At 40.7% G+C, this 51,721-nt stretch overlaps 2 protein-coding genes across 5 annotated transcripts; one reads left to right on the forward strand and one right to left on the reverse strand.

Moving 5' to 3' along the window:
• The first annotated feature begins 523 nt into the window (after positions 1–523).
• Positions 524–10,396, forward strand: LOC125458141 (heterogeneous nuclear ribonucleoprotein A/B-like). 2 transcript variants are annotated; one of them, XM_059650678.1, is made up of 8 exons: positions 526–836; positions 1,286–1,454; positions 6,617–6,775; positions 7,351–7,482; positions 7,577–7,682; positions 7,763–7,936; positions 8,224–8,315; positions 10,063–10,396. In XM_059650678.1, the coding sequence occupies exons 1-7, from the start codon at positions 664–666 to the stop codon at positions 8,295–8,297; spliced, it is 987 nt and encodes a 328-aa protein (XP_059506661.1). In that variant the 5' UTR covers positions 526–663; the 3' UTR covers positions 8,298–8,315; positions 10,063–10,396. The 2 variants fall into 2 exon arrangements, with proteins under 2 accessions (XP_059506662.1, XP_059506661.1); XM_059650679.1 differs by lacking the exon at positions 7,763–7,936 and having other exon boundaries at positions 524–836.
• On the reverse strand, positions 7,740–50,336 carry LOC125458140 (5-phosphohydroxy-L-lysine phospho-lyase-like). Of its 3 annotated transcripts, none has more exons than XM_048543052.2 (12): positions 50,195–50,336; positions 48,220–48,338; positions 39,579–39,738; positions 36,641–36,715; positions 33,625–33,712; positions 33,412–33,528; positions 25,209–25,291; positions 16,969–17,188; positions 15,062–15,216; positions 14,891–14,977; positions 13,640–13,770; positions 7,740–11,539 (listed from the first exon to the last, which is right to left on the reverse strand). In XM_048543052.2, exons 1-12 carry the CDS (start codon positions 50,251–50,253, stop codon positions 11,499–11,501), a joined length of 1,335 nt encoding a protein of 444 aa, XP_048399009.1. In that variant the 5' UTR covers positions 50,254–50,336; the 3' UTR covers positions 7,740–11,498. The 3 variants fall into 3 exon arrangements, with proteins under 3 accessions (XP_048399009.1, XP_048399010.1, XP_048399011.1); XM_048543053.2 differs by having other exon boundaries at positions 50,179–50,295; XM_048543054.2 differs by lacking the exon at positions 48,220–48,338 and having other exon boundaries at positions 50,179–50,227.
• Between the last annotated feature and the right edge of the window lie 1,385 nt (positions 50,337–51,721).

The raw sequence follows: 51,721 nt of genomic DNA on the forward strand, positions 1-51,721 counted from the left end.
AAATATAGTGCAGGTTTTAAAAAATAAATTCTCATTCTGCTGCTGTTTCTTTTTACAATCACCTTAACTTGGTGACTCCTGGTTCCTGATCCTTCTAGTGATTTTTCTCTCTCCGTTCTGTCCGGACCATTCGTACGATTTTTTGAATCGGATTTTGAATATTGGGCTCCGTGAAATCTTTGAAAAATTTCAAGCCTCCTCAAACTATCTGCAACTGAAGTTTCTCTTTATTCTCACGGACCGTTTCTACAGCCTCTGATGCCCAAAACTGGCCTTAATCTCCACATGAGGCTAAGCTAATGTCATATACTGCAACGTCGCTGTAATACTGAAATTCCTAATCCATGCTACGATATTTATTCAATGGGAAAATCCGACTCAGAAACTTTACCACGTAAACCAGTCCGATGGAAGCCTGGGGGAGTAAGAGAGACAAGTCCATGAGCCAGTGAGAGCCGAACATTAAGCTGTCGATAGGAAGGCCCAATGGGAGGAGGTGTTGTTACGAGGTGCCACGCCGGCCTATCTATAAAAGGACACATGTAACTTGTGAACGGGACTCGAGAGGCAGGAAAGGAAAAGTTGGGACTGGGGGGCGGGGGAAAAAAAAAAATCCATATCCGCTTTCAGTTACCTTCTTTCAGACACCAGCGAGTGTTGAAGATGGCCAACGCCGGGCAGCAGTACGTGGAAGGATCGGAGAACGGTCACTACGAGGAGGGAGAGGGTCAGGCTGCCGGCGGGCGGGGAATGGCGGTGGACGGAGCAGAACCTTCCTCGGGAGCCGACAGCGAGGGGTCGAAAATCAACGCAAGTAAAAACGAAGAAGACGCTGGGTAGGATTTCATTTTAGTTTTATTTTTTAAGAAATACCGATGCTCCAATCTACCCGTTTTCCCGCCGCCGCCAGGCCCAGGCTCGGAGCATGTGGTTCTTGGAGGGGAGCGGTGTTCCCGTGAGCGGGGGGGGGGGGCTGCTCTGCAGCCGTTTATCCTTTCACATACCGTGCTGGGCCCACATCGCTTGCATTAAGTGAGGTGATACCTTTCAGTGCGATGTGGAAGACCCTTTTGTTTGCCTCTTTGCGTGAAAGTTTGGGAAAGCTTACGGTGGAGTTGATGGAGCAATACCGGCTCTTGCTCAGGGGCTGTACCCGCCATCTCTTTGTTCACGCTGTTCTTGGCGCCATGTGCTTGTTTGGGTTGGGGGGGGGGTGCGGTGGTGGTGGAGGTACAGGATTCGGTAACAAAAGGTCGCCTTTTCTCTCCCGCTGTCTCTCCAACAGGAAAATGTTCGTAGGAGGCTTGAGTTGGGATACAAGCAAAAAGGACCTGAAGGATTATTTTTCCAAATTCGGCGAAGTTGTGGATTGCACAATTAAGATGGATCCTGCAACCGGAAGGTCGAGGGGGTTTGGATTTATCCTCTTCAAAGATTCTTCGTGTGCCGATAGAGTAAGGTTGAGAGGGTTTTGACGGTAGCCTATACTTTGACCCAGGCATCTCTCAGGTTGTAATGTAGTTCAGAATTTTGAAATAAAATTGAGCGGCAAAAGGCAGTTGAATTGGAGGGGTGGGGGTGGTTGTAGAAATATATTGTATTCTTTGCGTTGGTGGAGTTGAGGCGCTTTGCGATAGAAGTTTCCACGGAGAAATAAGTAAGCAGTTGGCCCTCAGTACGAAGTGGCAGTGAAGAAGTGGAATGCTGTCAATCTAATTTCTAGAGGCTGTGATGTTACTGTACGTGGTCAGAATGCATAGTTTCCACGACCAACTTTCTACTTTGAAGAACAATAGGTCTTTCAGTTCGATCTGGCAACTCCACCATTGCTCTGCACTCCTTGATGCCCTTGCTTACCTGCTAAATAGCCTTACTATTGTTTGATTTTACCGATCTTGGTTGTAAATTTCTAATCCCATTTGAAAAAAGTGTGGAGGGAAAATAATTGAGGTCAAACAAAAGATTGTTTCGGAGAATATACAAATGCTCTAAATTTGTTCAACTGGAATCAAAGTGGAACTTTAGGTGTTCAAAATTCTCTGAATATATTTAACAAGTTGCCCACTGTTTTGAATTGCATTTAGTTTATGATCCTTCGGCTTTTAGGAATCCTTCAAAATTATTCCTCTCTAGCCTAATGACTTGGATGCAGACTTGGTCTATGCACATAAGTTATAGGCACAACAGCAATATACGGACTTGCTTTTTGTTATCTGATGTCCTACCTTTGTTCGCGTGTGTGTGGGGTCTGGCTAAGATCCTCATCTCCCCCTGTCTGGTTTGATCACACATTTAATTAGTATATTGGCGTGACGTCTTTTTCAGTATCTGTATGAAGTCTACATATGTACTCCTGTTGATATGATGCCAAACCCTTGTTGAAGTGTTCCAAGGCAACTTAGTGTTACTCCAACATCATTTTAACAAGTCACAAAAGTAATGAGACCTGGGTCAAAGGAATAGGAAGAAAAAAGTTTAGGCTTGTGGTTCTTTGAGCTTAGGATCTTGGCAGCTGGAGGCAATGAAGCATAGTGTAGTGAGGCCTGTGTTGAGGATCCTCGGGAGGACAGAATTATGCAAGTCCATAAGAAATAGGAAAGGAGTAGGTCGTTCGACCCCTCAAGCTTGCTTTGTCATTCAATCAAATGATTGGTCCCACACTCTTTGCAGCCACTTTGCTCGTTCCTGTATCCCACTGATCAATCTCAGCTTTAAATATTTGTAAGGATTTTGCCTCTACAGCTGTTTGTGGTAAGATGTTCCAAAGATTGTCAACCCTCAAATTCCTTCGCAAAAGAAAAGGGGAGACATTTCTGTCCACATTCTTCTGTCAAGGACCTTTTAAAAATCCTGTATGTTTCAGTGAGATCTCTTGGTTCTTTAAATTCCAATGAGTTATAGTCCCAATTTAAATCAAGGCAATCCCTCCATATCAGGGATCATTTCTGGTGAATGTTCTCTGAATAGTCTACCAATGAAATAATCCCCTTTTCTGAAGTACTCCAGATATGGTCTCATTAGCATTTGTACTCCAGCCCCTTCAAAATAAGGGCCAAATCTATATGTATGTTCTTGTGGAGTGAAGGTGATCACGGTCAGAAGTGCATGGCTCTGGCAGATTTGGATAATATTAGCCAGCTTTGCCTGTCAGTCATTAACGGTATATAATATGTGAAAGATCTTGGAGAAAGCAAGGCAGTATGTGGTAGTGGAGAGAGATAATGGGAACTGCAGATGCTGGAGATTCCAAGATAATAAAATGTGAGGCTGGATGAACACAGCAGGCCAAGCAGCATCTCAGGAGCACAAAAGCTGACGTTTCGGGCCTAGACCCTTCATCAGAGAGGGGGATGGGGGGAGGGAACTGGAATAAATAGGGAGAGAGGGGGAGGCGGACCGAAGATGGAGAGTAAAGAAGATAGGTGGAGAGGGTGTAGGTGGGGAGGTAGGGAGGGGATAGGTCAGTCCAGGGAAGACGGACAGGTCAAGGAGGTGGGATGAGGTTAGTAGGTAGCTGGGGGTGCGGCTTGGGGTGGGAGGAAGGGATGGGTGAGAGGAAGAACCGGTTAGGGCGGCAGAGACAGGTTGGACTGGTTTTGGGATGCAGTGGGTGGGGGGGAAGAGCTGGGCTGGTTGTGTGGTGCAGTGGGGGGAGGGGATGAACTGGGCTGGTTTAGGGATGCAGTGGGGGAAGGGGAGATTTTGAAACTGGTGAAGTCCACATTGATACCATATGGCTGCAGGGTTCCCAGGCGGAATATGAGTTGCTGTTCCTGCAACCTTCGGGTGGCATCATTGTGGCAGTGCAGGAGGCCCATGATGGACATGTCATCAAGAGAATGGGAGGGGGAGTGGAAATGGTTTGCGACTGGGAGGTGCAGTTGTTTGTTGCGAACTGAGCGGAGGTGTTCTGCAAAGCGGTCCCCAAGCCTCCGCTTGGTTTCCCCAATGTAGAGGAAGCCGCACCGGGTACAGTGGATGCAGTATACCACATTGGCAGATGTGCAGGTGAACCTCTGCTTAATGTGGAATGTCATCTTGGGGCCTGTATCGGCGCCGCCTCTTGCTCCCCAGAGGAGCTCGAACAGTTCATCCACTTCACCAACACCTTCCACCCCAACCTTCAGTTCACCTGGGCCATCTCCAGCACATCCCTCACCTTCCTGGACCTCTCAGTCTCCATCTCAGGCAACCAGCTTGTAACTTATGTCCATTTCAAGCCCACCGACTCCCACAGCTACCTAGAATACACCTCCTCCCACCCACCCTCCTGCAAAAATTCCATCCCCTATTCCCAATTCCTCCGCCTCCGCCGCATCTGCTCCCACGATAAGACATTCCACTCCCGCACATCCCAGATGTCCAAGTTCTTTAAGGACCGCAACTTTCCCCCCACGGTGATTGAGAACGCCCTTGACCGCGTCTCCCGCGACACATCCCTCACACCCCGCCCCCGCCACAACCGCCCCAAGAGGATCCCCCTCGTTCTCACACACCACCCTACCAACCTCCGGATACAACGCATTATCCTCCGACACTTCCGCCATTTACAATCCGACCCCACCACCCAAGACATTTTTCCATCCCCTCCCCTGTCTGCTTTCCGGAGAGACCACTCTCTCCGTGACTCCCTTGTTCGCTCCACACTGCCCTCCAACCCCACCACACCCGGCACCTTCCCCTGCAACCACAGGAAATGCTACACTTGTCCCCACACCTCTTCCCTCACCCCCATCCCAGGCCCCAAGATGACATTCCACATTAAGCAGAGGTTCACCTGCACATCTGCCAATGTGGTATACTGCATCCACTGTACCCGGTGCGGCTTCCTCTACATTGGGGAAACCAAGCGGAGGCTTGGGGACCGCTTTGCAGAACACCTCCGCTCAGTTCGCAACAAACAACTGCACCTCCCAGTCGCAAACCATTTCCACTCCCCCTCCCATTCTCTTGATGACATGTCCATCATGGGCCTCCTGCACTGCCACAATGATGCCACCCGAAGGTTGCAGGAACAGCAACTCATATTCCGCCTGGGAACCCTGCAGCCATATGGTATCAATGTGGACTTCACCAGTTTCAAAATCTCCCCTTCCCCCACTGCATCCCTAAACCAGCCCAGTTCATCCCCTCCCCCCACTGCACCACACAACCAGCCCAGCTCATCTCCCCCCACCCACTGCATCCCAAAACCAGTCCAACCTGTCTCTGCCTCCCTAACCGGTTCTTCCTCTCACCCATCCCTTCCTCCCACCCCAAGCCGCACCCCCAGCTACCTACTAACCTCATCCCACCTCCTTGACCTGTCCGTCTTCCCTGGACTGACCTATCCCCTCCCTACCTCCCCACCTACACTCTCTCCACCTATCTTCTTTACTCTCCATCTTCGGTCCGCCTCCCCCTCTCTCCCTATTTATTCCAGTTCCCTCCCCCCATCCCCCTCTCTGATGAAGGGTCTAGGCCCGAAACGTCAGCTTTTGTGCTCCTGAGATGCTGCTTGGCCTGCTGTGTTCATCCAGCCTCACATTTTATTATCTCAGTATGTGGTAGTATTGTGTTATATTTGAATGTGTTAAGAGTGCCAGGACAGTGGATGGTGTACTGAAATAATCCATAATCAATGTAAACTGCCTTTTTTAAAACTAGTTGAGTCTACTGGTAAGCTGGACATCCACTGCAATTCTTTACCCCATTTCCCTCCAACCTTTTTGATGAGCAGGAGTTAAACTATGATCATAAACGTAGAATTGATCCAGCATCACTTGCAGGTGGTGGAAGAGTTCACGCTTCAAATGCTCTCCAAAAGGTGAAAGGTCTAGTTGTAACTTTTTGAATTATGCTTCCAGGGCCTAAACTCAACTAGAGGAAGTAATTTCTCTTTGTTAAGCACAGTATCTTGAACTCTGATCAGATGATTCCATAACTATATAATTTCTAAGTGATGCAGTGCAAGTTTGTGCCATCTCTAAGTTAATCCATGTCGGCATTCTTCTAATTTAGTGTACCATTCCCTCCAAGTCTGACATGCTTCCTGTGGTGTGTCATCAAAATCAACTTCTGAAATTCATGAACGTGGTATATACAGAACTTGTATGGTTGAAACATAACTGTCTTAATCATGTCCTCTAGATGTGAATGCGACATTCTATATCTGTACTTCAATTTGCCACATTTTTAATGGTCTCTTTGGCCTGTTGATGTTTATATCTTTTAACCCCACTTATGATCTGTCCTTCACTTCGGATGACTATTCGCTTTTCCTAAAATTAAAATTGCAAATAGATGTCATTTTTCAAGCAAATTATGCACTGGATGTTTTATTATATTAGCTGGCATAGGATTGCATCAATATTCTGTTACAAATGGCAGTGCACTTGCAGTTTGCATGATTAATGGATTTTCACACTTCCAGTAATGTATGGTAGCAGTGAGCATGTGTGGATTTTGTTTTTTGTTTTTCCTTTAGAAGTCATACTACACCTAGTTATAGTCAAACAGGTTTATTTGACATCACCGAGCTTTTGGAATACAGTCTATCAGATGAAATTAAACATGCACAATTCTGTACTGTCCTTGAAATTTTCGGACTTTTAAAAGTAGCTTGGTTTTCTTTTAGGTTTTGGAACAAAAAGAACACAAACTAGATGGTAGAGTAGTGGATCCTAAAAGAGCAATGGCAATGAAGAAAGAACCTGTGAAGAAGATATTTGTTGGAGGTCTTCATCCTGATACCCCAGAAGATAAAATAAGAGAATACTTTGGAGCCTTTGGTGAGGTTGGTATTTGATCAAGTGTGATTATTTTAACGCACTGCACTATAAAACTTTGTTTGAAGGGCAGAAGTGAGGTAATTCTTGAGATCATGTAGCTTGTACTTGGTGATTTGGGATATTGTCTGCAGTAACAACCATAGCTGTTTAGGATTGAAATGTTTGGTTGTACATTTTCCACAAATGTCTAAAACTGGATTTGTGAAGCTTTAATGTACCTATGCCCCTGGTTACCCTGACTGTGCAACTTGGGACTTTTTTTTTAAAAAGTTCTATACGAGTAATATTGACACTGCTGTGAATGAAAACAAGTTAGAGATGCTCTTGTGTAGCTGCTTAGGCTAAAGGTGGAGAGAATTCCCTGTTGACGAGGTACACTGAAGATAAACAGCATACTATAATGACCTACTAACTATTCATCTGAAGCATTGGTTGTGTTCAGAAGCTATTATGATTTGATTGATTTAATTGTGTAATATACCTCCTATATGCAAGTAACCTTTTCCTGCCTGTACTTCAGTTTTACTCAGTTTGGTGAAACATTAGCTTTACCCTCCTGTAAACTTGGAATTTACTCCAGGTGGAATCAATTGAACTTCCAATGGATAGCAAGACCAACAAAAGGAGAGGATTTTGTTTCATTTCGTTTAAAGAGGAGGAACCAGTAAAAAAGATTTTGGAGAAGAAGTACCATGATGTTGGAAGCAGCAAGGTATTGGATACAAGTAACTTTGTTTCGCAAAGCTACAGCAAGAAAATGTGAAATTTTGTATGGTAACTAGTTTTTTTTTTCTTTAAACATGTAGTGTGAAATAAAAGTGGCTCAGCCTAAAGAAGTTTACCAACAGCAGCAGCAGTGGGGAGGCAGAGGTAGCCTTACAGGACGGGGTAGAGGTAGTGGCCGTGGAGCTGGTGAGTTGCATGTTTACACTAAAGTTGAAGAGAAAATAATCTGAAATAAATCTTAACAATATGTCTTGCTAAATGTTAAGGTCAAAGTCAGAGCTGGAGTCAAGGATACAGCAATAATTATTGGAATCCAAGCTATGGCAGCAGTTATGGTTACAGCGGACAAAGTGGCTATGGTGCATATGGAGGCTATGATTATACTGGCTATAATTACAATAGCAGTTACTATGGTGGATATGGTCAAGGATATGATTACAGTAAGTACACTTATTGTTGTACTGAAGCAAGGTTAGTGTGAGTTGAGGCCTAATGTGTTGCAAATACCAGTTCAAGTTTAATATTAGATTCTCAGCATTTATTGTAGCCATTTCCCGCCATTCACTAATTCCTTTCCAACTAAAAGATTTGATGTAACATGCCATTCTGGAAATGGTTGTGTTTGTTTTGTGTTTTTTGTTTGCTAGTTTTGCTTCAGTGGAAAACTGCATTTTTGTCTAACAACTTCAGAGAGCATTGACTTAACTGCAAGCTTGTTTTCATCCAGGTCAGAGTAATGGTAACTACGGGAAAGCACCGAGGCGTGGGGCAGCTCACCAAGGCGGTTACAAACCGTATTGATATGGGATGTGAATGCAGGTATGTTGCCAGTACTATGAGTCTACTTCTGAAAATTGGTATCTTTTAAATAACTAAAATGAATGGGGAGATTTAACCTGGGGTAATGTTTCCTGATGCACTTAACTCCTATTTTCTCCTTTTTTAGAAAAAAGGTTCCTGACTGACATTTAATAAAACAAAAAGGTTTTCACAAGTGTTCTGTTAATGATTAGAACAACACTATTTGATACTGTTGGTGCCTTTGCAGAAAACAGGATAGATTAGGTGTGGGTAGGAAGGAGGAAAACAACTTGTGATCCTTATCAAAGCTAGTTGAGATGTGCACTTATTCAAGGTGTCAAGCATATCTGCTGCAAGCCAGCTGAGAACTAGTGTATGGGGGGGGGGAAATATTGCATCACAGTACATCTTGTTAATTCTACATATTTAAAATAGAAGTCCATTCACTTTTGATGCTTACACTAAATATTTGATTAGTGGTCCAATTCAGAATTCTGCAAGGTTAATGCCATCTCCACAACTGTGTTTGTACTTGTAGTTTCATGATCTAATCAGTTCATGTATTGGCTTGCTTAACACTACCTTGAGGCACCTGCCGATTCTAATATGTATGGCCAGATCATGACTGCCTTTTTTTAAAGCTATTAAACAGATTTTGATTGCCATGTTTGTTAAAACTGAATAAATGTACACGGAATGAAATGGGTTTGAACCCAATTTTCTGAAGAGATGATGCCACCCCTTTAATGGCAGATTTTGGATGGAACTTGGGTTTGTTACCATTTCATAATTTTTAATAAACATTCCCATTTGTTCTGTACAATTAGGTTTTAAAACTTTTGCTACTTCTTTGGATGAAGGACCCCACACATTCTCTGTAAAATCTGGAGAATGTCACATGAAGATTAACAGTAAGTAAACTTCATGTAAAATTAATTGGACTTGATCCTTGAGCAATAATTAATGTTTTGGCTATTTGGCAATACAAAATTCCACAGAAATTGTGTTCTGCTGGACAAACATTGCTGTGGGTCACCACCTTTCATCCATAGGAAATTGCAGATAATTCTGATCAGATTGTAAGTACAGGAGTGCAAAGAGTGCTCTTTAAAGCTTTAAATATTTGTTGCAAGTTTGTTGATAATGTTTTTTAAATATATGTATAGGCATACCCTTCTTTCCCGCTTGAACTCTATCTTAAATACTTGGGATTGTGGTTTTTACGTGTGTTCTAATACTAGTGAGTCCTGTCAGTATGTTCAGGATTAGTAAGAAATGTCTGTACTACCTGCATAGCAAGTGACGCAGCCTGAAGGAGTTGAGCACACACCCAAAGATGTGTATATTAAAGCTAACTTGTTCTGTAGATTTGAACAGAATGCTACTAGGTACATTAATTATATTTTCTGTAATATTCATGAAGTACTACTTGCAGCACTTGAATTGACAGGCCACATTCAAGGTGGTTGTAGTTTATGGCCATCCAACAATGGTGTGCAATTGGTTAGTTTCAGTTTGGATGATTAAATGACTATGGTTTAAAGTGTTCGATGCTTTCACAGTTTTAACCATTGTTCCTTTTTTTTCCCCTAATGGGGTGAAGAGAAAAATCTCATTCACTGAAAATGGAGCAAGTGGTCAAAGCAAATGTGGTTACCAGTAGTGAAGTGATCTTCTGAACATGTAGCTCACTTTGTTGCTTTTATTTCTATTAAAAGATATTTGTATGAGGACCATAATTGGTTTTCTTTTGGTACTTTTTCAGGTCATCAAGCTGGCAAAAACATTCACTGGTCCTCTAAATGCAACTGTGTTGCATTTAGGGACTAGTCTGAACTGTTTTCACTCTGGATGACTCCCAAATGTACAGAAGATTGTTTTAGGGAAACCTGTCACTTTCCAGCTTTTTTATTTTGTAATCTGTCTTTTGTGTCGTACATTTCCTGTGATGGAAGTGGTTTTTACTGTACTTTTTGGTACCTAATGGATGCTAATAATGTATTATGTAAGTTTGTATTTTACATAAAATTACTGGATTTGCATCAATACCTTGCTTATTGGAGCAGTCCAAGTTCCAGAAATAAAAGTTTCTTTGTGTATTTTGTGTTGCATGAGTTTTTTGTTTGTATTTATTTCAGTTTAATTTGCATAAAATCAGAAGTAAAGAAAAGTGAAGACATTCTGGCTTGCGTTAGTATCTTGCATGTCTGTCTGGGTATACTGCTGGACTGTTGGCTACTAGCTGCTTTTGGAAAATGAGAACACTGCCACATTTGTAGGATTAACTTTTGATGTTACTGTTGGTGTTTATTACTGGCTTGTTTACAAACAGTCCTGTGGATCTGAAATTGAAAGCTAGAGCTGAAGCTAAATGAGTAATTTCAATGCAACTACTTTAAATAAGAAAGAAATGTTTAGTTCTAATACTGCAAAAATTTCTGAAGATATTGACATCACTTTAGTGAATTGGGTTATTTTTGCAATGTGCAAAATTATGTTGTACATAAAATCATGAACTTTCTTTCTTAAAGTTAGTGTTTTGCAGCTGTTTGTGCATTTTACTATTTTAAATACTAAAGGGTCCATATGGTGAGCAGGGCCAGGTGATGGTAAGGAGGTACTTCTCCACGTAAGTCACTGAGATTGCGACCTTTTTAACGTCCAACTGTACTGTCAAAAAAAGTAACTGTAATGTTAGTGAAGTATTCAACCTTTTTTGTATTGAAGTTTAATCTAGTCTAAATTCAGAACTTTAGTGGAATCTAGGGCACTCTGGGACAGATCAGTGAGCCCAGTGATAGTGAAATTAATGCTGGATTGATCAAGATTGAGTGAAGAATAAAAGGAATTTGTGTATCTTTTCCAAGGGGTCTTTTTGTTACAACATTGCAGAATACAAGGTGAGGTGGTGGTTAAGAACACGTGGAAGAGTCACACAGGTACGTTGCACAAGGTGTGACAATAAAACATCTTGGGGGCAAAAGGTAAAGGTTTTTGTACAAGAAAATAATTGCAGAAATTGAGAATGTAAAATTAATTTCCAGGCTTAGTAAGGAAAGCAAGCTGCCAAAACTTGGTTTGATAAGCAAGTGAAATGATCACTTTCTTACGAGGGAAAAACGATCCTAAAGTAGTGCGGCCAAATCCTGTTGTCTTGTTTTTGCTTTTGCTTCATAGCTGCGTCCATAATTTCAGTTCCTTTTAATTCACTCCAGTTTTGTATGTGTTGCCTGCTTCCAATTCTATTACAAATATTCAAGGAATAGTTATTAAAAATGCCACTTTCATAGAACATAGAACATTACAGCACAGTACAGGCCCTTCAGCCCTCAATGTTGTGCCGACCTGTCATACCGATCTGAAGCCCATTTCATGTAACGAGTGTTTTTAAACATAAGTTTTGATATCCTGGTGGCAATGAACTTTAGGGAGAAGTGGTAGCTACAAAGCTCCTATTTGACAGGTTTCCATTCAGCAATACTCTTAATTGCAAAAAGGGTCTTGAAATGCCTGTGACTCTGTTTTAATAAACTATAAATACCTTACAGAAGCAAATACTAGCATTTCTACATTTGTCATACCATTCCCACTGTCTTCCCATAGTCAATTTATTACTTGAAATCTGATTGATAATTAGTAAATGTAATTTAATGATGTGCTTTGCTATGGGGCCCATATTTATTGCTTCTCTCTAAGGTGGAAATGAGCCACCATCTCTAATAGATACAGCCTTTTTGATGTACGAACACCCACCCATGTTAGGGAGGGTGTTTTCAGGACTCGTGCAATGACCTGAGTGAACAACAACATAATTTCTAAATCAGAATAGTGGTGTTACAGGGCAGGTGTAGATGGTGGTCTTCTCTTTTTTTTTGAAAAAAGGTTGGTTGTAATGAGTTTGGAGGGTGCTATATAAAGGGCATTACTGATTGACAACAAAGTGTGGAGCTGGATGAACACAGCAGGCCAAGCAGCATCTCAGGAGCACAAAAGCTGATGTTTCGGGCCTAGACCCTTCATCAGAGCTCTGGTTTGCTTTAGGACATGGTCGAGCAGTTTCAAGGCTGAAGAGATTACAAGAGAGTTGCAGTGGGAGAGAGATTCCCTGAGGTTGGTTCAGAGGGAGGAGGGTAACTTCTTCAGGTTAGGCATTTCTGGAAGACGCTTCGCAGTGAGGTTAAAATTGTATCAGGTGATAATGGGAACTGCAGATGCTGGAGAATCCAAGAAAACAAAGTGTGGAGCTAGATGAACACAGCAGGCCAAGCAGCATCTCAGGAGCAAACAAAGTATTCCAACACACTTCTGACTTCTGTGTTGTACATGTTGGGCAATCGGGTGAGGTTGCTTGCTGCAGTATTCATAGCCTGGGCAGCTCTGCCACTTTTATATTGTTTGTTTGGTCTGTGATGTCATTGAATGCTGATAGGTGATTTGTTAGTTTTTTTAAATTTTTGGAAATTTGTCATTGTGGTGCAAATGTAAGCACCCAAAGCTGGATATTGTCTTGGTCTGCTGCATTTGGGAATTTGCCTGCTTTGTTTCTGAGGAGTCTCTGATGCGCAAATCCCTACTTCATCCATTTACTTTGGAGGGGAAAGGCTTTGATAAAGCAGCTGAAAACGTTTGAGGGCATAAGATGGTTAATCTTACTGAGCACAAAAGGTTGTGACTGACTCAACAGTGAGTTTCCCCTTATTCTAATGTACTAGTTTTGCTATAGCTGTGATGCCTCACCCACTCCTCAAATGTGGCCTTGGTCAAGGGCATTTCTCTAACCTCGAGTTCAGCTTTTTTGTCTGAACCAAGGCTAAAACTCAGGAGCTGATGGCCTTGCCCCATCCCAAGCTGAGCATCTGTGAGCTGATTATTGCTAAGAAAGTACTGCTTGATTGCTACATCGACACCCCTTTTCATCACTACTTTTTCTGCTGATCAAGGATAGTTTGAAGTGGTAATTCAAGTTGGATTTATTCTGTAAGTGTACGGGGCATACCTTGAAGTGGGTTTCCACACCTAATGGGTAGGTGCCAGGGTTGTAGCCAAGCTGTTTCAGTTCAGCTAGGTGTGCTGCAAGTTCTGGAGCACAGATCTTCAGTGCTACTATCAGAATATTCAGGTCTGACAGCCTTTGCAGCAACTGCAAGTAGCTATTTTGTTAATACTTTTTGGACTGAACCAAATCAGCAGTTGTACTGCTGGGACCCCTGGATGAGGCAGAGATGGATTTTTTTAAAAAGCGGGCAGTTATCAGTCCTATGGCTTAAAATGTCCATGAATGTTTCTATGAGAATATAACCAGTGGACCCTTTTTTTCTTAATCAGCTTTTTCAAACACTTACCAGTAAGTATTCTGTCAATTTTTTCAACTAGATATTGAGCATCTTCTATGGTGAAGCACATTGGGGGTTTGAATTTGAGGACGTTTCTATCTGGCCCATCAGTGCTAAGTAAGATAAATTCCTTTTTCAACCTAAAGGATAAAAAAAGTGCAAAGTTAAATTCTGAGATGTGAACAAAATAGTTTTTTGAATAGCCTAATTGTTTTTTGCTTTGCTTTCATCCATTATTTCTGGAGCTGGAACTTCCAGTTACTGGCTTTTAATTCTTCCCCTCTGACGTTTTTTCCATTCTCTCTGCCTCCTACACTCTTCTAATGAATCTGGAGGAATGTACCTGCATGCGTGTGCTCTTGTTAATCTTTTGAATTAGTTAAAATGTTGGTAATGATTCTGCTGTTGCTGTTTACATCACAGCTAGAACTGTTGTCCACTAACTCCTGCCACCCTCAAGTCGTCAAGGAAAAAATGTGTGTAGTCAGCCTACTTGGGGCCATTGCCGATTTGTTGGAGAAGTATGGATCTTAATTATAAAATATTCAGAACAATGCTGCAGTGGTGTTAATCTTCTTAATTAAGAACATTAATTGTGCATTAAGTCCTTGCTGTAGGTCCTTCAGATTGACCTAGATTAAGACTGTCCTTGGGTTAGATCAATGTATTAAGGCATTGTGTGGAGAGCTTCTGTACACATTGGTCATGTATCAACTGAGATAACCAATGGTCATTGATTTTTGAGACCTAAACTGGATTATTTTAATAAAAATTTGAATTGTTTTCTTATTTTAATCTAAACCTATTAACTAATGATTCTCTTCATCAGAAATTGAGAATTGCTCATTGTTCTGACAATGTTTCTAAATGGAAAAAGTGCTCCTGATGCAAGAACTTGCAATTGGTTCAGAACCCTACAGACCTACAAATAATTAAAATAAACACCCTATGGGATTTATTCTAATTCCAGTATGATGCATTAAACTGGTTCAGTCTAAGGGCTACATATTGGTTGGGGTTCCTGACAGTCGTGTCTTTAATATTAGCAAGCTTGTTCCCAAACCTAGAAATGGTTCTCAGTTTGAGCCTTAGTGAGCTGTTGGGGGTAACAATCAATTTGAGGAGATTAATGTTTAAGATCATGGGAGCAACCAAACATTCAGTTACACAAACAAGTTTTGAACAAAATTCAAGATTTGCTTTTCAACTTTGATTTTAAAGAAATTGTTTTTCTTCCTCTACCTACAACGATTGTAATACCTTGCAATTAAATACTGGGCTTCATCTGTAGCAGGTGTCCTCTTCTGATCTTTTATCAACTCTGCTCCGATAAATAAACCAACACCCCTTTAGGCACAAGAGTTAAATATATTATGCCAGTTCAAAATCAAACAGATTTAGAAATGTTGGTTTTATTGGTAGATTCAATACCTGATATCTCCAATGATTGCGTGTTTGACTTTCAGTTTATTTAGCAGGTTCATTAAGTAGGTTCCTACTCGTGTAGCATTCCCACATAGGTCTTCCTTCTCAATGACTTCCAAAACTGCAAGTCCAATTGCACAGGATACTGGACTTCCTCCAAACTGGAATACATCAATGATATATCTAATAAAAGGTGTATTTGAACAATGTGGCATGCATTGCTTCTATCTCAATAATATTACTATTAGTGTTGAAAAATTTTTACTTGTGCGAAAATCAAAATTTCAGTACTAATGTTCAACAGTTCAGCTTTGGCTTAACCCTACTTATAAATTTTATTTCCTCTTCCGTCCTTTCCTGCCATCCTACATTGAGAGAAACAAGAATGTGGGTTATAGTTTCACAATGTCATCCTGGGGATACAAATTTAAAAAAATGCACACCCTCCCAATTTTGTCACAATAGTGCAATGTAGCTGATAGGGGAAGGAAAGAGCCCATTGCAGAGACCCTTTTCATAGTCTTGTTCAATGTTTAAAATAGGCAGAAATGTGACTGAATACATGTCTATGCCTTATAATGGAATTTCAGAAATTTTGCTGGTGGGACTATTATAAAGCATCTTCTACAATTCTACATGGAGAATATGGCTTCTGTAGTTAAAAGCACTGAAAGCATACAACTAATTGATTACCATGTGACAAGTACTGCAACTCCAGAACAATTTAGCCAGCAATACAACTGAGAAAACCCAAGGTTCGGTAGACCTCAGTTGTATTACATTTGGTGTAAACTAGTTTTGAGTAAGGTATTGCCTTGCCCACCTTGTTAATCCATTCTCAAAACAAACAATTCCAAATGGCATGAAACTTGATAGGTTGGATACATCCGTTACAATTTTGATTGTGCCACAACAGTCATGGAAGCAAAACACAGGCAATAAACTATTCATTGTTTATTCTTGGTAAGCAGGTATGATAAATAACTTCAGTGACTTTGCTTAGCGAAACTGCTTGTGTTAATTCAAAGCTAATAAACAAATCTAAGATCATGCAAGAGATGCTGTCTCAAAACTACGCTTGTTTACAAAAAGCAAATGACTATTAGTGCAAGGCACATTCTGTCTGAGATTTTAATTTTTTTCATAAATCAATGATTTGCTTAGGAGTTGGATGAGGGGAATAAAAGTTAATGGGGAGAGGGTGTGGAGTTCCCGGATATTACAGGCATGAGGATCATGACATTTTTGTGACTTGGATTGCTGAGGCTAACTGCAATAGAGTAATCAATTCAATACTGACTTTCCCAAACTGCAACTCTAACTACTGGATAGATGCAAAATAGCAGTTGGGTTTTTTAAATTTTAAATACTATTAAGCAGAACCTTCTATTTTGGATCGGGTAGTTATGTATTTAAACATAGTAAACTTCAGAGTAGATGCAGAGAAGTCGTTTTCTCCTCCTCCTCCTCTTTCTCCCCCCATGGGACAGTCCACAGCCAAAAAATATCTGAAAGGGTTGCATGTTTAAGACCAATGAGTAATTTCTTCTGAAGGAGTGAATCCATAGACATCTTTACTGCAGAGGATTATCAATGCTGATTTTGTTAAGTATCCAAGATTTAGATTTTAAATTGGCAAGGAAATCATTTGGATGTTGAGGAAAAAGCAGGAAAGTGATGTTGATAGTTAGCAGATTAGTCATGATCTAACTGAATGGAAGAACAAACTCAGTGGCTGAATGTCCTAATTCTGTTCTTGCATCGCTTAAACTGCTCCTTTTGAAAGTACAAGTAATGCTGAAAAGTATATTACAAAGAATCTGCATTTCTTTTTGCTTAAAAGATTTGATTTTGATTTCTCTTGACAGTCTCTTGCTTTCGCAAAGCAGCTATAATCATTGTTTCTGACTTACTGTATTAAAATGCTCCACTCCAGTTGCAGCAAATGCATCTGCAATTTCTTTAGTTGTAGTCACACAAGCTAATGGGTGTCCATTTCCAATAGGTTTCCCCATAGTTACAATGTCAGGTAAAAAATCTTGTAATTGGAATGCCCAAAAATGTGTTCCAACTCTTCCAAATCCAACTTGGATTTCATCAGCAACAAACAATCCTCCAGCTTCGTGAATATGTCTGCAAAAGAAAAAACACAATAGCATTTGACTTATCTGTTTTCCTCCTTGCCCTTGCATGACTTGTGGGGGGGAAAAAATCTTGTAACTTTTGGGGTCTGGTTTGCATAGAAACAATGAAAAAAGACAGTGGGTGGAATTTTCAGTTTGGGATGTGAAGTCTTCAAGTTACCTAGCATGATTTTTTTTAAAATGTGATTTATCGCACACATCTTAAGGAGGTGCAGTCAGGGAAGGAATAGTTGACCACCGGTGAGCTGAAGGGAGGCAGGCCGATTTTAATTAGGAAATCTGTTAAATTCATTTCCCTCTGTTTTTCTGTGTTGGATAACTGAGTGATTGCTTAGAGTGGCCAGCTGTAGAAGGAGGAAAAAGTAAAGCAATTGTGGTTGGAGACTCTCTCTTTGTATGGCGTGAACAAGTCCAGAACGTGAGTTATCTATTGCGGTGTTCTTAGCCTTGCCTTTCTTTTGTAGCAACTGTGTTTATATGGTTCATGGGGTTGAGGTTTTTGGTCAGTAGTAACTGCTAGATGTTGATAATGGAGGATTTGGTGATGATTATAGTATTGAACGTCATGGGGAAAGTGGGTAGATTATCCCTTCAACCAGGGCTTCTATGAACTGAAAACACAAACTTTCCAAACAAAGCAAGTTTAATGCTCTTCAATATTCTGACCACTCAATGTAAACAAATGGTCCTTATCACCTCAGGGACTCCTCCTCCTTCTTCTTTTAAAGAAAATAAGCAAGAAGAACTAGTTAATGATTAAACCTCATCAATATCGGTTTTGGTCTGCGTATGCAGTAATTCAAAATTCATACTCTAAAATAAATTGTATTAAAATATGTATTAATCTCACTACATGAGAGTCGACACCATTGGCTCGAGTCATACCTAGCACAAGGAAGATGATTGTTGAGCTCATTCATCTCATCTGCAGGACTTCATTAACAAAGTACTGATGGTTGGGCTTAGGACATTAATGACCTTCCCTCCATCGTTTGGAATGCTTGCTGATAATTGTGTGAAGATCACCACTGGTGACTCCTTTAGCTATTTGAAGCAGTCTGTGTCCAAATGCAGCAGATGTTGCACAGTACCCAGGTTTGAGATGACAAGTGGCAGTGACCATACCTCTAAACATTCTGGTGGTTAGGACTGACTAGAAACTCAACTGGACCAGCTACATAAATACAGAGGCTCTCAGAACAAGTCAGAGGAAGGTCAGAAGCAGTCTGGTAGGGGTAAGGAATTATAAAAGCAAGACGTCATGTGAGAGTTGAGTAAGCACATGATAGCATAGGGTATCAAAGGAAGAAATAATGGGAGCTTGTCAAAAGTGTACAGTGATTATCATGTGGGATATTAACCACCTATATACTGGGGAAAAATTTGATGGGGAAATAGTAGTCTAGATGAGGGATTCATTGAATGTTTTCAGATCACTTTCTTAGACAACCACTAAAGAGCAGATTTTGACTGACAGAATTAATTACTGACCTACTGGAAGTGCCCCTGGCTAGCAGAGACCATAATATGTTTTGAATTTTACATTTAAGGAAGGGGGTGTGCGCCTAAGACTCTTCTGAATTTAAACAAGGACAGTCATGAGGGTATGAAAGCAGACCCAGCAAATGTGATCTGGCAATTTAAGTGAAAGGATAGGTAATTTTAAAGGGGCACTCCAGAAAGCGCACAATAAATACATTCCAATAAATGAGGAAAAATTCTAAGCAATAGATCTGCCATCTGCTGTTAACAAATAAAAAATCAAGGATAGTTTCCAACCTCGGTGGGGAAAGAGAGGAGAGAGGCTTATAATTGTGCAAAGATATGTGGCAGGTCAGAAGATAGGATAGAATATAAAAACCAGTAAATAATTGCTAAAAGATTACTGGGATGACAAGAAAAAGAAATTTAGCAAAAACCAAAACAAACAGGAAAAGCTGCTTCTGATATTTGATAAAGGAAACCGTTAGCAAGTGTTCATTCCAAAAGAGAATGAGTCTGGTGAAATAGTAACGGAGGATTTAAAAAGAGGTGACAAACAAATTGAACAGCTATTTTGCATTGTCTGTTGAGGATAGATGAGGAAGGAACGCAAGGAAAATTACAATAACCAGCGAAGTATACAGGGTATTTCTTTTTTGGAATTCAGTTGACAAGTCTCTGGATCCTGATGGATTTCATCCAAGGTTTTTTAAAAAAAAAAGTAGCTAGTTACATGGTTGATGGGTTTGTTCTAATTTTCCAAAACACATGTAGGTTCGGGGAAGGTTCTGTTAGTTGGGAGTTTAGCTAATTAACTTCTTTATTCAAAAAGCAAGGGAGACAAAGAAATTATGGTGAGATAGGGAAAACTTAAAAGCTATGACAAGTTAAGCTATTATTAATAACATTAACAAACCACTTGGGGAAGTTTCAGTGTTTTTGTTCAACAAATCATGATGAACTAATTTTTTTCAGGTAGCTTAAAGATGTAGCTTGTGCTGTAGATTAAGGGGGAACCGGTGGATAGATTTTACTTGGATAGAAACAAAAGATAGGAGCAGGAGTTGGTCAAGCATGCTGCACCAGTCAATATTATGGCTAATCATCAAGCTCGATACTATATAATCCTGCTTCCCTGCCCTGTATCCCCATATTCCTTGATGCCTCTAACCAAAAGAGATATATCTACCTCCATGAAAACACTAGAAGGCCTTCACCTGAATTCCTTTCTGTGCCAATGCATTTGTCAGGCTCACACTCTTGGGGGGAAGAGAGAAAGAGATTCATCTCGGTCCTTTTAAAATGCTTATCTCCTTTTCCTTAAACTACGATGCCTAACATGTCTAGTGTTGTTAGGTTTCTACAGCACCCCCCCCCCCCTCCTCAATTCTTCTAAATTCCAGTGAATACAATAACTCCTCTGACATCAGTCCTGCTATCCCAGAAATCAACTTGGTAAACCTTCGCTGAACTCCCTCTGTGGCAAGAACATTATCTTTCCCCAGGTAAGTGGTGTACACACTATTCCAAGCATGGCCTCACTAATACCTTGTGTAACTGCAGCAAGACATCCTTGTTGTAGTTGAATCATCTTATGAAGATAAAATAAAATATTCCTTCTGTACCACTGTGCTTACTTTCAGTGACTGGTGCATGAGGTCACCCAGATCTTGTTAATGTTCCTCTCTCAATTTACAGCCATTCAAATAATAGAAAGGTAAACTATTTTTCTTCACATTTATCCACGTTATACTGCATCTACTATGCATTTACCTACTCACTCAGTATTACAAATCACACTACAATATCTCTGCATCCTCCTCAGCTCACACGTTCACCCCGCTTTGTGTCATCTTTTTGTGATATTACATTTCAGTCTGTCATGTAAATCATTAACACATGTGACTACTGGAGTTCTAGTACCAATTGCTGAAGTAGCCCACTGGTTACTGCCTGCAATTCAGAAAAAGACCCACTTATTCCTACTGTTTTCTGTCTGCTAACCAGTTTCCTACCCATCTCAATGCATTACCTCGATACTAAGCACTTTAACATGTAAAATTAATCTCTTATGTAGGACTTTGTCAAAAGTCTTCTGAAAGTCCAAATAAACTGCATCACTAACTGTGTATAAGTTTACACATTCTCACTGTTTCTGTGTGGATTTTCTCTGGGTGTTCTGGTCTCCTCCCACAATCCAAAGATGAGCAGGCTGCATGGACTATTACCAGGGCTGACCCACCTAACCTAGACATCCCTGAACACTATAGGCAAATGTATTATGGGCATAGAGTGGAGGTGTAGGCCTGGTGGGATACCCTTTGGAGGGTCAGTGCAGACTTGAGGCTCAGATGTTCAGCACAGAAACAGACCCTTCGATCCAATTTGTCAATGCCAACCAGATATCCTAAATAAATCTAGTCCCATTTGGTAAATCCTTCCTTTTCATATATCCATCCAAATGCCATTTAAAATGTTGTACTTGTGCCATCCTCCACCACTTCTGGCAGCTTGTTTCATACATGCACCACCCCCTGTGTGGAAAAAGTTGCCCCCTTAGGTCTTTTTCCTTCTCACCTTAAACCAATGCCTTCTAGTTTTGGACTCTCCCACCCTGGGGGAAAAAAAGCCTTGTCTATTTACCCTATCCATGCCCCTCATTGTTTTTTAAATAAATCTATAACTTTACCCCTCAGCCTCTGGTGTTCCAGGAAAAATAGCCCCAGTCTATTCCCTATAGCTCACACCCTCCAACCCTAGCAGCATCCTTGTAAATGTTTTCTGAGTCCTCCAGTTTCACAACATCCTTTCTATAGCAAGGAGACCAAAATTGCATGCAGCATTCCAATAGTGGCCTAACCAATGTCCTGTGCAACCACAACATTACCTCCAAACTCCTATACTCAATGCATGGACCAATAAAAGTAAGCATACCAAACACTTTCTTCACTTGATGTGCTGAATGGCCTCTGCACTGGAGGGATTCTGTGACACTATGCTTGCATAATGTTCAGTGCCATTTGTGAATGTTCAAATACTTAAATAGTCCATGGCCGAATGTAGCAAGATGTGGATAATATTAAGTCTTGGGCTAATAAATGGCAAGTGCCATTTGTGCCACGCAGATGCCTGACAACAACTATCTTCACCAAGGAACAATCAAACAACTGTACCTTGACATTCAATCATATCACGACCACAGAATCCATCACTATCAGCATACTGGCGGTTAGGACTGACTAGAAACTGCAATACAGAGCAGATAAGATGTCAGGAATCCCACTGACTCCCCAGTCACCTGTGGCATCACAATCCTGTCCATCGTGCCTACAAGGCACAAGGTGGGAAGTGTCTGAATACACATTGCTTGCTTGGATCAGTGTAGCTTCAACACCACTAAAGAAATTCAACACCATCCAAGACAAAGCAGTCAACTCGATAGTCACTACATACTCAAAACGTTCAGTCCCTCCACCACTGACACACAGCAGCAGTATACTGCCTAGAAGATGTACTACAGAAACTCACCAAGGCTCCTTTGGCTGCGCCTTCCAAATCCATGACCATTACATTTAAAAAGGACAAAAGCAGCAGAGACATGAGAACATCACCACAGGCAAGTTCCTTAATCCTGCCCATCATGGGTCTATGTACTTAAAATGAACTGCAGTGGGTGAAGGTGGCAGATCATCACCACCTTCTCAATTGCAATAAATGCTGGCCCAGCCTGCAAAGCCTATTTCTCCTAAAATAACTTTGAAAAAATGATTTTACTTAATTTTCGTTCAATTTTTCCTAACTAAATCTATTTAATATTACAATATTGTGCTAAAGTCCTGCTGATGAAGACTAGATTGATGTCTTTTGAAGTAAAGGATATTTCAAGGGGTTAAAAACAATGACCAGGTGGGGTGAGTTGCCCATTTTCTGGGGAAGGCCAAAGGACGTGTAGTACTTCTGAAAGGACAATTTCCATACAGTAGAAATGTGCTCATATGAGGGCCAAAATAATGTAAAGTAAGATGCCTAGAAAATAAAACTGCAACTGTAACCAGAAGAAAATTCATTAATTGTAGATCTAAATAGATGTTTGATAGCACAGACGATGCATAAATAATCTGGACCAGATGGATTACACCCCAGAGTTCTAAAGGAGATAGTGGAAGCGTTAGTGGTGGTCTTTAAGGAATCACGGGAGTCAGGGAGCGTCCTAGGGACTTGAAAATCACTAACGTGACACCCCGTTTAAGAAGAGAGTAAGGCAAAAGACGGAAAATTATAAGCCGATTTAGCCTAACCTCATTCGTAGGTAAGATTTGAGTGCGTTGTGAAGGTTGAGATTTCTGAATATTTGGAAGTGTTTGGTAAAATAGGGCAAAGTCAGCATGATTTCATCAAGGGGAGGTCATTCTTGACAAAACTGCTAGTATTATTTGAGGAAGTAACAAGCAGGGTAGACCAAGGAGAGCCAATGGATGTTATCTACCTGGATTTCAAGAATGCCATACAGGAGGCTGCTGAGTAAGATAAGGGCCTGTGGTGTTAGATGCAAGGTGCTAGCGTGGATTAAAGATTGGCTGTTCACCAGACAGTGGGGATAAAAGGGTCTTTCTCAGGATAATAGCTGTTGACAAGTAGTGTTCCGCAAGGGTTAGTGTTGGGACCACAACTTTTCACTTTATACATTAATGATCTAGATGAAGGAACTGTGGGTATTCTGGCCAAGTTTGCAGACGATACAACGATAGGTGGAGGGATAGGTAGTATTGAGGAGGCAGGGATGTTGCAGAACGATGTGGCTGGGTTAGGAGGGTGGGCAAAGAAGTGTTAGATGGAGTACCATGTGGAAAGTGTGAGGTCGTGCACTTTGGTAAAAAAAATAAAAGCATGGACTGTTTTCTATATGGAGAGAAAATTCAGACGTCTGAATGCAGAAACTTGAGAGTTCTAGTCCATGATTCTCAAGGTAAGCTTGAGAGAAGTTTGAATCAGTAATCACGAATGCAAATGCAATGTTGGCATTTATTTTGAGAAGACTTGAATATAAAAGCAGGGGTGTACTACTGAGGCTTTATAAGGCTCTGGTCAGGCCACATTTGGAGTGTTGTGTGCAGTTTTGGGCCCCATATATCAGGAAGGATATACTGGCCCTGGAGCAGGTTCAGAGGAGGTTCACGAGAATGGTCCTAGGAGTGAGAAGCTTAACATATGAGGAACATTTGAGTACTCTGGGACTATACTCACTGGAGTTTAGAACGACGAGCCGGGGTATCTAATTGAAACTTACAGAATACTGAATGGCCTGAACAGAGTGTATGTTGGAAAGATGCTTCCATTGGTAGTAGAGACTAGGTCCCGAGGGCACAGGCTTAGAGTAAAGGGAAGACCTTTTAGAACGGAGATAAGGAGAAACCTCTTAAGCCAGAGATTGGTGAATCTATGAAATTCACTGCTTCATAAGGCTGTGGAGGCCAGGTCATTGAGTACATTTAAGACTGAGATAGATAAGTGCTTGATTATCAAGGGGATCGATGGTTACGGGGAGAAAGCGGAAGAAATGGTTGAATGACAGAATGGACTCGATGGGCCCAATGGCCTACTTTCTGCTCCTATGTCTTATGGTCTTATAGAACTTGAGTTATTGAAATTGTTGAAGATAACAATCTTGTACTGATCAGAAGAATTTACAAGAAAAACTAAAATGGAAAACAATGTTTGTATTATATGACAGGAGTGTGCTGATTGTTTGTTTGGCAAATGGAGTCTGGTTGAGGTGTTCCCAAGAAAATTGCACCAGTTAATGATAACTGATATTTAACTTGCTAAAAGGCAGATTCATGCTGACTGGTCCGACCAGTGCACTAAGAAATGACCGAGAGAATGGCTGTTACACGTTTGGTTCTGAAACCGGAGTAGTGTGTGCATATGTTTCTTCTATCTGTAAGTAATAGACAGGGCTTTGTTCTATGTGTAACATCCAGTTCACACACTGTACCATATTATAAGCCCAACTGACAGTCCTAAATTGGTTGTCAGCATGATTCTTTGCACACTCTCAATTATATTACAACTGCCTAATTGCAAGATTTTGGCTTGCCAGTCAGGCTGACTGTACAGTGCACTTTTGCATCGTGGAAATATCCAGGACCCTGTTGTAGATTGAAAGAACGTATATACACACTACTGGTTTCAACATAAACAAATGTCAGCCCCTCTCTTTTTCAGGACAATGCCTTGGACAATCAGAATCAGCCTGCCTTGTTTAAAACATAAAGATTAGCAGTTAACTGGCAGTCATCACCAACTAGTGCATCCTTTACAATAATACTTCTAATAAGCGTCCACTTGCTGACCATTCAGTACTCCCCTCATTCTGTATCAGTGGATTTTTTCTTTGCTTTTGTGTTTCTTGTGTATTGTTTTAGTAAGTTCAAGATGAAAAGATATGGCAATACACAAATTTAAGTACACTTAAGGAAAGAATTACGTGATTCATATATTTAGACAAGGTAATATTTAGTACATACTCTACAACCTTCTGGAAATATCCTGCAGGTGGAATTATTTGACCAGCCACACTTGGTAAAGATTCAGCAAAAAATGCAGCAATCTAGGAATATAGGAAGATCAGAAAAAAACTTGAAATCAGTAGCGAATGATAATATATGCACAATGTATACCTAACATCTAAATTCAAGAGCATGTAGTGATGTCAAAATATTAGTATTTCGTAGACAGAAATCCACAAATTTTTTAACTTTGCCAGTGTCTGGTGGCCACCTAGCTAATGAGACAACAAAGATGCCAATAATATTTTCTGAGTTAGCTGACTGGAGCCAGTGTATATTGGGCAGTACAAGTGATCTAACTGCAATAAACTGCAGAAAGAATGCTGACAGCTTCCAAGGCAGATCCCTATCCAATGACTTCTGCTGGAATACTGACCTGGATATTGTCTTACAGGACTCAAACATCCTCAGCTGTGTTACCACAAGATAGAAGAGTTTCTGAACATTCACTGATATAAAAAAGAAAATAATACTGGAGATTTTGGAATACAGCAGTAAAAACAAAAAAAAGTACTTCAGCGACCCTGTCTGATGATAAAGAGACAATAGAGTTAGAAGTTTCAGATCTATCACGTTATCACAATAGAAATAGTTAAGAGATTTCTTCAACTACTAAGACAGGGAAAAGAGGGATTGTGGACTAGAAAGAAGAAGAGAGAAGGTCTGTGACAAGATGGAAGTTTTGGGGAAAATTAAAGACATCAGAGCTGGTGGTCTAACTGGTAATGGGACAAAGAAAGAAATAAGAGATGGGTCGATAAGAGTTGTCCACAGAGTTAATAAAATTGTATCTAATGGATGCAGATTGAAAGAATGACAGCACTGATTATATAAAGAACAAAGATAGTGCAGCACAGTTATAGATCTTTTGGCCCATCATGTCTGCAATGACACATGGTACCTTTCTATACTCCATGCCTCAACTGATGAAGGCAACATGCCTTTTTTAAAACAAATTGAGTTATGGTGTGGGTATCTCTGATTAGGCCAGCATTTAATGCCCAGAGGGCAGTTAAGAGGCAACCACATTGTTGTAGGTCTGGAGTCACATGTAGACCAGACTAAGTATGGATGACAGGTTGCCTTCCCTAAAAGGCAACAGTGAACCAGATGGATTTTTCCAAATAAAAACCTGCAAAATCTGCAATGGTGAGATTTGAACATGGGTCCTCAGAACCTTTGAAGAGTTTCTGGATTAACAGTCTCTTGATAATGCCACTTGGCCATTGCCTCCCTTGACCAACTTATCAACTCACGTTGCTACTTTCAGGGAACTGTGGATGTTTACGCCTAGATCCCTCTAATGCTTCTACAGGTTCTGCCATTTACTGTATACTTCCCTCCTGCAACAGATCTCCCAAAATGCATCAGTTTGCATTTGCCCAGATTAAATTCCATCCGTTATTTCTCTGCCCAAGTCTCCAGCCTATCCACATCTTACGGTACATTCCTCACCTATCTACAGTTCCTTTAAATTTTGTGTCGAGCACACACTTACAATCATACCACTTACATTCTTGTCCAAATCATTTATATGTAATTACAAACAACAAGGGCCCCCACACTAATCCCTGTGGAACACCACTGGTCACAGATCTCCAGTCTCAAACACACCCTTACACCACTACTCTGTCTTCTATAATCAAGTCAGTTCTGTATCCATCTTACTAGTTCACCCACGATCCCATGTGACTTCACCTCCTGTATCAGCCTGCCACAAGAGAATCAGAATTTGTTGAATTCATTGTCAATTCTATACAATTATAAAATGTCAACTTGAAAGCTTAAGTACAATTCCTTGAGTTTTTCCTGAGCTTCAGTGGAACATTGTAGGAGGCTAAGGAAAGAGAAAGCAGAGTGGAAAGGAGAATGAAAGTGGCAAACCCCCAAAGTTCAGGGTTACGTTTGCACACTGAATGGAACTATTCCACAAAGTGAATTATCAGTCTGCATTCGGTCTCCTGTAGAGGATACTACATCAGGAGCAGCAAATACAGTTTACTAAGCTGAAAGAAACAAATTTTTTTTTGCTTTTAAACTGTGTTTTGGACCCTGTTGAATTTGATCAATTCATAGTTTACAGTTGGACATTTAGACCCAAAGTAACCAGGAAGAATCAACATAGTTTTGTGAAATAAAAGTCCTACTTTCCTTGAGATAGTAGGAACTGCCCACGCTGGAGTCTGAGAATAACAAGGTTGTGGAGCTGGATGAACACAGCAGGTCAGGCAGCATCAGAGGAGCAGGAAAGCTGACGTTTTGGAATGGACCCTTCAGGAAGGGGAAGGGGGCTCAAATAAATAGAGAGGGAGAGGCGATGATAGTTGGATTGAGGAGCAGATAGGTGGGAGAAAAGATGGACAGATCAAGGAGGCAGGGACGAGAGGGTCTGGTCTTGAGATGAGGTCGGGGGTGGGGAGATTTTGAAGCTTGGAAGTCCGCATTGAGGCCATTGGGCTGCAGGGTTCCCAAGCGGAATATGAGATGCTGTTCCTCCAGCCTTTGGGTGGCATCGTTGTGGCAGTGGAGAAGACCCAGGTTGGACATGTTGTCTAAGGAGTTGGGGTGGGGGGTTGAAGTGGTTCGCCACTGGGAGGTGCAGTCGTTTGTCATGAACTGAGCGTAGGTGCTCTACAAAGCAGTCTCCAAGCGTCCACTTGGTTTTCCTGATGTAGAGGGGGCCACGTGAGGAACAGCAGATACAATATACCACATTAGTGAATGTGCAGCTGAACATCTGTTTAATGTGGAAGGTTTTCTTGGGGCCTGGGATGGAGGTGAGGTGGGAGGTGTAGAGGGATGTGTAGCACCTCCTGTGGTTGCAGGAAGAAGTGCCAGGGGTGGTGGGGTTAGTGGGAAGTGTGGAACAGACAAGGGAGTTGCAGAGACAGCGTTCCCTCTGGAAAGCAGATAAGAGTGGGGAGGGAAATATATAGCGGGCTCAGGTTGCAGGTGGCAGAAGGAGTGGAGAATGGCGCGTTGAATCCAGAGGTGGATAGGGTGATACGTGAGGACAAGGGAAATTCTATCATTGTTGTTATTGTGGGGAGGGGGTGTGAGGGCTGAGGTGCGGGAAATGCGAGAGATGCAATCGAGGGCGTTTTCGACCACTGGAGGGGAAATTGCGGTCCTTGAAAAGCGAGTCCTGCTTTACCAATTTTTTGGATTCTTTGAAGAAGTAACATACGCTCTAGATAAGGGGCGGGATTTCTTTCACATAACTTGATTCAATCTTTAACATGGATGCCACACAAAAGATATTTTAAAAAGTTCATTCATGGAATTTGTACATCACTGGTTCCAAAAACATTTTCTTAGCATATCCCTACTTGCCCAGAGGGACTTTAAGAGGCATCCACATTGTCACTTCTGTTGCGCAATATCTATTGTCCAGCTGTAACTGCCCTGGAGAAAGCGGTGGTGACCTTCCTTCTTGAACCACTACAGTCCATGTGCTGTAGGTAAGCCCACAATGCTGTCAGGGAGGGAGTTCTAGAATTCTGACCCGTGACAGTGAAGGAATGACAATATATTCGCAAGTTAGGATGGTAAGTGGCTTAGAGAGGAACTTTCAGGCAGTGGTGTTCCCACATATTTGCTGTCCTTGTCTTTCTAGATGGAAGTGGCCATGGGTTTGGAAAATTTTACCTAGAGACTTGGTGAATTTCTGCAGTGCATCTTGTAGGTAGTACATACTGCTGCCACTACTGAGTTTTGGTGGATTTTTTTGAGGATGGTGACAACTTGGCTGTTTATTCTTACCACTCATACTTCACTCGATACAAAGATTTAACTCCAAGATGGACAGCTAGTGCAGATTGTATTAGGAAACTGATTTTTCTTTGCGAAACAAAAATCACCATGTTCATGATTATTGGACTGAATTTTAGATTTTTGTATTTGATGGATGTGGTGCCAATCAAGTGGCCTGCTTTGTCCTGGATGGTGTTGAGCTTCAAGTCTTGCTGGAGCTGCCCTTTTCCAGCTAAGTGGGGAATGGCCCTTTGTATCCGGACTTGTGCCTTGTAGATGGTGGACAAGCTTTGAGTTGTCACAATGCGAGTTGTGCACTGCAGGATTCCTAGTCTCTGAACTGCTGTGTAGTTACTGTATTTATATGGTGAATCCAGTTCAGTTTCTGGTCAGTGATAACCTCCAGGATGTTTCATAGTGGGAGATTCAGTGATGGTAATGTCATTGATTGTCAAGGCATGATGGTTAGATTCTCCCTTGATGGAGACAGTCATTCTCTTGCATTTCTATAGCGTGAATGTTACTTGACACTTGTCAGGCCAAGCCTTGATATTGTCCATATTGCTCTGCATTTAGTATCTGAGGACTTACAAATGGTACTGCACATTGCACAAACAGTGAAAATCTCCACTTCTGACCTTAAGATGTGGGGAAGATCTTTGGTAAAGCAGCTGAAAACAGGTGAGCCTAAGACACTTGTGATTGTTAGACCTGAAGGAAGTCGGAGGAGTTAAAACATATGCCTCCTCTGTACAGGCATAAATGTCATAAATTCCCTGCCTCTGTACTGGGTTAAAAACAATTACACCTCTAACACTTCTGAAGGCTGATAAAAGGTCACGGGTCTGAAACACTCGTGGGCATGATGGTACCTCACTCAAAATTTATTCAATTTCTTAGAGGTAATACTGGGGCCATTATCTTTACAGATGCTGCCGGATTATGTTTCTATTTTTACTGCAAATGCCTACTGTTTGGTTACTTAAATATAGTTACTGTGAAAACAAAATTTAACCATTTGCTTAACTGTTAAGTTCCTAGACTAAAGTGAGATTTGCTGAATAGCCATCAACCACAGGAATCATCCATCTATAGACCTAGAAAGTTAGTCATGCAATATTGATTTAGGATCGCAGAGTTAAATATAGATGTCCAAAACTGCTCACAGCTGTACCACTCTGCTGTGTCTCTTTTGTTAAATCTTTTGTTGCGAGTTTCAGTCCAAGAAGTGCTTCTGAGGCTGCTTTTCCTGAGCAATTGCAAGACAAGTCCAAGGGATACTGCTGAGAGGTGAGGATCCTTAACACAAACTTGGAAGAGCGAAGATGTTGATTACAGAGTCCTGTTTTATCAAGTTGAACTCAGGTACCGGCCTAACACGATTTTAAAAAAAGAAAACTGAGATGGCTAAAAGGCAAAGCCGAAAGTGTTCACCCATATTCTCCTGGCCTGGCATGGCAGTCTTTTGGCCTGGCATGGCCTGAGCATGGACTTCTGGCTTTGAGGTGATTCCAGAACAGTAGCCCAGCGTGGTTTGAAGGCTAAGTGGGAAGGACCATTGTTCTGAACCTGATTTTCTCATTTATTCCTATAAACTGCAATACTAGACTTTCTATTTTTTTTCCTAAGAGCTTGGACTGCAGAAGCTGTACCTAGCTGCCTTTACACCTAAGATGGTGCCATAAGGAGTGATTTGTACTCAAATTTGAGTACAGTGAAAAGTTTACATGTGACAATAAAGCTAATTCATTTCCATTCAATCTGTTCAGATGTGTTATGAAACATCATTACGATGGGTTGGAGTTAAACCAGACTTTCTGGCCGACAGACGCTATCACTGCTTCACAAGACAACCAACACTCTGCTGTTTAGCTTTGTGAACATGGCATCTCATTGTCCTTCTCACCATTGAAATTACATGTTTTATTTGAAAGTTCAAGTACACTTTTAATAATGTAATAGGTATTAATCACTGCCAGTCAACTCTTTAATTCACAAACTGATCTGTTCTGGTTCAGCCACATTAATGTGATGGTCAAGAAAGCATAACAATGTTTCCACTTCCTCAGGAGGCTAAGGAAATTCAGCAAGTACGTAAGGAATCTTACCAATCTTTATAGATGCAGTACAGAAAACCTCCTATTTGGATGCATCACAGCAATTGCTGTTCCTAAGACCGCAAGAAACTACAGAGTCATGAACACAGCCTAGTCCATCATGCAAACCAGCCTGCCATCCAGTGACACCACCTGTACTTCCCACTAACTCGGGAAAGCAACCAACATAATCAAAGACTTCTCTCTCTCTCTATGGCCATACTCTCTCGCATCCTCTTCCATCACGCAGAAGATATCAACGTTTGAATACATAAGCAAAAAGATTCAAGAACAGCGTTTCCCCCACTGTTAATTGACTTTTGAATGGATTTCTCAAATGTTAATTCTGATATCTCTCTCTCTCTCTCTGCAGCTGTAACACTGTATTCTGCACTCTGTTTTGCTACGCTGATGCACTTTCTATGGTACAATTTGTCTGTATAGCATGCAAAATAACATTTATCACGGTATCTCAGTACATGTGACAATAATAAATCAATCAATCACTCAATCTGTTGTATAAAGCAATGGTTCTGAAAGGGTGAACGTTGGAGACTGTATTAAACTCACCTAATCTAACAATGTCATCCAGTCTTGGGTGGCGAAACAAACAGGTTATATGTGCCATTCCTGAATCTTGATAGTCTTAGTTTTTATATCTGACTTACCAATGTATCTTGTACCTATTGATATCATGCAGTAAACAATGTTTAGTCATTAAAACAAGAACTACTACTTTTAATTCTCACTGGTAGTTCATCTTCTATCACTGGTAACCCAACAAGCCCTTAGACTCACCATAATAAGAATTGGTGGCAGTATCCTTACCCAACTGTCCCTAATATCATTGTTGCTCTACCTATACCAAATCGACAACAGCAGTTCGAGAAGGTAGCTCACCACTACCTTAAGATCAACAATCATTGGGCAACAAATGCTGGCCCAGCTAGCTCACCCTCATCTCTTAAATGAACTGAAAAAAAATTAATTGGCAGTGGTTAGTTCCAAAGCAAAATACAATACAAATCATATTTTTGTCATTGATTTTTGCTGATCCCTTTAAGATGTCAATTTCCAATATTAAATTCTGGAGCAATGTATATCCATATGTTTTCCATGGTGGAATAATGGTAATGTAACTGGACTTGTAATCCAGAGTTTCAGGTTAATGGTTTGAGGGTATGGGTTCAAATCCCACGCTGGTAGAACTTAAATCCAATATGTAAATCTGGAATGAAGGGAAAAAGCTAGTTATGTAATTGCAGGCATGACCCCATTGTTGACTACTATTAAATTCCATCTGGGTCGTTAATTTTCTTTCAAGGCAGAAATGTACCACCTTTACCTGGTCTGGCCTACATGGGACTCCAGACCCAAAGTAATATCGATGCATCTTAAATACCCTCTAAATTAATGTAGCAAGCCACTCAGTTCAAGTGTAATTAGGGATTGGCAATACATGCTGGTCTTGCTGGCAAAACTCACCTCTGTGAAAGAATAAAGTAGATGGTAATTTTATCAATAAAATCAGATTTTTTTTAACCATCTCTTAATCCTTGTTCGTCTGCATATAATAGATTAAATATGCGGTTAATTCCACACTGTATCTCAGACAGTGAGTGTGAACAGACACTTATGGTAATGCCACACCAAAGCTTGTTACTTGCATACATCCACTTCCATAAAAGCCATTAGACTCTGACTGGAAGGATGAATTCTAATCGAAATATTTTCTTAGTGTCTACTGTTCCAAATGGAAAAAAACATGGAAATTTCTAAAACATCTGCAGCATCAAGGCAGTAAAAAAAAATTAGACTTGAGGTTCAAAATACAGAACAGTTGGCAGAAAAATAATGATTTTCAAACTCTATTACCAACTTTCCTAACTACGCATGAAATTTCAATGCAAACTGACCACTGAATCAAATGGATCCTTGATGGCATTTATCCTTCACGTGAGCAACTAGTTATAATTAAATGTAAGCACTCTGTTACCATATCCCTTCAATCTTCCCTCATTCATCTATCCATTCTTATCTCAAACCCTCACATAGGTTCTGCCTTTATCATTAACCTTAGATGTTAATTACAGTTTCACAGATCTCTATATAAAGAAACCTCTTATGGTTCCTTTTTTGCATTTTTATTCTTGTGCCTATGCAAAACTGATAATTTGGTAGACCTTCATCTTGCCCAATTTTCATTGTGTTAGTGAAACAAAATTGATTTCATATTCCTGCCTCTAGAATTTCTTTCCGGATAGTTTTATTTAGTTATATGGCGCAACATTGTCTTAACATTAATACTGTACCTTACGAGTTTTCTTCTTTACTTCATCAATGACAGCTTTCACTTCATTCGCATAAGCCAAGGCTGGATCAGGGTGATCCTCCCTGAACATTCCCCGGTATGTATCAGGAATAGGTGCCTGTCCAGGAAGTAATATATGTTTTAATTGAGAGGAAAATCACAAAGTAAATCCTCTGATAAACAGTAACAGTTTAATGACTAGATTTCAACATACCACATGAACCCAATCCTTCTGTGGTCTTAGACTTCGGAATTTATAAGGGCTGATATCTATCAATGAATTAAGGTGTCCATGGTAAGCACTTTAAATACAAAGCAGAATATGGTCAGTAGCATGTATATTAGAACATAGAACATAGAACAGTACAGCACAGAACAGGCCCTTCAGCCCACAATGTTGTGCCGACCATTGATCCTCATGGATGCACCCTCAAATTTCTGTGACCATATGCATGTCCAGCAGTCTCTTAAATGACCCCAATGACCTTGCTTCCACAACTGCTGCTGGCAACGCATTCCATGCTCTCACAACTCTCTGCGTAAAGAACCTGCCTCTGACATCCCCTCTATACTTTCCACCAACCAGCTTAAAACTATGACCCCTCGTGCTAGCCATTTCTGCCCTGGGAAATAGTCTCTGGCTATCGACTCTATCTATGCCTCTCATTATCTTGTATACCTCAATTAGGTCCCCTCTCCTCCTCCTTTTCTCCAATGAAAAGAGACCGAGCTCAGTCAACCTCTCTTCATAAGATAAGCCCTCCAGTCCAGGCAGCATCCTGGTAAACCTCCTCTGAACCCTCTCCAAAGCATCCACATCTTTCCTATAATAGGGCGCCCAGAACTGGACGCAGTATTCCAAGTGCGGTCTAACCAAAGTTTTATAGAGCTGCAACAAGATCTCACGACTCTTAAACTCAATCCCCCTGTTAATGAAAGCCAAAACACCATATGCTTTCTTAACAACCCTGTCCACTTGGGTGGCCATTTTAAGGGATCTATGTATCTGCACACCAAGATCCCTCTGTTCCTCCACGCTGCCAAGAATCCTATCCTTAATCCTGTACTCAGCTTTCAAATTCGACCTTCCAAAATGCATCACCTCGCATTTATCCAGGTTGAACTCCATCTGCCACCTCTCAGCCCATCTCTGCATCCTGTCAATGTCCCGCTGCAGCCTACAACAGCCCTCTACACTGTCAACGACACCTCCGACCTTTGTGTCGTCTGCAAACTTGCTGACCCATCCTTCAATTCCCTCGTCCAAGTCATTAATAAAAATTACAAACAGTAGAGGCCCAAGGACAGAGCCCTGTGGAACCCCACTCACCACTGACTTCCAGGCAGAATATTTTCCTTCTACTACCACTCGCTGTCTTCTGTTGGCCAGCCAATTCTGTATCCAAGCAGCTAAGTTCCCCTGTATCCCATTCCTCCTGACCTTCTGAATGAGCCTTCCATGGGGAACCTTATCAAATGCCTTACTGAAGTCCATATACACCACATCCACAGCTTGACCCTCATCAACCTTACTAGTCACATCCTCAAAAAACTCGATAAGGTTTGTAAGGCATGACCTACCCCTCACAAAGCCGTGTTGACTGTATTTGATCAAGCCATGCTCTTCCAGATGGTCATAAATCTTATCCCTCAGAATCCTTTCTAACACCTTGCAGACGACAGACGTGAGACTTACCGGTCTATAATTGCCGGGGATTTCCCTATTTCCTTTCTTGAAGAGAGGAATTACATTTGCCTCTCTCCAGTCCTCAGGTACGACTCCAGTGGAGAGCGAGGATGCAAAGATCTTCGCAAGTGGCGAAGCAATTGCATTTCTCGCTTCCCAAAGCAGCCGAGGACAAATCTGATCCGGGCCTGGCGACTTGTCAATCTTAATGTTTGACAAAATTTTCAGTACATCAGCTTCCTCTATCTCTATCCATTCCAGCATGCACACCTGCTCTTCAAAGGTTTCATTCACTACACAGGTCGTTTCTTTCGTAAAGACAGAAGCAAAAAACTCATTTAGGGCTTCCCCTACCTCCTCAGGCTCCACACACAAGTTCCCTATGCTATCCCTGATCGGCCCTACTCTTTCTTTGACCATTCTCTTATTCCTCACGTAAGTGTAAAATGCCTTTGTGTTTTCCCGGATTCCTTCTGCCAAGCCTTTCTCGTGCCCCCTCCTGGCTCTCCTCAGACCATTTTTGAGCTCCTTCCTTGCCTGCATGTAATCCTCTCTAGCTGAACTTGACCCTAGCTTCCTCCACCTTATGTAAGCTACCTTCTTCCTTTTCACTAGAAGCTCCACCGCTCTCGTCATCCAAGGTTCCTTTATCTTACCCCGTCTTGCCTGTCTCAGAGGGACATATTTACTCATCACTCCCAACAACTGTTCCTTAAACAATCTCCACATGTCTATAGTTCCCTTACCATGGAACAACTGCTCCCAGTCCATGCTTCCTAACTCGTGTCTAATCGCATCATAGTTTCCTCTTCCCCAATTAAATATCCTCCCATTCTGCCTAATCCTCTCCTTCTCCATAGCTATGTAGAATGAGAGAGTGTTATGGTCACTATCACCAAAATGCTCTCCCACCACAAGATCTGATACCTGCCCCGGCTCGTTTCCGAGCACCAAGTCTAGAATGGCCTCTCCCCTCGTCGGCCTGTCAACGTACTGCGTTAGGAAACCCTCCTGAACACACCTTACAAAAACAGCTCCATTCAAATCTTCTGCTCGAAGGAGGTTCCAATCAATATTAGGAAAGTTAAAGTCACCCATTACAACAACCCTACTGCGTCCACACTTTTCCAAAATCTGTCGACCTATGCTTTCTACAATCTCCCTGCTGCTATTGGGGGGCCTGTAGTAAACCCCTAACGAGGTGACTACTCCCTTGCTGCTCCTAATTTCCACCCATACTGACTCAGTAGGCAGATCTTCCTCGACAATGGAAGCTTCTGTAGCTGTGATACCCTCTCTGATTAAGGTAATATTGCATTAAGGTAATATTGCATTAAGGTAAATCCATAACTTAATGAAAAAAAAAGCCTAAATATTGTAATACAACAGAAATATCATCTTCAACAAAATACAGGCATTGGGTATGGAACTCCATGCAGGATACCACTGTAAAGAAAACTGCTTAAAGTTGAAAATTTTCTAAAGAACTATGTATTAAAACCTGTTAGCTCAGCAATTCACAAACTTATTTAAACTAACTTACTTGTCTAACACAACAATATCTTTGTGTTGTGTATATTGTTGAGCCAGCCTGATGGCAAGATCATTTGCCTCTGAACTGTAATAAGATAAGAAAGGAAATAATTTTTTAGCTGTACATGAGCAATGAAAATATCAAATTTGTCTCCTAGTTACCTATAAGATGCACTTAAAATCCCAAAAAAAATTGACATTTTAACATTCGTATCATAGTGTGTATAAAGAAAATGCTCATTGTAGATTCTCCCATAATGTAAGTATTTGTTTTTTCGCAGTTGTCTTATGTCGTATTCAGTCTGTACTTTAGTTCTGACTTTCTGTGCGATTTTGTCATTTTTCCTGAGAAAAATCAGGGATTCTTTTTGACTAGCAAAATGAGAAGAAGCTGCACCAACACTTAGTTTTTTCTAACTTTAGAACCTGATTGTCCCTGAACCTCACTGGAATTTCACAATCTAGTTGGGTGGACAGTCTGCGCTGGTATTCTACCCAATTTATATCAAGACTCTGTTTTAAAACAAACAGCTTGGATTAGGAGTAGACTATTTTTTTGCTGAGGAGTTGTTGAACCCATTTAGGTTTCTATAATATCTCAAAGAGTTCACTGTTGTTTTCCGATTCTAGCACAAAAAGTAACAGCTTCATTGGAATCTTGGTTGCCTGACCAACACCCAACATACTAGGCTACCATTTCCCTACAGGATAAAGGACAAACAAATCACAGTCTGGGGCAGGGTATCTGCAATTTGGTAAGAACCCACAGGGAGCAAGCAGATCTTTCTTTCATGATAATATTCACCAGGCCCAAGAAAATTGTTGTTATAAAAATTATACTTGGTCTACAGAAATGTACACCATGGCATATAAAGAGCATTATTAGATTAAAATTGGTATAAGACTTACTGATAATTAAGAAACAATTCTTTCTTGATTTGTTTTTTAGTTTTTTCTGTCACTAACAGTTAAACATTGTCCTTTTTGGAAGTTTAGAAAAGTGCTCATGGCAGTAGATGTAGATTAAAATGTCCAGCTCTTGTTACAAGGGAATTTTATTGTTTTAGGAGATGGCACCTTAATACTATATGTTGGCCAGGAAAGATAATTGCTTCTTTCAAAGTGTGTGTAGGATCTGCTTAGAAAAAAAGCAGTAAAACAGAACACAAGAGAATATTTAAAGGAAGGTAAGTAATCTAAATTTAAAAAATACTTAATGTTAAAGAGTTGCAGACATTTTCACCCTGATGTATATAGGTGTTTTATATATGTGTGTGTGTGTGTGTGTGTGTATGTATTAGGAAAGATTTGCAGTTAAAACACCGTCAATTAATGTACAAAATATAATTTGACCCAAAACCGTAAAAGCATATCTAATTTATTCTCCTTTTGAGAATCTTGGTGAACTGGAAAATGTCCTGGAAATAAATTAAAACTATTCCATTGAGTCCCCAATAACACAGTATGGAGCTGGAGGAAAACAGCAGGCCAGGCAGCATCAGAGGGGCAGGAAAGCTGATGTTTCGGGTCGAGACCCTTTGTCAGAAAAACATGTGTTCCTCCAGCTCTACACTATGTTATCTCTGACTCCAGCATCAGTTCTTACTATCTCCATTGATTTCCCCATTATGTGGCTCATTCTTATCAACCAAGATGCCTACTGTTTGATTTTTGGTCATCGAATTAGTTGATCCCCACATAGGTGCTCTGATACTGCAATTAATCTGAAACTCCTGCATTCGGGAGGGAAAAAAAATCATACTTCTGGTCTCTACACAGTAAATGGTGTCAGGATGAGGATTTGACTCAACTACAACATGTTTCCCTGCAAAACTAAAATCTAAAAGACGCCTAAAATTCACAGCCAATGTACAAAAATCAATAATGAGCACTTGACTCAAATACAAAATAGCAAACAACTGTTGAAATATATCTCACTATAACAGAGAGTTGTTGTCTTCAAAGAGAAGAAGGAAGGGTAATAAAACAAGCTATCAAGCTATTTTTAAAGTTAATTCCATGGCAAAAGTTAAAAAATGTTGCTTGACAAGGGCTGTCCTAAGGTGCATTACAGAATCACTTCTGTAATTTAGGCACTTTTGAAATGTACGAAACATAGCAGCCACTTTGCTCACATATAAACTTCCCAGCCAGCAAAGTGATAATGTTCAGATGATAACAAAGTGTGAAGCTGAATGAACACAGCAGGCCAAGCAGCATCTCAGGAGCACAAAAGCTGACGTTTCGGGCCTAGACCCTTCATCCATGCCCGAAACGTCAGCATTTGTGCTCCTGAGATGCTGCTTGGCCTGCTGTGTTCATCCAGCTTCACACTTTGTTATCTTCGATTCTCCACCATCTGCAGTTCCCATTATCTCTGATCACATTCAGGTGATCATTCTTTGTGGTGTCAATTAAGGAATACGTACTTGCCGGTACACTGGGAATAATTCCACTTTTGTTGGAAATTACACTGTGGGATTTTTTGCATTTACCTAAGAAGGTAGACAGAGCTTTGGTTTAATGTCTCACCTGAAAACTTGCATCTCCAATAGTGCAGAACACCTTTACTAAAGCACAATTACCAAACACAATTTGAGTGGGACTTAAACACGGAATCTTCTGACTCAGAGGCTACAGCACATGAATTGAGCTACATCTGACAGTTAGGGCATCAACTAGGTATTTTCAGTCATCCTTTCCAATAGTTTAAGGTTAATTTCAAAACTTTTTATATTTACATATAATATTGAGAAGAAAAACATCTGATTACAGTGAAATCCATTTTTTAGTTTAATTATCTTGTGTCAAGGATAAACTTACAAAAAACTGAATTTTAAGCCACCTAGAATAATAAAAATCAAATACAACTATTGTTTGAAAGGATTGATATATGAAAATATTTCAAGAAAATATACACGTAGCAAATTAACAGAATCAAATTTTACCCAGAATTCACAAAATAGAAAACTGATAGTTCCTGTGGTAGTGTCTCCGATAATTTCTTTGCATAATGGACTATATTGTCGTGTAGAAAACGTGAATTTGTGTTCAGTTTTTGCATCTGCATATATCCAGCTTTCACAACTTCTGGATGACAATGCCCGACTGTGAAAGGAAAAACATGTTTAAAAGCAGGAAATTCATTTTGCATACAGCTTCGTAAATGAAAACTAATGACAACCATTCTTTCAATGGAATCTATATCCATTATGTCCAATTCTGGTCTCGGAGTTCACATAATTTCAGCACTAGCCCTCGCTGCATTTAATTACAGGCAGTAACCCCCATTTAGGTAGAATCATAAGGTCCCTACAGTGTGGAAGAATGCCATTTGGCCCATCGAGTCCATACTGACGTTCCAAAGGGCATTCCTCACTACCTTAGCCTTGTAAGTCTACATTTCCCATGGCTAATACACTTCATCTGTGCATCCCTGGACACTATGGGCAATTCAGCATTGCCAATCCAACTAACCTGCACATCTGTAGACTGGGAGGAATTAGGAACACCCAGAGGAAACACACACAGACACGGGCAGAACGTGCAAACTCCATACAGACAGTCACCCAAGCTGGAAGTGAATCCAGGTCCCTTGTGCTAAGAGGCACCAGTGCTAACCACTGAGCCACTGTGCCATCCCAGATTGCCTGGTAAAGGCCAGGTAGTTGCATCCCTGGATGTGAGGGACTGATAAGTGATAGTATTCAGAGGGGTTTAAATGTTCTTATACATAAAGATAAAGATAGTTAACATTTAGCAAGAAACTAGAAAGAAAACAATATGCTAGTATTTATTATAAAGGGGTTGGACGTCTTGCTGCAATTGTAGAGCACTTTGGTGAGATCCCAGCCTGCAGTACTATGTCTAGTTATAGCCTTCCCACCTAAGGAAGTATGTACTTGCTACAAAAAGATTCACTAGATGTATGCTGAAATGAGATGACTATCTTATGAAGATTTATTTGTAGTCACACTGTTCTGGTGTTTTTAAAAATGGAAAGTTATTTCATTGAAATACATGAAATTCTTAGAAGTTTAGCAGGGTAGATGCTGACAGCCTTACGCCCTGGGTCAAAGGTCAAGAAATGGGGAGGCAATGTGTCAGGGTCAGAGGTCAGCTATTTAGAATGAAAAGGGGAGTGATATTTTCACTCGGGCATTGTGAATCTTTGGAAATCTTAACCTTAAACGACTGAACACATTTGGTGAGTTTATTCAGACCAAAGCAGATTTTTTTAAACATCATGAGAAATGAGCTGATGTCAGTCACAATCTTCTCGAATGGAGGAGCAAACTTATTTCTGGTCCTGTTCCTTTGGTTCATATGACATATGGTTGTTTAACAAAATCTGAAAAAAAATTTTGGGCTTTTTTTCAGGACCCTCTGGTAGCCCATGAAGCTATTATAGGCCCAGAAGTACTAATTAGAGCTTGAAATACACCCCACTTCGTTGATATCTAATTTCACAATGTTGTTCAACAACTGGCACAGGACTCCATTTGAACAACAAGATCAGGCAGTCACTTTGTAACAATTCAATTATGTATGAGGCCCATTTCCACAGTTAATCTGTTTGGGAAACTGTAACCAAATCTTGGAAACATGTTATCCTCAAAAGACTTTTAAAAGGACTTCACCAAGTAGTTTAACATTCTGAGTAGAAGCATTAGTTAATTCCTTTGAAAATCTTATTTTTTTTTGTCCTTGTTCAAACATCATTCCCTGGATCAGTGGTTAGATAAGTAACAGATTCTTACTGGCTGTTTGAAGCTTCATAAAAGTTTTGAGAATTCATTCAACCGCTCATTGCTCCCCAAAACTCCAAAAGTAATTTATATTCTATAATGGATAGTTTGTGTTATGTACATGTTAAATGTGACAAAAATTTCTGTAACAAAATTTCTAAACTTGGTTTAATTTAGGGCAAAGAAAAATTAAATGACTTCATTTACAGCTTCCTTGTTTTAGCAAATTACTTTTCTATTTGATGGAAATCACAATACTGTCTGTCCAGCAAAGTTCTCTGTATGTGAACAACTTTTTAAAAGAAATGTCGATAAGGCAAACAAAAACTCAATTCAAATCAATTAATCTGGACTGGAAATAAATCATCGTTCAGGTTTCCTTCCAAAAATATCACAATGCCTCTTCAAACATGTTTTCAGTAAAAACAATTAATTTGCAAAGCATTCAGAATGAATAACATTGCATAAAATGTCTTTTTTTAAAAAAAAGATCTTGTGGAACTCAGTTTTTATGTACTGCATATCACTTTTCCACTTTCAAAATTTCGACTGACCACCTTTTACCTCATCAGTCACCATGACATATCTGCAGCTGTCTGCTGAGCCACACCCCTTGATGTGTTAGCCGTCTTAAAATGATCTTCTTAAATCCCTCTCCCATCTTTTCCATCCTCACCCTCAATAACAAGTATGATGAGCACATGTCCTTCTTTGTCATGAAGATCAAGACCATCCAATCAGCTGCCTCTACCATATTCCTTGCTTCGAGTCCACTGTGCTGAGAAACGCAAATTTACGTCTTCCTCTAGTTTCTTCCTATCTCATCTTATGCTCTTTCTGAGCCCATCTTGCTTTGAAGACTTACCTCTAACTTGATCAACGCTATTCTGACCAAACAGCTGACTAATTGCTCCCGATATACACATTAATCAAGATTATAAATGACCCCTCAGGTGTTGGCTGTCTCTCCTTCAAATCTGCCATCCTCAAAAAACCCTGTCACGTTTTTGTCTCTTTTCCTGCAAATCGTTGTTTGGAGCCCTCACATCTGGTTTTCCTCGGTACCAAAACAGCTGTCATCAAAACCCCAAGTGACATCCTGTGTGACTACTATTAGGTAAACCATCTCTGTTCATCCTTGTTATCTGTCTGTAACATTTCACACAGTTGACTGCACCATCTTTCTCCAACATCTGTCCAAAGTACAGCTTGACTGGAGGTGGGGAGAAGGAAGGTGCAGTCTACTGAATAATACTGAATACCGAGAGATCAGTGGTTGAATGAATTCTACTGAACAATTTGTTGGAACCATGGATTCAGCAGCAATAGAATCGTTTCCCACTCTCAGACTACTAGTTCTGGTGATCCACAAGGATTTATCCCTGGCCCCTCCTAGATCACATCTACATCATCTGAAAACCAGTGTCATTTCCCATATGTATGCTGATGACACCCAGCTCTACCTAACTTGCAGCTTTGCTTTTAATTATCCCTTGGTCTCACTATCTGTAGCTCTGTAAATTTCGCTAAGGGACCTGAGGGACAACTTTTTCATGCAGAGGGTGAGGCGTGTATGGAATGAGCTGCCAGAGAAAATGGTGGAGGCTGGTACAAAATAATTAATTTAAAAAGGCATCTGGATGGGTATATGAATAGGAAGGGTTTAGAGGGATATGGGCCAAATGCTGGCAAATCAGGCTAGATTAATTTAGGATATCTGATCTGCATAAACAAGTTAGATTGAAGGGGCTGTTTCTGTGCTCTACATCTCTGATTCTACACAACTATCTAAGATATATGCACTCTTCCAATTCTGACCTCCTGAATAACCCTCAGTTTACTCACTTCGTAACTGGTAGTCATACCTTTGTGCTGTGCCCCTCCCTCTTTTGTCCTTTAAAATGCTCCTTAAAATCCACTGCTTTGATCAAGCTTTTGATAATCGCCCCAAATGTAGCACAGTCAACTTTTGTTTGATGATGCTTCTGTCAAGCACCTTGGGACATTCTAATATATTGAAAATGCTAAGGAATTGCAAGGTGTTACTGTTTCAGTAAGTTTAAAGGTAAACACTGTCTAAAATAATCAGAATCAACATAATTGTCTTGAAAGAGATTTCTGCTTCCAAAATGTTCAAAAATGCGCAAAAAGCCTGTGCTGTAGCAGAGGGATTAATGATAAAGCTAACCCATTGTGTCTTAATAAAGGTTACTTTAATCAGTGCTTTACACTCAGCACTCCAAAATAATACTAGTTGATGAAAGCTCTGTATGTGCATATCTATACCTGTAGATGGTGCTCTGCTTCCAGCCACTGATTGCAATTTTGCTATTTTGTCAGTATATTCAGCCCTAATGTCTATGAAGCATATTTTTAAACCCTTTTCAAGTGGAGAATAGCCCGTACACAGAAAGCAGGATGAATATTGGTCAATTACTGCCTCAACAGTCCAGCCTCAGACATCAAAGTAATACAGGCTGAACAGTCTGGGCCTATTTTCCTTGGGCAATTGATGGCTGAGGGGTGACTTTTATAGACGTTTATTAAATCATAAGGGACATGAATAAGGTGAATAGGCAAGGTCTTTTCCCCAGGGTAGGGGAGTCCAAAACTAGAGTGGATAGGTTTAAGGTGAGAGGGGAAAGATTTAAAAGGGACTTAAAGGGCAATGTTTTCACACAGAGGATGATGTATGCATGAACTGAGCTGCCAGTGGAAGTGGTGGAGGCTGGTACAATTACAACATTTAAAAGGCATCTGGATGGGTTTAGAGGGATAGGGGCCAAATGCTGGCAAAAGGGACTCAATTAATTTAGGATATCTGGTCAGCCTGGATGAGTTGGACCAAAGGGTCTGTTTCCATACTGAACGTTTCTACGACTCAAATGGAAGTTGTTGTCAATAGCTCCATCTAGCAACATTTGTCCAACAATAATGTGCTGACTAATGCTCAATTTGAGTTTGTGATTCATCAGGACTGCTCGACTCCAGAACTGAAGCAGCCATATTCCAAACATGGGCGAGGACCTGAATTCCTGAGGTGAGACAAGATTAGCTGTCCTTGACACCAAGGTGTAGCATCAGGAAGTCCTGGTAAAACTGAACTAGTTGAGAACTGTCCATTGGTTGAAGCCATTGAACATTCGGGTTGTGACTACTGCAAAACAATTAGTTGAACACCTGGACACTACTGTTGGTGTTTCTCAGGATAGGGTCTTAGCTTTAAATATCTTCAGCTGGATGATCAATGAGCTTCCCTTCTACATTAGGTTAGATGTAGGGGTGTGGGTTCTTGAGGTACAATGATAGTGTCTTTACTTCTGGACTAGAGCCCTAGTTCAAGGCCCACCTAGTCCAGAGGTCTGTCAGAACACATCTGAACAATGATTAAAAATACTTTGAAGTAGGAGTGATTGTTGAATACTAAATAGTTCAGAACACTGCAGAAGACAAGACAGGACGGAGTGAGCATAGCCCCAGTAGTAAGGGATGACATGACGGCATTAGTCATTAAGGATCGTGGCTCGGGAGAGCTGGAAGTCACATCAGTATGGCTGAGATTTGGAACAGCTTGACTTAGAAAATCCTGGTGCAAGTACATGATAGGCCCCTAACAGTGAATTGCTGAAGCTTCTAACAAACACAATGCAATTAATTGTATGGTGACTCTCCATCATCATATAAATTGGCCTATTCAAATTGATAAAGACAAACTGCAAGAATGCTTTTCTTAGAGTTTCTCGAACAATACAATGTGGAACCTGTGTGATTGGAATGATGGCAGCCAGGTGGATCTCATAAAATGAGTTATTGGGCTATTAACCTGGTCCAATCAAGAGCCCTGGCTGATAGATGTAAGCAAGAGCGTCAGGGCTCCTGCTCACTCTAGGAGCCAGCTCCGAGCTGGCTGGATCAGTGTTGCGTACTGTGTGCATGTAAATAGAGGGTGACTTGGTAACAGGATATCAGCCTTTGTGGAATTATTTCATTGGTGATGAGAGGGAAAATAAGAACCCTGCATAGATTTGCTCGCAACAGTTGGCTTTAAATTGGGGTAAGCATTTCTGGCAATTATTTGGGAAGCTTGACTCATTTGATCTTTGGAACATGTTATATTTTCCAGGCAAATAACATGAGACCAATGAAAAGCAATGTGGCAATGTTGGATAGTGTATGCTGAACAAAAGTAGGTTCTGATAGAGAAGGTAGGTTTGGTGGTCATCTTTTTTGTGATGAAGTTCCACCATTACTTTTACAGATGTAAATTTGTAATAGTAACAGACCACAGACCACAAACAACTGTTTTGGTTACATAAAGAGACAGAGCCATTCCACCGATTAGCTTCGGGTTGAATTCAGCAGTGGGCCTTTATTTTGAGCACATACAATTACAATTTGGAACACTGGGGAATCCAAGTGGCAAATGCAGATGCGTTGAGCCAACCAGATTGAAACCTTTCCAGATCCGGTGAGGACCCCATATTATTATGGGGAGAAAGAATGATTGTCCTGAGCAAAGGTCGCTGCCAGATACTGGCTGAACTTCTCCAGGAGTGTCCAAAATGAAGATGTTGACAGAGTTAGGTCTGGCAATCAGGACTAGATGTTGACATAGCTGTGTTGGTGGGGCAGTGCCCAGCATGCTGACAATGATGAAAATTACTGCCAGCAGCTGCCCCACATTCATGTGATTGTTCAGGTAAACCCTGGACTTAGTTACAAGCTGACTATGCTAGCCCTTTCACAGGGTCTATGTTTTCAGTTGTTGTTGATGATCATTCAAAGTGGTTGGATGTGCCTACAGTTCAATCAAACATGGGGACAATGATTGAAAAGCTGTGAGTATCTTTTGAAGTACACAGGCTCCCAGAAGCGTTGTTCACAGATATGGGCCATCGTTTACTGGCTGGGAATTTGAATATTTCCTAAAGTTGAATGGCATTCGCCATGCAAGGACAGCCCCATACCATTGAATGTCCAATAGTCTGGTGGAAAGAGCTGTTTAAACTTTGAAGGCAGGCTTAAAGAAACCATTTCCAGCTTCACTTGATACCAAAATGTCCTGGTTCCTGTTTGATTATGGGACCACCTCTCGTGCTATACAGACAGCTCCAGCGTTAGTGGTAATGTGAAGAAGATGCCGCACCAGGTTAAGTCTGATCATCTTAGAAGTGGTGGTGCTGGATGGGTTGGAGGTGGTAGGGTGGAGTTGCGAAACAGCATTAGGAAAGCCAATGCTAGACACAAGACTTTTCTAAGCAAGAAAGGCCGCTTAATTCAGCAGACAAAGTCTCCTGTGTAGGAATGACAGGAATAGCCCTGCTGGTTAAAAGGCACGGTCAACACAAGGTTAGGTCCCATGACATTCAAAGTTTGGGTAGGCAAGGCGGTCCTGAAGAAGAACGTGGCCCATGTGAAAGCTGCAGCCTCACAAACAGAGCTGGAGCAAAACACACCTGGCCCCTCAGAACATCTGGCAAGCCTGTCAGAATTCGTGGATTCTCTCCTTACGTCAAGCAGCTAAGAAACCTCTGAGGACAAGATGGACCCAGCAGATGTCGCAAACTGCCATTATCACCTGTGGAAGGTGAGTTTTGGCTGAGCTGCTCTGGGCAATGGGCTAGTACATGCTGCTAGTATCCAAGGCAGAGTCAGAGGAATCAGATCTGGTGTGAAAACACCCCAGGAGAAGCTACAGGGAAAAAATGGGCCTAGGTCCCAGGACGTAGAGGGGGAGGGAATGTCGTGATTGGAATGACATCAGTCAGGCAGACCTCATGGATTGGGGCTGTTAATCTGGTCTAATCAGGGAGTTCTAGCTGACCGATATAAACAGAAGTGTCTCCTTAGAGAAGGAGCACGCGTTGTCCAACAATACTCTCTCGATACTTTTCAGAAGAGATGGGCACTGCGGGGTGTGGAGTGCCTTATTTCCCTTCCCCTCACTTTTTTTCCTTTCAGGTAGGCTTTGCCCCGATGGGCTGTGCTTGATACTGATTCTTTGGCTGTTTTTCTTTCTGCTGGTGGTATGTTAATAAAGTTATTTGCAAACCTGGAGTTTTTCTTTAAACTGTGTCTCTCACCTACACATGCACAACAAGGGTACTGGAGAACTGGGGGGGTTGGGGAAAAAAGGGGATTAAATAACTGGGGGGGGGGAAAATATGCGTATATATATATCAGGAGATTAGAAACTCCTCTGCTGAAGTGACTGACTGAGCTGGCAGCCAAAAAGAAATAAACAGTCTAGGAGCCAGCTCTGATCTAGCTGGGTCAGTGTCATGTACTAGGCACATGTAAATAAAGAATGACTTGATGATAGGATACCAGCCTTCATGGAGTTATTTTAGAACCAAATAGTGATAAAGCTATTTTAGATGTAGTATTGTTTACTGAGACCTAATTAATTCATAATCTCATTGCAAAACGTGTAATGGTAAATACAGTTGAATTTCATACGTTTGAAAGTGACAAGACTCTTAAAATTTTTAAATAAAGCCAATTTAAAGAAACAATTCAAAGTATTCAGTGAAAATAAATTCCACTTAAAAACGAACAAAACCTTAACAAAATAGATTCATCCAGGCCTTAATAAGACATTAAGCATAGCATCAGATTAAAATAGAAGGTTTATAATATTGCAAGGAATGGTGGTAAATTTGAGGAATAAGAGTGTTTTAGATTCCAGCAACTGATGATTAAAATGTTGCGACAAGAGGGGAAAAAAGTAGAAAGCAAAGTAGCCAGGAATATATTAAAAAATTGTAAGAAGTGTAAATGTTACGCACAGCTTCCCTAATGGTTATGTAAGCTTTGTCATCCGTTTAGATGAGCTTCTTACCATGAGCAACATTATTAATACAGTCCAAATATTTTCTGTCCTTTTCATCAAACATATATTGCCCCTGAGCTCTGACAATCTTGATAGGGTCATCAGGAAAAAAAAGCCTGCAAGAAGATCTGAAAATAAAATGTAGAGATCACAATATAACTAAATCATTTATAGATTTTTGAACCTTTTATTCTTTTAATCTTTCCTAATGCTATTTTTAAACTGCACTATACGTTACCATTAAAACAAAACATGAAGTCTTTGTAACACAATGCTGTCTTAATGAATAAAAACACAAAAAACAATAAACCTTCATTCTAGTTAGCTGTCCACAGTACAGGATTTTTAAATATATGCTGGTTGTTCATAGAACAATACAGCGCAGAACAGGCCCTTCAGCCCTCGATGTTGCACCAATCTGTGAACTAATCTAAGCAACCTCCCCTTACACTATCCCATCGTCATCCATATGCTTATCCAAGGACTGTTAAAATGCCCCTAATTTGGCTGAGTTAATTATATTGGCTGGCAGGGCATTCCACACCCTTAGCACTCTCTGATTCTTTGTACTGGACACTTATATCCTCTGAATTCTACACCATGGCCCTTCATAGGTTCATATTTGAGGAGAATGAAGCATTCACCTGGAGCTCAGATATGCCTCAAAGTATAATCACACATTTAAGTGTGCTATAACATCTCTTTTGTAGTTATGTGGGTACGGGTAGGGATGCATTGGTTAACGTTTTTAGTTGACACTGAAGGATTTTTTAAAGAAATTCTATTTACTTGTAATCTCAAATACACCAAATTTTGTAAAATTGAAGTAACGAGAATCAGAAGAACTCATTGGGTTAAACTTATGATAAAGGGAGATTTGTGGTTGTTGAACACCATTCACCACAGGCCAGGAACTCTGATGCCTCAGTGCAGCATTCCAAGCCCAAATATCTTCAGTGCTTTGTCAATGAGCTTTCCTCCACTATAAAAAGGTTAGAAATGTTCAGTTTACAGTGCAATTCATATCTTCTAAGATACTGACTCAGTCTGACCACATTTACTGAAAGAGTTGGACATTTAGGCTTTGTACTAAAATTGTGGCACGGAACATTTGCACCAGACAAGTGCTAAGTAAAAACCATTCCCAACAAAGGAAATTTGAACCGTTTCTTTTGATGTCAAATGATATTACCAATAATGAATATGCAACCATCAACACCCCAGGATTTACCATTGACCTGAAAGTTAATTAGGAGAGCAACATAAATGCTGTGGCTACAACAGGAGCTCAGAGGCCAGGATAGAAGAGGACTACCTGCCCTTATTTTGATGGCTTGTCTCACGTCTTTTAAAGGCCTTTTTGTTTCAATTTTAGGACAGCCCCATGACTGACTAGGCTGCGCCTGAAAGTTTCCTTTGTTTTTGTCGCTGCTTATTTTGTGAGCGCAGACAGTAAAGTTGTGGCCAGTTACAAAGCAGGAATTAGATCTATTCCATCCCACAAACTAGGCGTACTTTATTTTGTTTCAAAAAGTTAGCCATTTGCCTGGATGAAAATAATCCAATAAGGCCATCTACTTGAAGGACAATTCATTCACTACCTTCAACACTCTCGCCACTTTTTCTTTGATGAAGGGTCTCGGCCCGAAACTTCAGCTTTTGTGCTCCTAAGATGCTGCTTGGCCTGCTGTGTTCACTAATCTATCCGCTAGCCACCCTTTAGGAGCTAAATTTAGGAACAAACTGTACGTGAATGTTACATAAGCAGCCCTCCAGGAATGTCTCCAATCAGCTCATCTACTCAGTAATAACACTTTCAATTCTTCACGCTACTTTACATAAACAGTGAGGGGACTGATACAAGGACCTGCAATTCGCTCATTGCTGATAAGGCTGAAACAAACCGCAAACATGGTAACATGGACTTTACTCCGCCTAGCCCCGTTATAAATCGCAGCGAGAGCACACCTGACTGAATACATACGCGATGTACTTCTTTCGGAGAGTTAAGGTTTCTTTTTTGTCGTAAAGTTCAGAAGCCATGCTCGGCTACAAGTTATTGGTCTGTCCAAGAGTCACATCGGTCTTGCCCTCTTCCTCTGCATACGTCAGCACTTGGCATTTGTTTTAGCAGAAGCTGGATTTCGCCCCCCCGCGGTGATACAGTGTACCACTGCTGCACGGTCCTGCTAGTTTATTTGGCATTTGATTGATAGGGCGCGGTCATGCAATAACGTAATCATGGCGTTATAGAAGAAATACCACTAATGTGTTTACCGCTCGAGTAGTTCGCATGGTCTTAGAGACACCCTGTTCTACCCAACAAGTAAGCTCGTGGACCCGGTTGTTTTGAAACAATCGTAAATGCTTGTCCCGAAAATGCTTCCAAGAAAACCAAATGATTATGGTCCGTATAGATAACAATATTGTCCTTATTGTTGATAATGTATATGCCAAAATGCTGATCAGCCGAAGCAAGACCTATTGTCTCTTGTTTCAGTAGTTGAATATCTTTTGTTCACGTGGTAATTTCTTCAAAAAATAATTGACAAGCCATTCATCAACAGCCAGTTCGAACAGCTTTGCATACTTTGGCACGGTTTAAAACAGTACCATTATTGGTACAGCTTTCAAATTTTTAAAGGGAAGTTAACACCCATTCAAATTTCCAGCTTTTTAAAAGTGCAACAGTGCACTTTTAAGTGTGATAGAATCCACTCGTGCCAAAATAATGCATAATTTCACATTTTGTCTTCTACATGGAAAATCAAAGCAGCCTGTACAGCTGCTTCTCTAAGTGTGATTTGACCGTGTCCCATAGTATGGTACAAAGAAGTCACCTTGGCCCTAGCACATCATTCTTATCCATATTTACGGCTAACTTTGCTTTTCACAGCCAAAGAATTTAATCAAGTGTGTAAATGCTCTTCCCAGGCTGAGCTATAAGCAACCAAACGTAAACGACAGAATTACCAATCCTTGTATCTCTTTATCAGTTAACCATTGAAACATTGCTGGTGCATTTTTTGTTCCAAATTGATACAACTTTGGACCAGGTAAGTCCATCTGCTGTAACAAAAGCCAAAATTTCATCGCCCACTTGGTTAAAAGAACTTGCATTTAGTAACTCTATTTTAGGAATGGGCGTGACCAAATAATTTGACACAATCCTCCAGTTTTGGTATAGGATATGAATCAATTGTCATAACCATACTGACTTTATAATAATCAACTTGGAATATTTGTGACTCATCCAGTTTTGGCACCATCATGATGTCTCCAGCTACTTTGATCCAGTTCCATAAAGTCATTGCCTATCATAACCTTTCTGCGTCTGAGCTAATCTCTTTGGATTGAGTCTAAACAGGTTTGCTTTATAGATATTGCATTCCCCACATTAACATCACGTATAACCAAAACGGCCTTTCCTGGCCTATTCCCATGGATTCATTTATAATTCTGTGTTAGCCTTTGTAAGTCACTTCAGTAGTTTTCAAGAAGATAAGACATG

This window comes from Stegostoma tigrinum, chromosome 13 (genome assembly GCF_030684315.1).
Source record: "Stegostoma tigrinum isolate sSteTig4 chromosome 13, sSteTig4.hap1, whole genome shotgun sequence".
NCBI classification, from domain to species: Eukaryota; Metazoa; Chordata; class Chondrichthyes; order Orectolobiformes; family Stegostomatidae; genus Stegostoma; species Stegostoma tigrinum.

What these genes read in the sequence shown, in the direction of transcription:
- LOC125458140 (XM_048543052.2), bottom strand. Translation starts at nt 50,253, where the DNA reads ATGGCTTCTGAACTTTACGACAAAAAAGAAACCTTAACTCTCCGAAAG. An exon ending in TTCTATTTTGTGAATTCTGG is followed by an intron (nt 36,716 to 39,578) that starts GTAAAATTTGAT and finishes ATCTTATTACAG; the next exon opens with TTCAGAGGCAAATGATCTTG. An exon ending in TATTTCCAGAAGGTTGTAGA is followed by an intron (nt 17,189 to 25,208) that starts GTATGTACTAAA and finishes TTTCTTTTGCAG; the next exon opens with ACATATTCACGAAGCTGGAG.
- LOC125458141 (XM_059650678.1), top strand. Translation starts at nt 664, where the DNA reads ATGGCCAACGCCGGGCAGCAGTACGTGGAAGGATCGGAGAACGGTCAC. An exon ending in ATGATGTTGGAAGCAGCAAG is followed by an intron (nt 7,483 to 7,576) that starts GTATTGGATACA and finishes TTAAACATGTAG; the next exon opens with TGTGAAATAAAAGTGGCTCA. An exon ending in AGGTAGTGGCCGTGGAGCTG is followed by an intron (nt 7,683 to 7,762) that starts GTGAGTTGCATG and finishes CTAAATGTTAAG; the next exon opens with GTCAAAGTCAGAGCTGGAGT.